This window comes from Schistocerca americana, chromosome 5 (genome assembly GCF_021461395.2).
Source record: "Schistocerca americana isolate TAMUIC-IGC-003095 chromosome 5, iqSchAmer2.1, whole genome shotgun sequence".
In the NCBI taxonomy this organism is placed as follows: domain Eukaryota; kingdom Metazoa; phylum Arthropoda; class Insecta; order Orthoptera; family Acrididae; genus Schistocerca; species Schistocerca americana.
Genome location: NC_060123.1, coordinates 715,093,932 through 715,166,020, shown reverse-complemented (window position 1 = coordinate 715,166,020; position 72,089 = coordinate 715,093,932).

Genomic DNA, 72,089 nt, shown 5'->3' with positions numbered 1-72,089 from the left:
CATGTCAAATCAACATTGAAGACATAAGTAAATCCAAATGCCAAGTGTTACAGAAGATTTTATCAAAATATAACTTCGCTGTTGTTGTTCAGGAAAATCATACTGTTGCATCCACGGACCCAACCAACCGATAAACTCGCGCACGCGCGCCCTGACCGTGACATCGCTGGCCACAGTTGCTGTCGCGGCTGTCGGCGTCTCAGGGCGTTACCGACGACGGAAGAGGTCGCGCCGCGGCTGAGCTCGGGTCCGCCGCGCCCTCTGCCTTTTGCATATAAGGAGAAGCGCTGGCCCCGAGACGGACAGTCTACTGTCGATTGTCTATTGCTGGCCTTTCGTGGAGTTTATAGGGGAGCCATTGCAGTGTTATATTTGCTATTGTACTCGACTACGCCCAGTACACGGATTACTCTCGGATATTACTTGGACTTGTATTGCTGGTGCACGTTTCGTCAGAAATAAAGATAAGTTATCTCTTCATTCTAGCTGGCACAATTCTTGTCATTAATTATTTTTCGGCCAACGGACTTAGCTACATCCTGGTTACTACCAACGCTATATACAATTTGTGTTGGCTGCTCCAAAAGTACCGCCGAGGACCTTGGGTTTGGGAGCCGTAACAAAACATACTGAAAATGTATAGCAAATAAATCAGAGAGGAAAAATTCCTGGCTTTGAATTACTAGGAGCTACATACCATCGTGCTTATGGAGTGGCAACATGCATACAATCTTTAATCAAGAATGCACATCTATGCTCTATATCTGATCTCAATGACATTCACAAAGTTACCGTAAAAATAGGAGAGCTAACAGTAATTAATTTATACAAACCCCTAGCTATCTCTTAGCCTCTACAGGTCATCCCAGTATCAAAACACCCCGCCATATACCTCGGAGATCTTAACAGCCATCTTACTCAATGGAAGTACAAAGAAAGTGATGGAAGTGGTAATGGTCGAGCAGTTCTAGCCGCTTCAGTCCGGAAGCACGTGGCTGTTACGGTTGCAGGTTCGAATCCTGCCTCAGGCATGGATGTGTGTGATGATCTTAAGTTAGTTAGGTTTAAGTAGTTCTAAGTCCAGGGGACTGATGACCTCAGATGTTAAGTCCCATAGTGCTTAGAGCCATTTGAACCATTTTTGGAAGTGGTGGAGCCATCGTAAATTGGGCACAAGACAAAAGCTTATGTTTGGTGTTTGATGCAAAGGATAAAGGAACGTCCATTTCAGCAGCTTGGAGACAGCAGTACAATCCCGATATATGCTTTGTACCAACTAATGAAAATGAATTACCTCTCCAAAGTTCGCAGTTCGTATACAAGGCTTCCCACACAGGCAACACCGTCCAATCTTAATATGGACAAACATCCCACTCGTTTCATCCTTTCCACGTCGTAAAAGGGACTTCAGGAAAGCAAAGTGGGATATATTTGCTTAAAAATCTGGACAAATGTCTTGGCTGTATTCTCCGAAAAGCAAAATTCTATGAGCGGCTTGTAGGAGCTGTGATAAGAACAGTAAAGAAGGCAATCCATAGGGGCTACCGGAAGCAATAAATTCGAGTTTGGAATGAAGCTTCTGAGAAACAATGCAACGAATTTCTAAAAAGCGGGCACCCACAAATAGCGGACAACCTACTTCATAACCTCAACACAGTCAGATCAATTAGGTGGACACAGACTGTTGACTCACTGAAGTTAAAATATTCTGGGTTATTAGACCTAACACGACCACGAAAGCCTGAAGACTTTGAGTCACCCAATATTCAAACATCAATCACAAAAGCACGGCTATTGCTAAGGGAGTTGGATGGAAACAAAGTTAAAGTTAGAAAAAACACTCAAATATCAGCTGGCGGGATTGCTTCACATCTACTGTCCACATGAAGAGCACCAAGAGATAAAACTCATACAAGATACATCAGACGAAAACTTACATTGCTCAAAAAGAACACGAAGGAACAATCAAACTTCCCAAGAATTTTCTGTATAACTTACATTCCCGCTGCTCTTAAAACTCTAAAACCCGTAAATGCACCAGGAAGTGACTGAATCCACCCAGAACTTCTTCTGCATACTTGGAGCTATGCAGTAAGATAACTGGCGGAGTTCTTCTCTCATATTATGATGTCTGGTTCAGTCACGCAAAAAATGAAGCAATCAAAAATCATAGCGATACTCGAGCCTGGCAAGGCACCAGGCCAGCCTAAGGACTAGCGCCCACTCGCACTGATGAGCACTAGCTATAAGTTCCTCGAAAGAATTCTATACTATAGGAGTAGTCCAGTAACCTTTCAGAAGCTTCCTCTTGAGCAAGCTGGATTCCGTCCAGGACGGAGTTGCACTGATCAGGTGTTATCTTTAGCCACATTTACTGAAGTAACATAGCAAACGAAGCAGAAAACATCAGTTGCTTTCGTCGATCTACGTGCAGCACATGATACAGTTTGGAGGCATGGATTGTTTTATAAATTATTGCAAGTTTTCGCATGCAAACGGACAGCAAAACTAATTGACATCATGTTAACTGGAAGGACATTTACTGTAACTACACAAAAAGACATTAGCTGCACAAAAGTATTGGATAATGGTTTGCCACAGGGATCCGTCCTTGCGTCCTTGCTCCTCTCTTGTTTAAACTAGGTCCTAACTTCTGATCTACATATCTTAAGCCACTATTTCCGCAAATCGAGGTTACAACCAAACTCAAATAAAACAGAAGTTTCACGTTTTCATCTGTCCAATAGATTGGCACACAGAGCCCTCGATGTCTGTTTTGAAGGAGGCAAACTTGTTCATAATGTGCACTCAAAATAGCTTGGAATTACGTTGGATCGGGCATTTCCTTTTAAGGAGCACTTGACACGATCATCTGCTATGCTCAAAACTAGAAAGAACATTCTCCACGAACTCTGCGGCTCTCGTTGGGAACCGTCAGCAGACACTCTCCAGGCATCAGCACTCGGTTTGGTATACTCAGCAGCGGTGTCTTGTGCGCCTGTCTGGCTTGACAGTCCACACGTACAGCTTAACGAGGCCATGCGCATTGTTGGTGGGTCAATACGATCTACTCCCACGTACTGGCTACCAATCTTGAGCCACATTCCACCTCCTGATATCAGGCGGAAGAAGACTGCTAGTAACACCGACCTTCCAATAGTAGACGGCGTATTCCCTGCGGAGCGAAAAAGACTGAGATCGATACATCCTACCGTCATCACAGCCAGGACTCTCATGGAAACTGAGACAGTAGACAAGTGGCGCAAATATTCATCACCAGCGTGCGACCGTGGTGCGGAACGGCAGACAGTTGCTCGTGTTGTATCGTCTCATTTCAAAGATTTCCTCACAGCGACGAGTGAGGTTATGAAATTGATAAAAGACATTGATATCCGTCTATAGTTGTTGTTATTTGTGCTGTTTTATGCTGGAGAGCTGTGCGTAAATGTTGATGCGTAGTAATTTGTAATCTTTATATATGTATTGCCATACGATAAATAAATGACGGTAGGCTCTGGAACTTGTCAACGATCGTTGCAGTGGTTAGATAGAAGCACATAAGATAAGGAAAATTTCAAGCCACGAATTCCGTTCTCGTTTTTTGGTGAGTTTGATTCACAAGTTCAGAAGTTCGTTAGACCGTTGAAAGTGCTCACCAGTCCTGTTCCACCTGTGTTTCGTAAGAAGTAGCTGCGACACGAAGCAGTGATGGGTAGCGGAAGGTCTACACTGCTTTGGAAAGTGATTCTGAGCTAGACTGCTTTCCTCGTACCGTTTCATTTCACTGACTCCGCAAAAGACAGTGTGCGGTCGGCTGAGACAGGAAGAATGCTTTTCTGTTCAGACATGCTGAGACTACGCATTTTATTAACATTACTGGAAAGGGACTGCAGCGCAACAAGGTAATCAATAATCAGCATAATTTTCCTCTAAAGTTTCAAAATGTTCGTTACTTACTGGCCGCCGTGGAAGCTACCACCGGGACACTGGGAATACGCGGAGACTCGGAAACTAGATAGATATCTGACACTCAGACGTATGCTGTGTAACAGGCTAATTGGGAGTTACTGATACGTAACGCATTCTGAGCAAAGAGATTAATAGTGACTCCTACAGTCATATTGTTTTTTGTCACTCAACGCTGCTTCCCATTGCATTACCTGCAAAATGGTTCAAATGGCGCTGAGCACTGTGGGACTTAACATCTGAGGTCATCAGTCCCATAGAACTTAGAACTACTTAAACCTAACAAACCTAAGGACATCACACACATCCATGCCCGAGACAGGATTCGAACCTGCGTTCGTGGCGGTCACGCGGTTGCAGACTGAAGCGCCTAGATCCGCTCGGCTTCAGCGGCCGGCTGCATTACCTGCACACGAAGCCAGTTACGCTTAGTTTTTCTTGGTAATGTCTTGGAGCTTCAGTACACTACCTTGACCCCCACCATAAAATACCGAAATACAGAACAGACTATCCAACGTAGGACATCGTTTCTTTCAACAGTAACTTTGGCATTCAATGATCTTGATCAATGGATTTCAATGTCATACACTATTATTTATTTATTTTATTTAATTTTACATTTAACGCCATCACATTCTCTCTTACATCCGACTAGGGTTTCAAAAATGCAGTAAAGGATTTATATCATCGTTGCCTAAGAAGCAACAAGTTTTACATGACATCAATATTAAAATATTTTGAGTCTCCATTGTGAGAATGCGAGTAAGAAATACTTGCTATGAACTAATATAGTTAGTAAGTTTACTACTATCACTGTTAGTGACACCACTCAGTAATAATAATAATAATGCTGGTGTTAACGACAATAATAACAATAATGAATGAGGCAGATATAAAAAGAATTTATAGGTGTACAAAATACATGTTTTTTGATATAGCGGCTTCTAGGGGAAAGGAATTTAAGGAGACTGTACAAGATATGAACACTGGGAAATGAGAAAGACCTGGTTGAAGAGAATCATGTACAAGGGAACCGAATATGTACAGGGGCATTGGTAATTATTATTGATGCTCAAGCAGATACGCTGAAATTCAAAATTAAGTGCCTGGCTGAGGATTCATCGAACAATGTTCAAGCTATTAATCTACCATTCAAGTCTCAAAGGGCGAGCGGGAAAAACGAGCGCTTGAAAGTCTATGTGATCATACCAATTTAAGTTGTTCATAATTGTAAACCCTGAATATTTAGCTAAATTTATGCCTTTAGATTTCTATGATTTATCATGTAACCGAAATTAAACGGATTTCTTTTAGTATTCATGTGGATGATATCGAACTTTCCATTATTTACGTTGAGTTGCTCTTTTCGCACCATACAGTTAACTTGTGTAAATCATTTTGCATTTTATTTCGAGCATCTGATGACTTTACAATGTGGTAAAATACAGTATGATCTGCAAACGATCTAAGAGTGCTGCTCATATCATGTTGTATGTCGTCTATGTAGATCAGGAAGAGCACAAGGCCTATAACACTTGCTCAGGGAACGCCAGTTATTACTTCCCTTTTACTCGACGACTTTCTGCCAGTTACTACGAACTGTCACCTTTCTGACAGGATATCACAAATCCAGACTCACAACTGAGGCAATACCCCACAGGCACGCAGTTTGATTAGAAAATGCTTGTGAAGAATGGTGACAAAAGCTTTCTGGTAATCAATTTGACATCCCCTGCCGATAGCACTCACTAATTCGTGAGAGTAAGTTTTGGAGCAAAACTGTTTCTGAGCCACTCTGCATTGTTGCCAGATGTATCCAAGATGGCGGCAATGACGCCATTCAAGATGGCAGGTGTAGAATTGGCAACAGTGCATGACATCAGTCAACAAGGTGGCTGTGGCGTCATTCAAGATGGCGGATTTTGGTGGCAAGTTTGAATTTTGGCAGGAAGGTAGGTCAATTGTGCTACCTCCACTAACCTAACCCCCCTCCCCTCCTCCAGAAAAATGGGGGGAAGTTCAAATTCCAACAGGATAATGCATAATACCATGGTTATCTCTACTAACCTAATAAAATCGTGGGAAGGTAGGTTACTTTGGTTACCTCCACTAACCTAAGTCATCCGACCACAACCTCTTCATAGGGATTCGCGGGAAAAGGACTTCACCAGTGCAGGACGTAAGTCTTTATTTTACATGAACCAGTCTTCATTTAAACAATTTGATGCAGTACAGCAATCCAGTGTGTTCGCCACAAGATCTGGACTCTTAACTGACCTAGTACACAGCAGTACCAGCAGAGGGTGCTGTTGTCCAAGATGATGGACATGACGTCAGCTGATGGCGCAAGTACCATTATCCAGGATGGCAGGAAACAGTGTTTTCACCATGAGGTCCGGACTGACCTGGTACACAGTAACACCAACAGAGCTCACTCCCATTATGTAATCCAAGATTGCCGTTCATAGTATGTAAAAGCCAAGTCATTCCCCTCCCTACCTGCGGTCAAGCACTGAGAGAGAGATGTTGCAATGCTTTCTCTCTCATGCGATTCTAATGGAGCATGCACCACGTGTATAGCACGCGAATGCGTGAATGCTGACATCACAATGTCTAGCCCGCATGCACATACTGATGTCACAGAGCATCTACTAGAAATACGCTAGCAATTCTAATGGAACAAATGTGACACATCGTGCATCTAACATATGAGTTACCTAAGTACTTAATTCCAACCCAATTTTAATGGTATTCGATAACTGACTGTATCACTTGGAGATTGAATGATCAAATGAGAACTTCGAGGTTTTCTCACTAGGAGCATGGTCATCATTCATTCATGATGTAGCTCGCCCCACCCCTAGAATGCTGCGCTCCTATAGGCTACTGCATCAGTGACGTGATTTGGCATCATAGAAGGTATGTAAGTCAAGCCATAACTGAACTCTCCCTCAGTCTGCTTCTGCACTTCTACGAGTTTCTCAGAGGTCTATGGACTGTGCTTTCATCATCATCATGAAATGTACCAATAGCAGCAGCAGCAGTGGCAAGAGTCGCTGAGGAGATGATGATCAATTACCTGGTAAGGACTTTTTTTGTGCTTAAATATCCGTTTGAGTCACAGTTTTGTGTGTTTGTCAAATATCTGTTTAGGCCACAGTCCACAGACTGCTGTGCCCTTTAACGGATTCTGTGTTTGTTCATCACATATCTATTTAGGCCACACTCCACAGATTGCTGCGCCCTTTGATGGATTCTGTGTGTGTGTGTGTGTGTGTGTGTGTGTGTGTGTGTGTGCGTGCATGCGTGCGTGCTACTGAGAGATTTTTTCCTTACTGTATATTACACTCAGTCTTTTCCGTATTTCTAGAATTCATCACTCGCATGTTGGCTGAGCTAGTCCATGAGTTGGAGGTCAAGAGGGCTGGAGCACAGCTCAAATGTAAGTTAATTTGTAAAATGTTGTTCTCAGATAAAATAATTTCGTGTGATATATATTGGTGTTCTAAGTGTCTAGATGGAGTTGTGTGAGACATATTCTTTTATTTTCTTTATAGTTGATTCTAAGGACGTGGAGGGAGTCGCTGAGGGTGTCATGCACTCACTTGGGTTCATGAGATGGTGGCCGCTGCGGATGAAGAATAATCCGAAAGGTGCAAGCGTATGACACTTTTAGATGAGGCAGAGGAGATACCAGAGTCCGCAGCTCGTGGTCGTGCGGTAGCGTTCTCGCTTTCCGCGTCCGGGTTCCCGGGTTCGATTCCCGGTGGGGTCAGGGATTTTCTCTGCCTCGTGATGCCTGGGTGTTGTGTGAAGTCCTTAGGTTAGTTAGGTTTAAGTAGTCCTAAGTTCTAGGGGACTGATGAGTATAGATGTTAAGTCCCATAGTGTTCAGAGCCATTTGAACCATTTGGAGATACCAGAGTGGGTTGGAGACCTCACTGAATGTGCTGATGAGTTGTTTAAGCCATGGAGTCAGAGTGGAGAAGGTGAATATTTTCGAACTTTTATTATTACCATTATTTAGTTCAAAATGGCTCTGAGCACTATGCGACTTAACTTCTGAGGTCATCAGTCGCCTAGAACTGAGAACTAATTAAACCTAACTAACCTAAGGACAACACACACATCCATGCCCGAGGCAGGATTCGAACCTGCGACCGTAGCGGTCGCTCGTTTCCAGACTGTAGCGCCTAGAACCGCACGGCCACTCCGGCCGGCCATTATTTAGTCTTATTATTTATTGTTTTAAATCTAGATCATTAAACTTATTTTTTTTACATTTATGTTACAGGTGAATCACACGAAGTACATCGTGTGTCTAGAGCAGTGGTTACTGGAGCGGGAATTGGCGACACACCACAGATACACAGAGCGCCATGTATAGCTCCGATCACGGCTGCGCGAGAGGCGGCAGTTGCAGAACCCGTCCGCGCACCGCCGCAAGCCCTCTGACGCCCATGGGCAACTCAGCTGGCAGAAGAAGAAGGAGAAGGGCTTCTGTCTCCTGGGATCCGAGCCACATCAGACAGTTCATCCCCACCATCAGCGAATGGTGTGTGTACCAAGGCGCACACCCCTCCCTGCAGCTGACGCGCCCTCACCAGCCCTGTCATCGACGGGACATAGTAGTAGCAATAGTAATACTGATCATTCTATGGCTAGCGGTAGTGCTCCCCCTTGTCCTATTGATTGTAAAGGACATCAGAATAACGGTATAATCAACCCTCTAGAATACTCAACAGTTGCTCGGGCTTTTGAGGGGCACATCTCAATCACAACAATTGAGAATACGGGAGGGAGGTATCGCGACCCTGACGGGTTTCTAGAAGCGTGCCTCCCTGTCTTGGAGACCGAGCTCCTCAAAGTCCTAGACGATCCGAGATTGAACGCCATTAAATTCAGTGCAGTACTCTGCTGCGAGTTGAATCACCTCCTAGGCATCCTTGTGACTCAGAGGCAAGAATTCGGCACTATATATGGGGTGACAATGGCGTTATTTCTCGGAGCACATCCATTGCTTAGTGGTATCATGAATCTTGAACTTTGAGCACTATTATGGCCTGATTTTCTGAGACGGAAGTAAGAGGGTCCTCTAAAGCGCTCAGCAATATAGCACACCTTGGCATCCATATACATGTCTATGATCCATTAAATGGAGGGCCCAGCTATATAAAACTACCTGAAGATATAGCTAACAAGAAGGCATGCATTAATATCGAAAATAGAAAGGATGAAGCTTGTTTTGCGTGGTCAATCCTGGCTTGTGAGAGAAGGTACAAACACACAGATCATCAAAATTCAAATGTTTCAAATGGCTCTAAGCACTATGGGACTTAACATCCGTCATCAGTTTACTAGACGTAGAACTAATTAAACCTAACTAACCCAAGGACATCACACATATCCATGCCCGAGGCAGGATTCGAACCTGGGACTGTAACAGCAGCGTGATTACGGACTGAACTGCCTAGAACCGTTCAGCCACAGTGAGTGGCCGCAGATCATCTGGAGCATCCGAACAGTTACAAAGTTGATGATATTAAGACATATTATAACTTCAGTGGTATAGAGTTCCCCGTCAAGATCCAGGACATACCTAAATTTGAGGCGCAGAATACTGGAATATCAGTTCACGTTTATGGCCTGGTGAAGAAAAGCAAGTCAGATGAGCATGTCAGGCACACGGTCGTCGACCACCTCCATTTCTCAAAATTTGCAGGTGAGCAAGAGCAGTGTGTAATCATGCTGCTCTTCTCTGTAGGTGGTAATATTCACTATGTTGGGATCAAAGACATGTCCTGACTCCTTTTCTCTCAACTATCAAGTAATCGTCAGTGAAAACATATTTGCTTAAGGTGTCTGAGTTATTTTTCATCGAACGAGTTATTAGTGATACATCTATTAGATTGTGCTTCTAAGGATCCAGTACGTGTCATTATGCCCACAGAGGAAACTAACTTCATTAAATTTCAAAATGCGCACCACCAGCAGCGATACTTCTTTGTAGTGTACACCGACTTTGAATGCCTGCTGGCACCTATTACCCTCTGTGAAGAGAACCCCTTAGCTTCAGATACAACCTTCACACAAAAACACGTATCTTTTCTTCAAATGGCCCTGAGCACTATGGGACATAACTTCTAAGGTCATCAGTCCCCTAGAACTTAGAACTACTTAAACCTAACTAACCTATGGACATCACACACATCCATGCCTGAGGCAGGATTCGAACCTGCGACCTACATTAAATTTCTGTCCGCGATTATCACGAACATTGATTGGTCACAATTTTACTGTGGTATGTTTGGTTCGACTGTACTGAACAATTATTTCAGGGCGGATATCTGTCCATTTGTGTGATCCGCGAAAGTTAAACCGCATCCACATTCGACGTTTTATTGTTCTGTTCAGAAGCTCCACGATACTTGCCTTCAGGTAAGTGAATGTTGAGTAGTGATGTATTCCATACCACTGCATCACGGTCTTTAAATAGCTATTGTAGAGCTCCCCACCGTGATTGGTTGGAGGTTGATTGGGCATCGATTCGTCCCTGTCTGTAGCTAACGCTCAAGAACATCCGCGACATTCCTACCGTTTTTGGTTTTGACATGTAATGCCCAGGCAAATTTGGAATATGTATCAATAACCACTAAAATACATGTGAATACATTATTCTCATGTGAATATTCCCTCATACCTACAAGACCAGCTTGCCATAAGTCATCCAAACCTTTAACCATAACATGCCTACGAGGGTTTATTTTGCGTGCTGATTTCTGCAGTTCTCCAACTACTGCCTCCATACTTATTCTATGATGCCTCTCACACTAAGCTCAGAGATTATTGAAACAACCTCATTCGAATGAGCTGTATTACCTGCATCAGCTGCAACCATGAGCAGCCGTAGTCGATCTATTAGCCCGATGGGGTCGTCATAATATATATACTGAGGGGTTCGATTGTTCACTGCTTTATGCTCAATGTCAGTACCATCACCGCTGCTGCTGCTGTTTTTGTTTTTTCTCCTTCAAGTATTGGTTTATAATGGTTTTATGTTTCTTGTTGCTCAGGCTTTTCGTGATCTTATGTACACCAATAATGTGCAGTGTTTCACGGTATGTTTCCCTATCATTAACTGAGTAATTTATAAGTTTTTTGGTAGGTCTTAGAAAAATAAGATTCATTAAGCCAGCTGTTCTGTCAAACCGTCTTGCACAATCTGTCTTGTGCCATCAGTTACACTTATACAGGGTGTTTCAAAAATGACCGGTATATTTGAAACGGCAATAAAAACTAAACGAGCAGCGATAGAAATACACCGTTTGTTGCAATATGCTTTGGACAACAGTACATTTTCAGGCAGACAAACTTTCGAAATTACAGTAGTTACAATTTTCAACAACAGATGGCGCTGCGGTCTGGGAAACTCTATAGTACGATATTTTCCACATATCCACCATGCGTACCAATAATATGGCGTAGTCTCTGAATGAAATTACCCGAAACCTTTGACAACGTGTCTGGCGGAATGGCTTCACATGCAGATGAGATGTACTGCTTCAGCTGTTCAATTGTTTCTGGATTCTGGCGGTACACCTGGTCTTTCAAGTGTCCCTACAGAAAAAAGTCACAGGGGTTCATGTCTGGCGAATAGGGAGGCCAATCCACGCCGCCACCTGTATGTTTCGGATAGCCCAAAGCAATCACACGATCATCGAAATATTCATTCAGGAAATTAAAGACGTCGGCCGTTCGATGTCGCCGGGCACCATCTTGCATAAACCACGAGGTGTTCGCAGTGTCGTCTAAGGCAGTTTGGCCCGCCACAAATTCACGAAGAATGTCCAGATAGCGTGATGCAGTAATCGTTTCGGATCTGAAAAATGGGCCAATGATTCCTTTGGAAGAAATGGCGGCCCAGACCAGTACTTTTTGAGGATGCAGGGACGATGGGACTGCAACATGGGGCTTTTCGGTTCCCCATATGCGCCAGTTCTGTTTATTGACGAAGCCGTCCAGGTAAAAATAAGCTTCGTCAGTAAACCAAATGCTGCCCACATGCATATTGCCGTCATCAATCCCGTGCACTATATCGTTAGCGAATGTCTCTCGTGCAGCAATGGTAGCGGCGCTGAGGGGTTGCCGCGTTTGAATTTTGTATGGATAGAGGTGTAAACTCTGGCGCATGAGACGATACGTGGACGTTGGCGTCATTTGGACCGCAGCTGCAACACGGCGAACGGAAACCTGAGGCCGCTGTTGGATCACCTGCTGCACTAGCTGCGCGTTGCCCTCTGTGGTTGCCGTACGCGGTCGCCCTACCTTTCCAGCACGTTCATCCGTCACGTTCCCAGCCCGTTGAAATTTTTCAAACAGATCCTTTATTGTATCGCTATTCGGTCCTTTGGTTACATTAAACATCCGTTGAAAACTTCGTCTTGTTGCAACGACACTGTGTTCTAGGCGGTGGAATTCCAACACCAGAAAAATCCTCTGTTCTAAGGAATAAACCATGTTGTCTACAGCACACTTGCACGTTGTGAACAGCACACGCTTACAGCAGAAAGACGACGTACAGAATGGCGCACCCGCAGACTGCGTTGTCTTCTATATCTTTCAAATCACTTGCAGCGCCATCTGTTGTTGAAAATTGTAACTACTGTAATTTCGAAAGTTTGTCCGCCTGAAAACGTACTGTTGTCCCAAGCATATTGCAACAAACGGTGTATTTCTATCGCTGCTCGTTTAGTTTTTATTGTTGTTTCAAATATACCGGTCATTTTTGAAACACCGTGTAGGATGGGTACCCAACATGTACAGTCCTACCCTGCTAACGCCTTTTCTATCTGTCTGACCGGGGGTGTGACGGATAATGAATTCGTCAATGGCAACACCCTCGTTATCGTGTGCTTTTGTTTTTGCTGAGAGCTATCGGAGAGAGTCAGTAGCCGGCTTAAAGGTCTCTCTTAGTGTTTGCTGTCGATCCAGATGCACTAACCTTAGCAACTGTAATTTATCAAGAACTGATTTCTGCGCTTGAATCACTTTCTGCTTCGTCGACACCTCGGTGTATACTAATCAGATATCTCCGCAAGGTAAGACTTTATATATTCGGTCCTTTTCTTCTTCCTTTTACTATGTACCTGTTCCCCCTTCTCAACAACAAGGAACTCTACAACTATTTTCCCCTCAATAGCCTCAACCTTTTCAGTTAAGTCGGCTACTTTGTTACTAACCCATTTAACGCATTCACCATTCTCAAAGGAGACTGTCTCTAGTTCCCTGAGCATACCTCCACCTTTATGCACAATAGCCTGAATTTTCTCATACATGTACAGGTGAATGTTCTGTCTGTGTACATCCATTCTCTCGGATTGAGAGCTAGACAAACGCGCAAATTTGTCCATGGTGCGGCGTATACTGATGTACTAACCTCTCTTACCGCGCTATATATGCAAAAACTCTTTAAAGTTTCGCCTGTACTTACCATCACTGAGTTTTCTTGTTTTATCAATAATGAGAAACTCACACTGTGAATGATTCCAGCAATCAGCACATATCCTTAAAAAATCATTGAACGACATGTCAGTTCCGACATGTGCCTGGTAAATGTGTTTTAAATTCAGATTGTCTTGTTTGAAGGCTATAATGAGGTTTGCTTTATCCCTAACCAACAGTTTGGGACTTCTGGAATATGTCTGACTTAGATAAAATACTTCAGCACCCATATGACGACCGAACCAGAAATATTTTCGAATTTGGTCCTGGTTTTCCTCAGCAACATCATCAAATATGAAGACAGTGTTTGGTTTTCCTTTCTCAGGTGGAGGAATATCACTGCTTTCACTGGATGTTGTGTGTGTAACACCATCTACACCGCGCAGTATCTCCTACAATAGCTGATATTTGGGTTGAAACAGTTTTTTTGAGAATACACAAACATGTTCAAATCGGACTCCATCTACATGTGTTGGCAGAGTCATGAGGACGTTAGTTTTCCCACAATTGAATGAACCTACAATAATTGCTCGTATATTATTGGGAAGGAAAATTCCATTCCTCTTCTTCAGGTCTTCCTTTGCATCTTCACAGGATCAGTCACCGACGACAAAGTCCTTGTGATGAGTGTGTTTATCACACCCTGTCATGATACTAACTACTCCAGGTACCGACAAGTAGTTGACATATATAGAAAAATAGACTTGAATGGATAATAGTATAGTATGTGTAGCCACTATAGCTCCATCACTTGACTCATCTATATTGACTACTTAGAGAAGTTGATCAAACATTATCTCAATAGCACTGAAAAAAATATTGATAACTGTAATACTCCGAGTATATAGAGAGAGGTGTGAAATCAATAACAAACATGGTTTGAGATTATATATAGTATTTGAGGAATATCATTACAATCTGTATGTATCTTCTTCTTTGCACCTGCACAGTATTTGCCAAATAAAGCTTTTGGACATGCAATAAATTCAGTGTGTATCTCACTCAAGCCAATAGATGCCTCACAGTACTCCGGTTTTTCACGCACACATTTAATCTGTTTCTCTTTAGGTTCAACGTTCATGTGCAAACAAAGGTGCTGCTTAGGAATATCAACATGTACACTGTGCACACGTAGGGAGTTTACAACATAGCTGTACGTAGAGTCTATGCTAGGCAGCCAACGTTTCAGTCTCTCCAATACAAGACATAACGCAGTATCCAGATCGTATAGCTTCTTAACTGATGCACGCCTTAGATAAACACAGTTGTCACCCGATTTCATACATAATGCACAGTCATTGTACAGAGTCGTAATAGAAAGTGTCACACCAGTAAGGCGAATGTCTGAGGGAGAACAAGTTGGATAATGCTCTGTAGTCATCTGCTGATTGATGTAGCGTTCTGCACGACATATTTCATCCCAGTCGAAGTCGGGATATGGCACTTTAACCCCCCTCAATACATTTTCAGTTTCCATTCTCACATGCAAGCCCCAGACATGATGCGCTTCTATATCAACATTTACGCGTTTCGATCCACTGGCAGTTAAATTAGATACGGAAGTGAAAAGCATAGGTGCACTCGACGCCTTCCCATTTACAGTATCTGCATTCTGTGGTTGCACTATCACAGGGATGTTCTGCTGGGATGGGTCATATGTCGGTGACCAGTACTGTCCTCCATCTTGATGTTATTTAGTACCACTGCTAGTGGCAGCTTTTGAGGTGTCAGGGGCAGATCGTGTGTCATCATCACACAAATCGATGAGTGGGATGGACAGCAGCAGCTCCTTGTCCTGCTCCAGCAAGTGGGCTATATGCACTACAGGATCCCACATGGCCGCTACAGATTCAGATGTGCTGGAGGTTGCTACCATCACAGGTCTAGAGGTCGCTGCAGGTCTCGACAGGATGGCAGGCAAGGTTGTTACAGGTCCAGATGTGGCAGAGAGTGGCATGTTGGCACTCGACCCAGCTGGCTTGGACGCTCTGATGGCTACTGCTGGACAAAGACAAGGAAGCATTAGACATGGACTAATATGAGAAAACAATGAATAATGATAATAATAATAATAAGGCTAACTAGAGAGAAAGATGTGATATGGGGTGCTTACTTTTCCATTTCTTCCTGTTCTGCATGACTGTGCTGGAGTGCAACTACTGTTGAGCCTTCATTGTTGTTGTTCTTCTTTTCTGTTGCTGCTGCTGCTGACTGACAACAAGACTGAGGTCCCAGAGCTGCTGAGTCTTCCCTATACCCCCTCCAATGATGTCACCAGATACTGCCATCCTACTGGTTGAAGGCTCCTATTGGCTCCCGCCATTTCCCCCTCCAGCTTGGATTAGGTCCCGGAATGGACGACAGCGCTCTCTGGTGGTGGTACTGTGTACTAGACCTCATGGCAAACACACTGTTTCTCGCCATCTTGGATAATGGTACTCACATCATCGGTGGCCCTCTTGGATTATCTCATGGATGAAAGTGCCCTCTGCTGGTGGTACTGTGTACTAAGTCAGTTGAGGTCTGGACCTCACAGTGAACACACTGGATGGCTGTACTGCATCAAATTGTTTAGATATAGACTTATGTTAAGCACTGGTGGAGTCCCTTTCCTGCGAAACCCTAGGAGGAGGTGGCAGTCAGGTGACTTAGGTTAGTGGAGGTGACCTTTCTTTCCCACCATTTTCTTAAGTTAGTAGAGATAACTGTGGTGTGATACATTCTCCTGTTGGAATTTTAACCCCCACCATTTTTCTGATGGAGGTGAGGGGGCTAGGTTAGTGGTGGTAGCACAGTTGACCTATCTTCCCATCAAAATTCAAACTTCCCGACAAAATCCGTCATCTTGGATGACATCATTGCCGCCATCTTCAATACATCTGGCAACAATGCAGAGTGGCTCAGAAGCAGCTTTGCCCCAATACTAGAGTAAAGAGCTAGTTGTTTTCACATGAACGATATTTTCTGACTCTGTGGTGACAGTTTCTCAATAAATCGTTTTCTTTGATGTAATTCATACTGTTTGAATAAACAAATCCTACTGAAAATCGAAATTAGTCACCTTAGTCTGTAATTCAGCGGAATTCTCTAATATAATACGTGAGGATATTCAGAGTCAGGTTTCTGCTATTGAGAAGAACTTAGAGAAAGTGACTGAACGATGGAGTGGGACAGAAAGTATTTAGCTGTGAACGGAACAGATGTTTGTGCCATGTTCCTCAGCCAACAGTGTTAATGTTGAGGAGAGATATGAGAGAGAGTGCACACTGATAAGGCAGTAGGAAACGTAGGAGGTATGGGAATCTGTGCGCTTGTCTGCAAACAGCCAGGTTATCTGTGCATACTATGGTGAAATATGATCACAGATATTGCGAGCACAGGCATTCATAACCAGTTCCAGATGCTGTGAGCTTTCCGGGGAAAGATCTTTCAGCATAACAACGCTGCCGGCCGGGGTGGGCGAGCGGTTCTAGGCGCTTCAGTTTGGAACCGCGCGGCCGCTACGGTCGCAGGTTCGAATCCTGCCTCGGGCATGGATGTGTGTGATGTCCTTAGGTTAGTTAGGTTTAAGTAGTTCTAAGTTCTAGGGGACTGATGACCTCAGAAGTTAAGTCCCACAGTGCTCAGAGCCATTTGAATCATAACAACGCTGTAGTCAGTAACTGAAAGTGGTTGTTCACGTTCGTTTTTCAGGTCAAGAGGCAAGAGTTTTGTATTTTTGTAGGGCGTGGAGAGAGGCTGATGCGTTCTTGCATATTCCAGTTACATGCCTCGCCCAGTTAAGAGTTTTATCTCGTAGGCTCTTTGCTGTGGAGAGAAGTTGACACTCGTCCCATTTAGCGTTGAAGACGGTAGGGATTCTCGTTATATCTGGCTCATGAGCCTTGGATTTTTGGATGGGTTGAGTTTCAAGCCTACATCCCACGCCCAGTTTGTTGGAGCACGTAGGTCTGTAATGAGATTCTCGATAGCTGTCTTGAAGTTTATTGGTTTTGCACTTACAAAGCTGATGACACATCATCGACATACAGTGAAAAGAGTGTAGGACGTAATAACAAATCGCGAGGGACACCTCATACGCATTCTTCCATTGTAACTTTATAGTGCCTCACATGAAACACTGCTGACGAGACGTCAGCTGTGAACGAAATCATGGGAGAGAAATTAAGACTGTTAAATCTGGCAAGTGAAAGTCGAAGTCAGCAGTGTCAAAGGCTTTGCTGAAGCTTAAGAAGCACATGATAGTTGCCTCATTGGCTCCATGTCTAGCTTCAGGTCATGTGTTAACTTTGTTAAGGCAGAAGTTGTGCTGCGTTGTTTACAGAAACCAGATTGGTATTTGTCTGTTTGGTAGCTTGTAGGTAAATATTTGAGTCGTGGACCATACGTTATAGGGCACTGAACAATGCGGGAAGAGTGCAAACACTCTTCGCTGAAGATGTTAAACTTTGCACAGTTCTCTTCTGCGCACTGATTTCACACTTTTAGACTTGTACATGCTAAATCTATATTTGTTCCAATGATTTCCCATCTTTTGAATATTTAGGAGTCACTGGTCTGCAGCATGTCAGTCAGCGTGAAGTGCGTGAAACATAAATGTGTAAACCACACAAAGTAGCCGTACATTTGAAGGAGTGTATCCTTGATATTTTATGTTATTTGTCTGCGTACTGTAGCAACTAACCCTGTCCGTTCTTGAGAGTTAAATACACGAATGCTGAGGCACTGTCGCCAAAATCAATGGCCTGTTGCACGTAATGCCACCTCATCGAGGGCGGCGGCTGGGAACGCAGCAGGGGACTCATCACGTTAACAGGGTCTGTGCTGACCGCTAATGTGTCGCTTTAACGTGGCGGCCAAACTGCATTGAACTGGCCACATTATCCAACTACCCGTGTCCCATTTTGCTTAATGGAAACCCTGTAATGTGATTGAAGATAAATGGAATCTGGATAGTACACGGCTGTCTGTGTATTCGAACGCGCGTGATACTATGCGTGTGGAAATCAGTATGCTCTAGAGTAATATTGAAGATGTCAAGTGTTATTATGATAACTCACAAATTACTTCTGTAGTAGCTACACCATTTACAGAGTCACAAGACTGAATTCCGAGCAGTTCTGAGTGTTATGAAAGTCGTTGTTTGGAAATGAGATTGCTCTACTTGGGGCAATATCTCAGTTCCCCTTACATTCTATGTCGCGCATTGTAATACACAGTCAGTGGTGTCCATATCGGTAAGCATGCAACAGCGTGCGTTACCTAATATGTTCCAAAACACCACGCATAAAACCGGGGTTTCTCCGGGGCTCATATTCGGGCTCTATTGGTGGTGCAAAGATAGAGATCATTTGTATATCCAGTCGAAGGATCGTCTTGCTGTTGCTATCCTAAGTACAGCGTCAAAGTTTAAATAGTACACCCTTCCTCCAGCATAGGTGGATGAAGCAAAACAGTTGCTTCTTTTTCTAATTGTATGTGGCCCATGGATCGCCTTAAGGGGCCTATGGAGACACTATTCAGTTCATGGGCAGTTCCTGAGAAAATACGAAAAACTTGGTCTCTAGTTACCAAAACCGAGCCACGCACTACAAGACGGTTATGAGCAGCAAACAGCTGAAAGTTTTACGACACTTTTCCAAGACCCCAATCTCGAACAACCCGTAAAATTATCTTGATATCTTTATCCGTTTCCGAGATACAGACGTTCAAAGTTACCCTACATCTACAGGTAAAATACCAACGTTACATGTGCTGTGGGGCGAAAACGTAGCTTTTAAAGTGAGGTATCAAGGAGAAATATACCGTAAAGCGTCTCCGTTATCATTATGGGAACCCCTCGTTACAATAGTGAAGTACACACAAAATTTTTGTTCGCTTAGAATCCTGTCTGCAGTGTAAAATTAGTTTTGCATTATTTCAATTTCAAAAATTTATTAATCCATAAAGCTCTTTTCATATTAATGACATGGTCTGCGTGGCAGGGAAAAGATGGGAACCGGCGTAAAACTGTTCCTACAGCACCACAAAAAGGCTAGTACGGCCCTTCTTAAAAGACTCTCACTGAAAACTGAGATACTAGTTACCTCATTACGCCCTCTTGAGAACCTTTAAAAATTATCACAAAAAATTTTGGCATGTGGATTTATTCATGCTTTTTATGATGAGAGACAACGAGACAGTGTCAATGGAGAAGAGACGGAAAGTTAATACATACTGGGAGATACACACATCAAAAAACTTCTGAATCACCCATGTAAACAACCATGCAGGAGCAGCGCCTGTGACACGAGGGGGTCCGACAGCCGATCAGTTCCAGTCATTCCACCAGGAAGGATGTACACAGCTCGTGTTGTTTGTACTTCAGTCATGCCTAGACGGTCAATATCGCAGTTAGATATCGTACGCATAGTGACTTCATGCCAGGAAGGGCTCTCAACAAGGGAAGCGACCAGTGAATCAAAGTGATGTTTTTCATACATGGAGGAGATACAGAGAGACAGGAACTGTCGATGACATGACTCGCTCAGGTCGCCCAAGGGCAACTACTGCAGTGGATTACCGCTACCTACGGATTATGGCTCGGAGGAGCCCTGACAGCAACGCCACCAAGTTGAATGCTTTGCGTGCAGCCACAGAACGTAGTGTTACGACTCAAACTATGTGCAATAGGCGGCATGATGCGCAACTTCACTCCCAACGTCCATGCCGAGGTGCATCTTTGCAACCACGACACCATTCAGCGCGGTACAGATGGGCCCAACAACATACCGAATGGACTGCTCAGGATTGGCCTTCGTTCTCTTCACGAATGAGTGTCGCATACGTCTTCAACCAGGCAATCGTCGGAAACGTGTTTGGAGGCAACCCAGTCAGGCTAAACGACTTAGACACACTGTCCAGCGTGTGCGGCATTCGTGGAGGTTCCCTGCTGTTTTGGGGTAGCGTTATGTGGGGGAGGTCATGCAAGGCGCTTTAACGGCTGTACGATACGCGAATGCCATCATGTGACCGATAGTGCAATCATATCGGCAGCACATTAGCGAGGCATTCGTCTTCATGGATGACAATTCCCGCCCCCATCGTGCACATCTTGTGGATGACTTCCTTCAGGACAACGACATCGCTGGACTAGAGTGGCCAGCACGTTCTTCATACATGAACCTTATCTAACATGTCTGGTATAGATTAAAAAGGTCTGTTTATGGACGACGTGACCCACCAAACAATCTTAGGTATGGGAGAATCTGGTCCAACAGTGCGTTGATCAACTTGTGGATAGTATGCCATGACGAATACAGGCATGGATCAATGAAAGAGGACGTGCTACTGTGTATTAGAGGTACCGGTGTCTACACCAATCTGGACCACCACCTCTCAAGGTCACGCTGTATCGTGGTACAACATTCAATGTGTGGTTTTCATGAGCAATAAAAAGGGCGGAAATGATGTTTATGTTGATCTCTGTTTCAATTAGCTGTACAGGTTCCGGAAGTCTCGGAACCGAGGTGATGCAAAACATCTTTTGAGGGTTGTATTAGACAGTGGTTGTCGTAGAGAAAGGCGGAGGAGTCAATGGCAGTGTGAGAGAAAGCGAGGGACACAGTGGCAGTGGAACGTGGTTGACAGCGATAGAAGAATGCAAGGAAAAGAGTTAGCATTTCAGTACCAGTGTAAGAGAAAGAAAGAGAAGGACAATGTGGAAGTGGGTGAGAGAGCTGCTAATAATGAGAGACACAGGCTATGAAAATGAGAAAGAGGAAGAGAGAGGTAGTGACTGCAAGATGAGACAGCGACGTGGGGAGGAATGAATGAAGTAGTAGCAGCAAGAGAGAGAAAGGGGGAGACAATGAGGTGAAGGGAGACAGTAGTAGTAGGACAAAACGTAGGTGCCTGTGGCTGAGAGACAGGAGACAGACACAGAAAGACACAAAGAGATAATGACAATGAGTTGGATTGAGGGAATGAGTAAAAATGAGGAAGAGGTAGTGGGTGTGTATAAGCGACATGTGATCACGGACTAGTGGGTGTCAGCGAGTTACAGTTGTAAGGTGGTAGATTAAATGAAGGTCAATTTCGCACCTTCCATAACAGCTTTATCCATCGTAATGGGAAGGTAAATATGGTACATAACTTACTTCGATGGTAATGAGCAAAGTGGGAATTTGTGGTAAGTTCTATGGGACCAAACTGCTGAGGTCGTTAGTCTCTGGACTTACACACTACTTAATCTAACTTAAACTGACTTACGCTAAGGACAACATACACACACCCATGCCCGAGAGAAGACTCGAACCTCCGACGGTGGGAACCACATGAACCATGGCAAGGCGCCCTAGACTGCACGTCAACCCCGCGCAGCGGTAATGAACAGATTTGCCTACAAGTACGTAATGCAAAAGGGATGACACTCAATCGACGGTATTAACACACCGCTCCTATATAATGCATGTCAGTGAGCAGAAGGTGAAACAGGCAGTGAAAGGAAATGTTTTGTGTGGAAGGAGGCACAGGCAGAAGCAGAGGCTGCAACGTGGGAGGCGCCACGAAAACCTCTTGGGGGCGTCCTGTGGTGGGAGTCAGTGACTGGACAGGTGACGCATACTGGGGAGCAAGTAACGGGCCACCAGAAATAGGGCAGAAAGAAGCTTTAGAAAACTGCGTTTCGGAATTCCAAATCGATATGAACAAAAACAGTGACGTAGTTGATCACCTGAACAGCGAGTGGTACACATGTGATGTACACATGTCATTTTTAGGCATCTGGAGCGGGCACAAAACACCCAATTGGCAGAAACGAACTAGGAAGGAGAAAAGTTCCGAGATTTCGATGCAGTTTAATAATAGGGCCCTTGCGATTGGCAGAGAGGGTTTCCACAGAACAAGAGGAACGCTCCTACTGCTCCAAACAAGCCGTGACGTGGAGAACGAAAGAACCCAGGCGGGGAGACAATTCGGCTGTGAGAAAGGCAAGAACATTTTCTGGGATTCTTCTCTGAACTGGTATCAAGTGCAGAACGGGGTGCATGGCGCTCTGTACGACACAGAGGAGAAATTTGTGTGAACACTGCGTTCACTGCGGCTGGCATTCAGCCGGACATCAGCTGTAGTGTGGTTGAGCTCCAACTGTGGAGAAACGAACCAGCCAGTTACTTGATTGTTCTTGCAAGGACTGAGAGGGCATTTTAATATGCACACTGCTCCAGCCATGTGCGTGCATATCGCCGTATTCCAAGAGTAGGGATGAGTACGTGCTTTCTCGCACAACGAGAAACATAGGGAGAGTTTCTGCTGGAAAAATCAGCAAAGACTTAATTAGTTTTTATAGAAATTTCAAAGGATGAGAGGAGCCATGCAGATGACAGCTGGTGACAGCTAAGGTAAATTCCACGAGCAGAGGTGTAAACTTGTTTTTTCACCAGCCTGTGTCCACTATAAACTCGGATGATCTTGGGTAATCTTTTGCTCAACTTGTAACAAAACTAACCATCCTCCTTAGACTTAATTGTCATCCTAAATAGTACGGAACTTCGAACCAGAATCGGATGATTTATAATAGTACTAGCCAACATCATGATGTAGTTGTGAGAAAAAATTTGTATAGAAACTTCTAGTTAAAATTTACCACTGTTGTGTTTAAGATTATTTCACTTTCTGAGGACGAGATGCATTCGTTTGACAACTGTTATAACATAGTCACATTGTAAACTGAGTAAATGAGTGTATTACTGTGATGAGATTGCAACATTAAACCAAAAATATTTACAGCTTACACAGTTGTTGTTCTGTCCTCAAAACCCTACAGAATGACGACCCTGCCAGGATGACAATTGGTATGCCTGGATGGCAATTAGTCAAAGTAGAAGCAGAAATTAAAATTTTGGAATTGAAATTTTTTTAAATTTTATTTTGTTGTTGTGACGAGGTTACCCAATGTATGCGTATGTATAGTGGTCAGAATACAGTAGATGTGTGATCCCAAGTGTAGAAAAGTTGTATTAATAAATAAGTTAATGTTTATGTTTGTGTAAAAGAAGCTTGTGCATGATTTAGCTGGCGCGTGTGAAGTTATTCACGGCGTTGTTGAGTTGGTTTCAAATTCTACAAGCAGTAAACGGCGTTGTGTACATAGTCTAAGAGACTCTCTGATATTTTGGAAACGTGTAAGGTCATGTAAGTTGATGTTGACGAGAGCTCAGGCTCGCGCAGTTCGAAAAAGACAGAGGTTAGTTAGACGATCGGAGATGGTGGAAGAGCGGAGGTTATCGCAGATAGAACAAACTGAAGCTCTTGACAGGATATAGACTGATGTACATCAAGCAGTATGGAGTGCGAGTCACTGAACGAAACGTAATGATAGTGTAGAGGGAATGGGATAGTTTCTCGATTGGCATCACAGTCTGCACAAAAACAAACAAATGACGGATGTAGTGGGTCAGAAGTAGAAGCAGAGGACGAGCAACTTCAGTACGTTGAACCAAATATAGTAATTCTAAATCATACGGGACAGTTTCCAAGAGAAAGGATGTGCGAAAGTGCGCCCGCACTATGTACGGAAGTCGGTGAGACGCCACGTGAAAGACGCGAACCGCAAAATTCACATCAGATAGTGACAGGTGACGTTGGCGAAGAGTCAGATAGTGTGTTCGCAATATTGAAGCAACTCAGTATGTCGTAAAGCAGACAAATGCAGGGTTAGCAAACTTAAAACTTGAAGCAAATGTTGGGTTATCAGATTTAAAAACGGAAACAAATGCAAGGTTAGCAGATTAAAAAACAGAGACAAATATTGGCTTAAATAGTCTCAAATTTAAAACCTACGCTGGTTTCGAAAAAGTCCGCGAAAATCAGCAAAATCTACGAACGGAAATTAATGAGCAGTTCACTAGAATCCGGAGACAGGCGAGAGACTCGCACGAGCTTATACAATCGTTAATCCCTGACCAGAAAAAGATGCGTTCTGACGTTGACCAGGTGCAGGAAGCAGTGTATAATGTTAATCAAAGAGTTGATAATTTAGCACGTAAGACATCTGGTAAGGCGCAACAAATCGTGGAAGAGCTCAATGTCAGAAAACGTGTCACGCGAGCCGCATTAAAAGCATTCGCTTCACGCATTGAAAACATCATCTCGAAACATCGGAAATAGTATGAACAGCTTCGTACAGAACTGTAACAGTGTATCGAGAACCGTACAGAAAGCATTAGTGAGGCAAAGGAATCGGTAGTATCATTCGACATAGTGATGGACAGAAATCCAGAAGTAAACATGTCAGTTGTGCAATTTTCCATAGCAGCAGCGGAAACACAGAAAAGTCATGAGATTCTAGTCGCATATACACAAGATGGCTCTGAGCACTATGGGACTAAACTTCTTAGGTCATCAGTCCCCTAGAACTTAGAAGTACTTAAACCGAACTAACCTAAGGACATCACACACATCCATGCCCGAGGCAGGATTCGAACCTGCGACCGTAGCGGTTGCGCGGTTCCAGACTGTAGCGCCTAGAACCGCTCGGTCACGCCGGCCGGCTATACACAAGAGGTTGCGTCAATAATTATAAACAGAAGCAAATGGGAAGAGAATAATTAACACAGGTGAGCGAAGCAGGTAACGTGCGGTCACAACAGACAATGGAGCGAGAAACGGTAAATGCGTGCATTCCAACAGAGCGGCAGCCGACCCTCCTAAAGTACGCGAGTGACGCGAGAACAAAGCAAGTTGCGACGACACATGTACCAATTTCTAAATTTCCAAGCCATAGTACAACAGGTTATAGGCCGCAAGTCAATCGAATCAAATAGGAATAAAAAACACTGATCCAGTGACGGGAAATTTAAACGAATCTTTCAGTCCGATACACGAGGAACGGTACGGTTTAGATAACTGCGCACCACTGCGTAGATGCGATGCTAGATGGGCGTAAATCTGTCATCTCAGGACACAAATATGGTAGAACGAATACAAGAAAACATGACCCAGTTGATGGGAACGGATAATTTTGTGAAAACACAAACGCCGTATGGTGGAATAGAAAAATTTGACAATGATAACTTTTTGACAGTCAGAAAATTCCAACAAACCAAAAGAAAGTGGGAACGGCTTACACCCACGCACATTTATTAATAAATTCCGCATCGGTTTACCAGAGCACTGGCCACTTAGACATAAACTTGACTCATTTGTACTTCGCAATAGGGGAAACCGTGCAAAGAGTACCTGCAAACTGTCAATCATATGAGTAATTTAAATCCGCATTCTTGGAGCGATACTGGTCCACGGAAACCCAAAGCAGAATAAAGTGTGAATTGTTACAGAAAGTTATTCGAAAATTCAGGAGAGAAGAATCCAGTTAGATTTTTCGAAGAAATGACAAAAAAGAGTGAGTGTTTCGATAATCCACACAGTGATGGGGAACTGATACGTATGTGCACAATGAATTTAGTGTTACGTTATCAGCAGTCATTGATTGGTAGGGCAGGAGATAGTATATAAGGATTTAAAGGGATGCTAAGAGAAACTGAATTCATCTTCAGTGAAGATGACGCGAAGAAACAACGTACAGTGAGAGAAAACAATGGCAGGGGGGGGGGGGGGGGGAATAATAGCGGCCGATTAGGCATTAATAATAATTACAGTGGCAATAATAACGTAGGAAAAGGTAATCGTTTTGGAAAGAATGGTAATCGCCCGTGGGATAACAATAATAACTATGGTTTTGGCAACTCACAGAGATCAAATACTAATTATGGTTTTGGTGGGCAGCGAATTACATTAGTGGATTTGGTCCAAGAAACTATGGTGGAAACTATGATCCGAGATATAATGACCGTGCAAACGAGGCAGGAAGGTTTAGAGGTTTTCAACTACAAAATCCAAGTTACTCAGGTGGAAAGGGAGTGGGAAGAACGCAGAAAGTTTGGGAACACCAAGCTTTAGCAGGACAAAACACGCGATTAAATCAGTACAGGAAATCGAGTTGAGGCCACCAAAACCAGGTAAAAGACAGAACTGATGAGATGAGCGGTACGAAGACCTGTCACAAAACGCCCGCAAAACCCACTGGGCAGAACAGGTGATTAGGATTGTGGAAAGGGCCAAATAACGTGTCGATCAAGTTCACTCAAAATTGCAATTTATTGTAATCCAATAACAACTTTAAACCAAAACGGCACATAGCCGAAAGCCGAAGCTTTAGAACTACAAGTTTCAAAAAGGCAATTATTTCACGGCTGAAGGCCTCCAAACAAGGAATGTAATAGCAACTAGACAATTCTCAGGTGGTAAAAACATGCAGTTAAAATTGCAAATAAAATAATTAACATATATATACAGGGTGGTCCATTGATCGTGACCGGGCCAAATATCTCACGAAATAAGCGTCAAACGAAAAAATTACAAAGAACGGAACTTGTCTAGCTTGAAAGGGGAAACCAGATGCCGCTATGGTTTGCCCGCTAGATGGCGCTGCCATACGTCAAACTGATATCAACTGCGCTTTTATAAATATGAACCCCAATTTTTTATTACATATTGGTGTAGTACGTGAAGAAATATGAATGTTTTAGTTGGACCACTTTTTTCGTTTTGTGACAGATGGCGCTGTAATAGTCACAAACATATGGCTCACAATTTTAGACGAACAGTTGCTAACAGGTAGGATTTTTAAGTTGAAATACAGAACGTAGGTACGTTTGAACATTTTATTTCGGTTGTTCCAATGTGATATATGTATCTTTGTGAACTTATCATTTGTGAGAACACATGCTGTTACAGCGTGATTTCCTGTAAATACCACATTAATGCAAAAAATGCTCAAAATGATGTCCATCAACCTCAATGCATTTGGCAATACGTGTAATGATATTCCTCTCAACAGCGAGTAGTTCGCCTTCAGTAATGTTCGCACACGCACTGACAATGCGCTGATGCATGTTGTCAGGCGTTGTCGGTGGATCACGATGGCAAATATCCTTCAACTTTCCCCACAGAATGAAATCCCGGGACGTCAGATCCGGTGAACGTGCAGGCCATGGTATGGTGCTTCGACGACCAATCCACCTGTCATGAAATATGCTATTCAATACCGCTTCAACCGCACGCGAGGTATGTGCCGGACATCCATCATGTTGGAAGTACATCGCCATTCTCTCATGCAGTGAAACATCTTTAGTAACATCGGTAGAACATTACGTAGGAAATCAGCATACATTGCACCAGTTAGATTGCCATCGATAAAATGGGGGACAATTATCCTTCCTCCCATAATGCCACACCATACATTAACCTGCCAAGGTCGCTGATGTTCCACTTGTTGCAGCCATCGTCAATTTTCCGTTGCCCAATAGTGCGTATCATGCCGGTTTACGTTACCGCTGTTGGTGAATGACGCTTCGTCTCTAAATAGAACGTGTGCAAAAAATCTGCCATCGTCCCGTTATTTCTCTTGTGTCCAGTGGCAGAACTGTACACGACCTTCAAAGTCGTCGCCATGCAATTACTGGAGCATAGAAATATGGTACGGATCCAATCGATGTTGATGTAGCATTCTCAACACCGACGTTTTAGAGATCCTAGATTCTAGCGCATTTGTCTGCTACTGATGTGCGGATTAGCCGCGACAGCAGCTAAAACACCTACTTGGGCATCATCATTTGTTGCAGGTCGTAGCTGACGTTTCACATGTGGCTGAACACTTCCTGTTTCCTTAAATAATGTAACTATCCGGCGAACGGTCCGGACACTTGGATGATGTCGTCCAGGATACCGAGCAGCATACATAGCACACGCCCGTTGGGCAGTTTGATCACAATAGCCATACATCAACACGATATCGACGTTTCCCGCAATTGGTAAACGGTCCATTTTAACACGGGTAATGTATCACCCGCCCTTTGGACAGTTTGATCACAATAGCCATACATCAACACGATATCGACGTTTCCCGCAATTGGTAAACGGTCCATTTTAACACGGGTAATGTATCACCCGGTTCAGCAATAGATTTATCAAGGTCTCGCCACGGGCATCATCCACATAACTGGAAAACACTGATTGTGCGTTATAACAACAGTGCACCCTCTGAAAAACAAACGAGCTTCAAGGAACGTAGCAGGTGCTGGGAGTCAAGTTAATCTATAAATATTGGTGCTGAGAATACTGAACAGTGAGGTTGTAGATAAGGCAAGAAGTACACATAACAACAAAACTCACAGCAACTGGAGATGATATTACGCGTAAAATGGAATTGGCAACCTAGTTGAATAACTGAAAGTAATGCTAAATGCTATCAGAGTGCTGAAAAAATAGTTTTCTAAGCCTTAATTATTTCTTCTGTAGCCCAGCCCAACAATGTCTAATGTCTTAATCACAAATCTAAACATGCACCCACTTCTCGAGAGAACTGAGTGTTTTTGCTGCACTACTTCTCAGTGACATATCAAACATCACACAAAGGGAAAACCATATCCACAGTAGCTTTCGAGCTTTTCTCTTTTCCTGGTAAAAGTACACACACAACAGACAGACAATGACGCAGGCACCGACACAAACACCTCTGTGGCGAGACTGATTACTGAATTACTGAAGGCAGTTGCCTGGCGGATATAGATAGGAAGGATATAGGGAAGTATTCACAAGGCAAGGAGGGAACACATGGATACAATGAGGCATGTCTCAGTGCCTGCACAACAAGACGAAAGAGCACAGAGGGTAGAGCATACAAGAGATAAAGAGAGAGGGCGACCAGCGGGGTGGGGGGGGGGGGGATGACAGAAAATGAGAAAAGTGGAGAACAAGAGGGAGGCAAGAGATGAAGGAGAGAGAATGCATGCCTGTCTTGGGGGGGGGGGCGGGGGCGGGGGGTTGCAAGTACATGATCTGGATGGGAAAGGAGCACTGTGGACAGAAGCAAGAAGGGAAAACATAGGGTGAGGCGTGGGAAACAGTTTAGCAGAGGTTTAGGCCACGGGATTGCAAGAGTGCTGTATCTGCTGGAGAGAGAATTACCATCTGCATAGTTCCAAATGGCCCACACAGCGGAGCAGCTGCCGAAGTTATTTTAGTTAGGTGTGTAGCATGTTAAGCAACTGGAGGACCAAGTCTGCAGTTTGTATCCAAACAGAATGCCATACAGTAATAGCAGCATAGCTAGTAAGAAGGGGTCGGCAAAAGAAAGTGCTTCCTCACCAGAGGGTAATTTTGAGTTGCTATATATTATGTGTCCGCAGCTCGTGGTATTGCAGTAGCGTTCTCGCTTCCCGCACACGGGGTCCCGGATTCGATTCCCGGCGGAGTCAGGGATTTTACCTGCCTCGAGGTGACTGGGTGTTGTTGTGTTGTCTTCATCATCATCATCATCATCATCATCATGATTCATCCCCATTACGGTTTGAGGAAGGCAATGGCAAACCGCCTCCACTAGGACCTTGCCTAGTACAGCGGTGCGGGTCTCCCGCATCGTTCCCCTACGCTCCTCGGAGTATGGGAACTCATCCTCATCCGTATATCACGAAGCAAATACCGTCCGCACTGGCGGAATGTTACACGATACCACGTACTTATATGTTTGTGACTATTACAGCGCCATCTATCACAAAGAGAAAAAAGTAGTCCAACTAAAACATCCATATTTCTTTACGTACTACACGAATATGTGATAAAAAAAATTGGGGTTCCTATTTAAAAAAACGCAGTTGATATCCGTTTGACCTATGGCAGCGCTATCCAGCGGGCCAGCCATACCGCCATCTGGTTTCCCCCTTCAAGCTTAACGAGATTCGTTCTTTGCAATTTTTTGGTTTCATCCTTATTTCGTGAGATATTTGGCCCGTTCACTATCAATGGACCACCTTGTATTTACAGAGAGGCTGAGAGCCTCAACGCAAAGGTGAATAGACAAACATAAACAAGATGCATTACAAACGGCTGAAGGCCCACAACAAAATTTTCAAGATTTTAAAATAAATTAATATCGCCTTTCAAAGGCAGAAGGCTGCAATGTTTTTTATTTATTTTTTATTTTTTGGAATATGGATTTAAGTGGCTGAAGGCCCACCAAAATTCATAAATACATAAAATCAGGTAAAAGGTAAATCATTGGATATTATAGATTATAAAGAGACAGTTAGACACAGCTGAGAAGGGCAATAAAGAAAACCACACTCAGAAGCCTCCAGGGAGGCCCGTCTGCTCTCGTTCACTTAGGTGAGACAGGTGGTGAGCCTAACTACACTTGATCCGTCGGAACCTAACCCGGGGACAGCCACCGACAAACCGACAAACCGATTTGCTTGCGACCAATCGGTACATGAGAAATCAAACACAAAAGGCTACGAGTGTGATTGTCCACAATGAATTATGTATTAGCTGTCAAAACTACACACCATGTTGGACAGCGACGACAGGTGAGGTAAGGACACTGCATGAAATTAGGTTAGTGGCCAGGGCAGGTAACCGGAACACTAACGGCCACAAGGCAGAAAATTCCGCTGGTGGACTTGAATTTGAAACACCTTACAGGAACACTGCCTGAACTTACGTCTGTGGCCAGGGCAGGTGACCAAAACGCTGATGGCCACAAGGCATAAAATTCTGGTGGTGTCCTTGAATTATAGTCAACCAATATTATTAATTGCACCGCATGGCGGCTAAATTTTGTAACGTACCCTCTCTGTTATGTTATTGTTGTTTTGTGTTATTGTAGTTGTATAGATATGAAATTATTGTAGTGGCTTTCTTAGTCAGCCGTACTTCGGAATTTTTTGACATTAAATGGAGCCTGAAAGTTGCGTAACCAATACTTCGCGTTAAGTGCGATTTGCGGCATAAACGAAAATTAATTGCGGAGATGCAAGCCACTGAATATTAACAGAAAAGCTTTAGAACAATGCGCACGACTCACTAGACACATTCAGAGGGTACGTAGATTCGCGTGCGAGTGATTGCGATCTGATGAGAAAGACCTATCTTAATTTTTCTTTTCGTAAAATAATTACGTCGTAACACACTCGGAGATTGCGAACGTACAATCAGGGTAGAGGCACGTACGGTCCATCATTCCCCGTGGCCTGGGTAAAAGAATTGCAATTATTTAAATTTAAGAATATTTCTTTTTCTATCGGACTCCTATTTTGATACAAAAAGGAAGATTGCAGATTCTGAATGTCTCGGCAAAAACACATCTTAGCAGCCACCGAAGGAAAGCAGTGAGCACGATCACGTACCTCTCTGTTGTTGAGCAGCGCCGTCGTAAAGATCGTCACCTCCACCTAAAATTCGCCTTCTCGAATTAACAGAATAATTTGTACTCCACTGGTATGGGATTTAGGCTTGATCTTGACAGAAATTATAACACATTTTTCGTCGTTTAACACCTTCATTTAACACACACAGAGACGTGAAATTATACAATACGTCTTTACGCCAGCACATCAGAACAAAAAGTAGTTAATACTAGAAGTAATGAAAGAATCTCGAAATTAGTCCTTTGTCTATCAAGGATAAAATAGTTTTTCAGAGTATTCCTCTGGTATGACAGTCGAACAGATTTTCTTGTATCCTTGAGATTAAATTACAACATTTCTTAGTTCCTTTTCAGTTTCAGCAATAGAAACACTCGGTGTTGCTCAAAGGAAAACCTCCCCAACAGCGAACCACCAAAACGAACCACACAACATGAATGGACGTGGGTTGGGTAGTTGAAACCACTACTGAACTTTGACGTCCTGGGTCGGTGAACCACGAAGCTCGTAGTGATCGGACAGCTCCACACACGCTCTGACACTGCGCAGGGACCGCCAGTGGACCCAGCCGACAGCACCGCGCGGTGATAACTTCCCTGGTCCGCAGCAACCGACCGACTGCCTGCTGGTCCGTCCTCGACTGCTGCTCCGTCGCGACTGCACTGCTGGTGCGTCTCCCACTCACTTCCAGGCACACGACATCGGAAATACTGGGTCAGACCCAACCATGCAGAGGAAACACGCGCACTGGCTAAACGACATCCCTGCACCAGGAAACGACCGACCCATGTTCCACAAGATGGTAATCGAAAGGGGCCAGAGGCGCTCGGAGAACCAGTTACACATCGCCCGACGAGACGATTGACCTCTCAGAGGCAGTACACCGACAACATTTAAGATCACTTATCAAAAGAAATAACGCCAACTACACACACAACCTGACAACACACACACACACACACACACACACACACACACACACACACACACACACACACACATACATACACAGCCGACACATGAACGATCGGCGAGCCAAAACGCGTCGTCCGGTAGGATGACCAACCGACGATCCACCAAGACCGTGGCCCGGCTCAAGTGATGCGTGGCAGCCATGCACGGCTCAATGTAAATAGCCTTTGTTTTGATCAGCAAGATTCTGAAATAGGTTTAGGGGGTAATCGGATACACGCTGGCATTCAATTGACTGGAAATCGACCGATGACGAGGAACAGGAGTTATTAACGGTGAATATATGAACAATTTCTAAAATATGTATCTCATTTATACGAAACAGAGAGAGATAGTATGCTAAGAGGATAAAGTACCATTGATAACACCAATAGTGATACCCAAGTTAGAAGTGAAGTCCCACTAGCACCTAAAATATAACACCGACATCAAGTAAAATTTGCACCAGGCAGTAGGAAGTTCACGGCGTTAAAAATAAGTTCTTTGTTATATAAATGGCTCCATGGAAGTGAGTAAAGTAGTCCATGATAATGCTGATTAACCCAAAAACAGGAAATCATTGGGTTTGCACCATGTGAGTCATTTGAAATTGTATAAAGGGTAAACAAAAGAGAGAAAGAGTAACTCCACACGAGAATTTAGTTGTATTAAATGTCCAGAAATGAAAGAGTATGAAAGATAACAAAATGCATACAGATAAAACTTTTAACATGTAGTTATCTCACTTAAATAAATAAAACAAATTGCGTTGGAAGGTAAAAGGATATTATGAAGGAAAGACAGGAAAGTAACAACTAAAGTAACTCTTCTGCAAACGAAATGTGTTCTGGGGAAAGAGTAGAAGGCAAGGAGGAAGATAGAGATCAGCATGTGGATAGTTGGTCGAGACAGTAGTGGATTCTCTTTTAAAGACCTAGTGTAATGGATAGAAATAAAGAATTAGGTAAGAAGGAGTTAGTCATTTCTAATTTGTTCCGTCGAGGACAGTGAACAAATAACTGAGGACATATTTTGGGGATATATGTGAAGCATATATGATTTGAGGATGGTACCAAAAACTGATATTGAAATAAAGATATGAGGGAAATAAATATAAGAAGTCGTTTGGAGGTAATAATTGGGAAAGAGAATTGAATTATTAAGCTAAACAAGAAGCATGTTATGTCGTGGAAGGAGGTAAACTGTAGGAAGTAAGATTAACCCAGAAAAGATTTCAGTAAGGAAGATTATGACTGAGAAAGGACGGAACATATAAGTTTACCATCGAGAGAAAGGAGAAAGGGATAAGTACAACTGAGAAAAAATTTTAAGCTTTAAAATAATGCAATAGAACAATAGAGAGCATTTTTGGAAAGGAAAGGAAAAGAGGAGAGATATATATTATATTTTGAAGTTCTGTCACAGCTAATGCCAAAAAGAAAGGATTGCAGAGAAGAAGACGTGGGAGTCAGAGTCAAGTTGTGAAGTTTTCAAAAACAATATGAAGTACTTGTAGTTAGAATAATAATAGAATTCAATAATTTACTAACCGTCATCACCATCAATTCTACTCCTACTATGTATCGTGATAAAGATGAGGAAACCATGACCTCTATATTAAGAAAATCAGCTAGAATGGGGAGAAGAGATGAATAAATAAGTAATAAGAAAAGAACATTTTTATAGAGTAAATGACAACTTTTTTAAGGTTTATTAAATAATTTAATGTTTGTAAAGTCGTGGCGTAATTTAAGAAAGTAAGTGTTATAATAAAATAGATAATAATATCATGTGAAATAGTAAATAGGTGGGGATGTAAGAGAAGTAAGATAATCAAATTAGGGACAAACATTGTATTGGATATGAAGTCAGCAGACGAGGTGCAGCCATCATTGCTGCTAGATCGACGGCAGGACTGAGGAGAGCGGTTAGGTGTGAGTGGAAGGGACACTGAGTGTGAGTGCATGGTACGTCACCTTACGAGATGACGAAAGAAGAGGCCTTGGTGGAAGCAACGGTCCAAGAGGATAACACGTCTGTGGAAAAGTTTGGAGAGCGACAACGCATCTTGGATACAATCAACATGTACTCTCAAAAATGGTTCAAATGGCTCTGAGCACTATGGGACTCAACTGCTGAGGTCATTAGTCCCCTAGAACTTAGAACTAGTTAAACCTAACTAACCTAAGGACATCACAAACATCCATGCCCGAGGCAGGATTCGAACCTGCGACCGTAGTACATGTACCCTCACATGAGCTTTATACGAAAGCCACATACAAGCGTTATAATAATGGTTTTGCGAAAGTGTTAGATATTTGGCACTTCTATCGCGAGCTGTTTAAAGCTGCATATGGAGAGATGACAGATGTCCACCGAACCGGAACGGAGGCGGACATATTACAGCAAGGACGAGCGGGTATTTAAATTCGTCACAGGATGAAGAAGAGACGCGTTTCTGTAACTCAACATGCAGGATAGCTGAAACTGTTGTCAGGTTATATGTAATTCAACAATTGCGAAACAACTCCTGAATACTCATGGGACGAAACAAGAAAACGATGTAAGGCTGTCCAATCTATCTAGATGAACAACCAAATACAATAAAAGAATACACAAAAATTCGAAGGAAGACATCATAAGAACGGATTAAACGACAACGAGATTAAACAGGTCTTCAGTCCCAATTCCCGGTACAGAGAAGAACGAAGAGACAAGTGACAAGAGACAAAGATTCACCGAGAACAGAAGATGCCACTCAGAAGATTTGGAAGAAAGAAGACCCTGGACCAGAAGAGATCAAGAACCCTTTTCAGATCCCTTTCCATACAAGACCATTATTGCATTTACCCAACAACGATAACCCAATTTAACTATTCTAGCAGTATAAATATCTGATATTCCTTATGGAAAATTGCAACATCCTCAGATGCCATACCGAGAAATAGGAGATGACTACCCGCATGAATACCTAGAGACGAACAGACAAACAATGAACCGACATAAAGAACGACGAATGAAGAAGAAAATTTTTATGCTGCTAAAAACGGATCTCCAATACAACTTAACCATGGGCACATGAAAAATGGAACAAAGGCAGCCATGCATTCACAACACGCTCAGACCTTCAGCAGCCTTTCTCTCTGCCGACCGTCATTCCATGCTCAGCAGAAACAAAGTCAGGTGAATGCCAGTCGTCATTCTATCTTCAACGGAGACACGGCGAGGCACACGGCCGAGCGTCATTCCATGTTCGACGGAGGCACGTCGAAACACATGAAACAAAAAGGAAAAGTAGAAGAATGAACTGTCTGCGACAGACTGCTATCTGAAAAAAGGGGTAATTTTTACTATTGTGTTACGAAATATTTGTATTTGAAGACTTTTAGGTGCTGGCAATAGATGTTTCCTAACAATGTTTTTAAAACATTAATCTTGACGTATCAATAACATTTCCTTGTATTTCATATTTTTCAACATGTTTAAATGAGGAGAACCTAATATTAACACTTCTTGGGAGGTTAAGATCCTAATGTGTGGTATGTTCGTCAAAAATAGAGGCTTTATGGATGTAAATGATGTCAGTTTAAATTTTGTAAAGTAATTAGAAGGACTAGAAATGTAATACGTTGGTAAAAGTCAAATCTGAATATTTTTGTAAAGATATAATGCATAGATTTGAGATTTTTGGGGAATATAAACATGTTTATGAATAGGATTATGCCTGTAAAGTCATGGGAATGAGTTTAATATAAATCATAAGGCTTCACTGTACTAAATGAAACTTTCTTAGATTATGATTGATATGAAAGCTGGAGATAAAGTGAAAATTGTTGAAAAAGGGGAGAGCAATGATAATTGAACTTTTCCTCAACTACAATACATATCCATCATCATTTAACATAAATCAGGTAAACAAAGAACAGATCAGCCTCAAAAGCAATTAGGGATGATACAGATTTATAGATAAGTTCAAATTGTTTGAATTTAAATTAAAATGAAAATGTAGACAACTATATCAAAAGAAAAATATCTTAGAGTAGTTAAATAGAATTGTACAAAAACCAGAAAATTAGAAAGAATGTTAAATTTTGAAAGAAAAAAGAACTTCACTTAGGACCTCACATCTGTAAATATGAAATCATGTACAATGTAAAACGGAACTATAGGGGGAATAGATCGAAACTCTGTGTAAGGTATACAAAATACTAAAATAGGAAGATGGTCAGTAAATACGTCAGTAGCAACAGTCAGCAGTTGCCAACAATTTTTCACTGACATCAATTAATTTCTCAACTATTGATTGACCCAGCGCAAAATTGAACATTGAAGGAGGAGGATATGTAAGGTGGCAGAATAAATGAACGTCAATGTCGCACCTTACATAATAGTTTTATACATCGTAACGGGAAGTTGAATATTGCACCTAACTTACTTCGGCGGTAATGAGCGGATTTGCCCATAAGTATGTAATGCAAAAGCGATGACACTCAATTGACGGTATTAACACACCACTCCTATATAATGCATGTCAGTGAGCAGAAGGTGAAACAGGCAGTGAAAGGAAATGTTTTGTGTGGAAGCAGACATGTGCAGAAGCAGAGGCCACACCATGGGAGGCGCCAAGAAAACCTCTTGGAAGCATCCTGCAGTGGGAGTCGTGGCCGGACAGGTGACGCACACTGGAGAGCAAGTAACGGGAAATCAGAACTAGGGCAGAAAGAGGCTTTAGAAAACTGCGTTTCGGAATTCCAAATGGATACGAAGTCAACCAGTGACACAGTTGATGATGTGAACGGTGAGTGGTACACATGTGATGTACGCATGTAACTTTTAGGCATCTAGAGAGACCACAAAACGTCCGATTGGCGGAAACGATCTAGGAAGGAGTAAAGTGCCGAGGTTTCGACGCAGTTTAATTAGAGGGCCCTTGCGATTGACAGAGAGTTTCCGCAAAATAAGAGGAATGCTCCTATTAGTCGAAAGAAGCTGTAATGTGGAGAACAAAAGAACCCAGGTGGGGAGACAATTCGGCTATGAGAAAGACAAGAGCATAATTTTCAGGGACTCTTCTCTGAACTGGCGTCAAGTGCAGAATGCTGCACATAACGCTCTGTATGATGCAGAGGAGAAATTTGTGTGAGCACTGCGCTCACTGCAGCTGACATTCAGCAAGATATCAGCTGTAGCGTCGTTGAGCCCCAACTGTGGAGAAACGAACCAGCCAGTTACTTAACTGTTCTTGTGAGGACTGAGAGGGCATTTTAATCTGCATGCTGCTCCAGCCATGCACGGGAATAGCGTCATATTTCAAGAGTAGGGATGAGTAAATGTTTTCTCGCATAACGAGAAATGTAGAGAGAGTTTCCGCTGGAAAAATCAGCAAAGGCTTAATTAGTTTTTATAGGAAGTTCAGAGGAAGAGAGGAGGCACACAGATGACAGCTCGTTGCAGCTAAGGTAAATACCGTGAGCAGAGGCATAAACTTGTTGGTTCACCAGTTTGCGTCCAATGTAATATCCAACGGCCTTGGATAATCTTTTGCTCAACTTATCACAAAACCTACCATCCTCCATAGACTTGGTTGTCATCCTAAATAGTACTGAACTTTGAACCGGAATTGGATGATTTATCGTAGTACTAGCTAATATGATGACATAGTTATAAGAATAATTTTGTGAAGAAACTACTGGTTAAAATTTACCACTGTTGTGTTTAGGATTATTTCACCTTCTGCTGACGAGATACTTTTGTTTGACAACTGTCGTAACATTGTCACATTGTAAACTGAGTAAATACGTGTATTACTGTGATAAGATTGCAACATTAAACCAAAAATATTTACAGCTTACACAGTTGTTGATCTGTTCTTAAAACTGTACCCACTTACGGAAGCTTGTGGGTGTGATATGTGAATATCTTGTTAAGGAGCATAGAATAAGTCACGTCTTACACCACTTTCCAGTCAGAGACTTTTAAAAAAGGCGCGGGTTAGCCTACTTTGTGCTCCGATATGAGATTTTTTGCACTGGCATCGTTTATTTTCAAACACTTTATGTCATTCGCATTAGACGAAATTGATCGCACGTAATCAGACATTGTCGCTATTTCATTTCAGTTTCAAGATTGTGGGGAATATTGATGCTAACGATCAGTCACATTTATTTTGATTTTTTTTTAAATTGCCAAGGTGAATGACCGCTATCATGGCTGGTGTGATTTGCTGTGAAAGGTCAGGATGTCTGCAGCTTACAACTGTGGGCGTGGCAGCAGAGTTGTGGTGGCAGGTGTCATATCCGCCATGAAACAAATGGTTATAACATGCTTTTGCAGCATTCGCGGTACTGGGAAGGTACCCAGTGCATTCCAGGACATAATCTCGCGTCGTTGTGTAAAATGGGCCTTTGTCGGCAGCGGCCTGGTGGACGGGCTGCGCACGTCCCCCTCTGTCAGAATCGGTGACAACCAGCAGAGGTGGTGCTGTCACCAAGGCGGCTGCAGCGCTGACTGGTGCCGGAGCCGAGTGTCGTGCGCCGGAAACTGAGCGACTGTTCTGCCCCTGCTGCAGCAGGCAAGGCAACACCAGACAGCGGCCACCAGCACGGACGACAGCAGTGGTGGCACGGGCCTGCACCTGTCTACAAGGTCAGGCAGCCAACCGCGGGTGACAGTCACACAGCAGGTGGACCACCGGTGGAAAGGCGCAGCTTCCAGCACAGGCAGCAGCTAGTCAGTGCATAGTCTGGCGGTGGCAGTTTACTCGCTGTTCTTGCCTCATAGATTGGTGTGGAGCTCGCCTCGTGACTAGTGCCTGCCAATCACTGCACTACGATTGTCTAAATTAGGTGTCACACACTGATGAGCCAAAGCATTATCACCGTTGCCCACCACAAGTTTGTGTGCTTCCTCATGGCGTTGAGGGCACGAGACGCAGGAAGAAAAGTGTATGACTGGAGCAGAGATGAATGGGGAATCATTCCCGAGTCGATAAGAGGCGAAAATGCGGAAATCCGCCGACTTAAGCGCCTTTGGCGAAAGCCAGATTGTTGTGACACGGCGAAGGTGATCGGCTGTTCGCTTGCTACACTCGTGAGCAAGTATGGAAAGTGGTTGTAGAATGCTGAAACCACAAATAGGTGACAAGAAGTTGGACGTCCGTACCTCACCAGAAGCTTGCCCAGTCTCTGAAGCAGGATAGGTGGCTATCTGCGGCAGATATGACCGCAGAATACAGTGATGACGTAGGCACAGGTATTTTGGAGTACACCATTCATTGCATAGTGTTGAACATGATGTTCTGTAAGAGAAGACCACTACGTATTCCCATCGTGACCCAACAACATCGTTAGTTATGATTACAGTGGGCAGGGGATCATAGAGACTGGACTGCGGAGCAGTGAAAATTTGTTATCTGGTCGGATCAGTCCTGTGCATTCTTAGACAAGGTCGATGGTCGTATCCAGATACACCGTCATCCAGGCGAACAGCTGCTAGAAGCATGCAGTATGCTACAGATGCAGGTTGCTGGGAGCGGTATTAAGTTCTGTAGGACATTCACCTGGGCTTCCATGGGACCTGCGATAGTAATCGAATTCTCCATGACAGTTACAGACTACATGATATTATTAGGGACACCTATAACCCCTTATGCTTAATGTCCTCCCCAACAGCGACGGTGTCTTCCATGTCACAAGGCCTGAATCGTGCTGCAAGGATTTGAGGATCATGATAGTGAACTCACGTTGATGTCTTGGCCATCCGAATCCAATGAAATCCAACTGGGACGCTATCGGTCACCAGATCCGCGCCCACAAACCGACAACTCACGAGAGGTCGAATCCATGACATGCAGAATCACTGCTGAATTGCATTCGTGAGGTGGACAAACACCATTTTAAGCAAGTAACCTTAATGTTTTGGGCATCAGTGAATATGCACAGCAGCGCTTCAGGCCTTTTTTTTTTTTTGGTCATCAGTCTACTGACTGGTTTGATGCGGCCCGCCACGAATTCCTTTCCTGTGCTAACCTCTTCATCGCAGAGTAGCACTTGCAACCTACGTCCTCAATTATTTGCTTGACGTATTCCAATCTCTCTCTTCCTCTACAGTTTCTGCCCTCGACAGCTCCCTCTAGTACCATGAGAGTCATTCCCTCATGTCTTAGCAGATGTCCTATCATCCTGTCCCTTCTCCTTATCAGTGTTTTCCACATATTCCTTTCCTCTCCGATTCTGCGTAGAACCACCTCATTCCTTACCTTATCAGTCCACCTAATTTTCAACATTCATCTATAGAACCACATCTCAAATGCTTCGATTCTCTTTTGTTCCTGTTTTCCCAGTCCATGTTTCACTACCATACAATGCTGTACTCCAGACGTACATCCTCAGAAATTTCTTCCTCAAATTAAGGCCGGTATTTGATATTAGTAGACTTCTCTCGGCCAGAAATGCCTTTTTTGCCATAGCGAGTCTGCTTTTGATGTCCTCCTTGCTCCGTCCGTCATTGGTTATTTTACTGTATAGGTAGCAGAATTCCTTAACTTCATTGACTTCGTGACCATCAATCCTGATGCTAAGTTTCTCGCTGTTCTCGTTTCTACTACTTCTCATTACCTTCGTCTTTCTCCGATTTACTCTCAAAACATACTGTGTACTCATTAGACTGGTCATTCCGTTCAGCAGATCATTTAATTCTTCTTCACTTTCACTCAGGGTAGCAACGTCATCAGCGAATCGTATCATTGATATCCTTTCACCTTGTATTTTTATTCCACTCCTGAACCTTTCTTTTATTTCCATCATTGCTTCCTCGATGTACAGATTGAAGAGTAGGGGCGAAAGGCTACAACCTTGTCTTACACCCTTCTTAATACGAGCACTTCGTTCTTGATCGTCCACTCTTATTATTCCCTCTTGGTTGTTGTACATATTGTATATGACCCGTCTCTCCCTGCAGCTTACCCCTACTTTTTTCAGAATCTCGAACAGCTTGCACCATTTTATATTGTCGAACGCTTTTTCCAGGTCGACAAATCCTATGAAAGTGTCTTGATTTTTCTTTAGCCTTGCTTCCATCATTAGCCGTGACGTCAGAATTGCCTCTCTCGTCCCTTTACTTTTCCTAAAGCCAAACTGATCGTCACTTAGCGCATTCTCAATTTTCTTTTCCATTCTTCTGTATATTATTCTTGTAAGCAGCTTCGATGCATGAGCTGTTAAGCTGATTGTGCGATAATTCTCGCACTTGTCAGGTCTTGCCGTCTTCGGAATTGTGTAGATGATGCTTTTCCTAAAGTCAGATGGTATATCGCCAGACTCATATATTCTACACACCAACGCGAATAGTCGTTTTGTTGCCACTTCCCCCAATGACTTTAGAAAATCTGATGGAATGTTATCTATCCCTTCTGCCTTATTTGACCGTAAGTCCTCCGAAGCTCTTTTACATTCCCATTTTAATATTGGATCCCCTATCTCTTCTAAATCGACTCCTGTTTCTTCTTCTATCACATGAGACAAATCTTCACCCTCATAGAGGCTTTCAGTGTATTCTTTCCACCTACCTGCTCTCTCCGCTGCATTTAACAGTGGAATTCCCGTTGCACTCTTAATGTTACCACCGTTGCTTTTAATGTCACCAAAGGTTGTTTTGACTTTCCTGTATGCTGAGTCTGTCCTTCACACAATCATATCTTTTTCGATGTCTTCACATTTTTCCTGCAGCCATTTCGTCTTAGCTTCCCCGCACTTCCTATTTATTTCATTCCTCTGCGACTTGTATTTCTGTATTCCTGATTTTCCCGGAACATGTTTGTACTTCCTCCTTTCGTCAATCAACTGAAGTATTTCTTCTGTTACCCATGGTTTCTTTGCAGCTACCTTCTTTGTAACTATGTTTTCCTTCACAACTTCTGTGATGGCCCTTTTTAGAGATGTCCATTCCTCTTCAACAGTACTGCCTACTGCGCTATTACTTATTGCTGTATCTATAGCGTTAGAGAACTTCAAACGTATCTCATCATTCCTTAGTAATTCCGTATCCCACTTCTTTGCGTATTGATTCTTCCTGACTAATGTCTTGAACTTCAGCCTACTCTTCATCACTACTATATTGTGATCTGAGTCTATATCTGCTCCTGGGTTCGCCTTACAATCCAGTATCTGATTTCGGAATCTCTGTCTGCCCATGATGTAATCTAATTGAAATCTTCCCGTATCTCCCGGCCTTTTGCAAGTATACCTCCTCCTCTTGTGATTCTTGAACAGGGTATTCGCTATTACTAGCTGAAACTTGTTACAGAACTCAATTAGTCTTTCTCCTCTTTCATTCCTTGTCCCAAGCCCATATTCTCCTGTAACCTTTTCTTCTACTCCTTCCCCTACAACTGCATTCCAGTCGCCCATGACTATTAGATTTTCATCCCCCTTCACATACTGCATTACCCTTTCAATATCCTGATACACTTTCTGTTCATCTTCAGATTGCGACGTCGGCATGTATACCTGAACTGTCGTTGTCGGTGTTGGTCTGCTGTCGATTCTGATTAGAACAACCCGGTCACTGAACTGTTCACAGTAACACACCCTCTACCTTCCTATTCATAACGAATCCTACACCTGTTATACCATTTTCTGCTGCTGTTGATATTACCCGATACTCATCTGACCAGAAATCCTTGTCTTCCTTCCACTTCACTTCACTGACCCCTACTATATCTCGATTGAGCCTTTGCATTTCCCTTTTCAGATTTTCTAGTTTCCCTACCACGTTCAAGCTTCTGACACTCCACGCCCCGACTCGTAGAACGTTATCCTTTCGTTGATTATTCAATCTTTTTCTCATGGTAACCTCCCCCTTGGCAGTCCCCTCCCGGAGATCCGAATGGGGGACTATTCCGGAATCTTTTGCCAATGGAGAGATCATCATGACACTTCCTCAATTACAGGCCCATGTCCTTGGATACACGTTAGTGCAGTGGTTTCCATTGCCTTCGGCATCCTCATGTCGTTGATCACTGCTGATTCTTCCGCCTTTAGGGGCAATTTCCCACCCCTAGGACAAGAGAATGCCCTGAACCTCTATCTGCTCCTCCGTCCTCTTTGACAAGAACGTTGGCAGAAAGAGGCTGACTTCTTATGCCGGAAGTCTTCGGCCGCCAATGCTGATTATTTATCAATATTTAGGCAATGGCGGGGATCGAACCCGGGACCGAAGACGTTTCGGTTACGAATCAAAGACGCTACCTCTAGACGACGGGTAAATTTTCAGGCCTGTAAGTCAATACAAATCTTAGGCGCCAGGTGTAATCGTTGGGGGACTATGACATCATTTGCCTCAGCTTTCCCCACATGTCAGCTCATCCAGAAGCCGTGAGGCTACTTCAGTGTGCAGCAGCTCATCTATAGTGAGTCCCTGGGCGGCGCAGTGTCAACTTACTGAACGCATTACACTGCGCTAGTACACCTATTTACTTAGCTGTCTTGCGACTGAGTCAGTCACATCAGCCATCTGCTTTCCCCAGCTTAACTGCGGTACAACAAAATCATGACAAATTTCATGTAATTCATGCTCATCTTTTGGAAGTATATATTGATAACATATTCTTGCACACGGTGCACACTTATTCAGTCACACAGTGTGGGATGACAAAAAATTGCGCCCTGTGTGGCGCATATTACAGTCCATAGAAAAGAAACGAGGCACCGCGGAGGAATTATTCACATGAGTTGTAAATCGGTAGGTGTTATATACATCTACAGACAAACAAATTGAAAGGGTCCTGTAGCCACCTTTCATTAGTTCGGTAGCCCAATTTCACAAGTATTTCTCTTTCTTTTCCTTGTTTCTCTTTTCTCTTTACTCTCATAGTGGTGTGATTGAATGAATGTGGTTGTGTGTCACGTTGCTAGACGGTGGCGTAGTCTGCTGCAGAAAGTCTGCGATAGTCGTACAGATTCAGCAGCAGTTGTACAGAATAGCCAACTCTCGTAGTGGTCAAGTAGGCAAAGAGGTTTGCGCTACTTGTGAGAAATCCACCTGCGTTAGGTTGGTGGCGGAAATGGCATCGTTGGGCTTTCCGGTCCACGCGGAGCGTGGAGGAGGCTGGAGAGGAAAAAAGGGGGCAGTCTGCCGCCGGTACGGGAAACGTCCACAGCTGTGCTCCAGTCAAAGAAGGGTGAGTTAGACTGACTGCGTGGCGCGTTGTTACTTGGCGAGGGGAGAGCTGTTAGCTTTTGGTCTCGCTTTTCAAATCTGGAAGATTGCTTTGCCTTGTCGCAGCAAGGAATGCTAAACTTTGGCAGATTTTTCTATTAGCAAATTTCTGTAGCAGACTTGGATCGGCCGGGAGAGCGCCACCCAAAGGTGTCGATAAGAAGTGAGCACTCGCTTCTGTATGAATGTCTGTTTGCCTTCAGCTGTGCCTGCATAAGCTTTCACCTTTCTAAACATTTAGAGCTTTGCCTTCTCGTATATTTTCCTTCCATTATGTGTCTTTCGTCCGTAGGGAGCCAACCACGTGGTAGAACATTATAGTTGTTGGGCAACCGGCATCACTAACTGTCCGATCGCATGTTTGTTTTAGATAATGTTAACATGATTCAAATGGCTCTGAGCACTATGGGACTTAACATCTGTGGTCATCAGTCCCCTAGAACTTAGAATTACTTAAACCTAACTAACCTAAGGACATCACACACATCCATGCCCGAGGCAGGATTCGAACCTGCGACCGGAGCGGTCACGCGGTTCCAGACTGAAGCGCCCAGACCGCACGGCCACACCGGCCGGCTGTTAACATGATCGTGTGATGTGATATTGTTGGAATTTGGCACTATACCTAGAAATTGTGTCTCCACAAACCATGTGTTATCAGGAATCGTGTACATGCCTCACATCCTTATCTTAGGAATAAATGATTTTGTCTACAATTTTCTCTTGTGTTCCGAGATTACGTTTTTGCACCTAAGCCACTCACCTCGTAGCTTTCCTGTTAGCACAGGTCCAGTGATTAGTCTCCTCTTGTATTTAATAACAAATTCTTTAGGTTAAGTCTTATTTTCAGGTGTGTTGCTGGGAGCTGATCTTATGCAGTGTTCATGCATTTTATATTTTATTTTAAATGTTTGATTGTCGTGAACAGTGCACGGGCAATACTATTAATTACATCGTATCCGCTATGAGCGACCTCACAATGTATGCATTTTTGTGAGTTTTTGGTCTGTGATCAAATTAATTTATTTTCCGACTGGACCAAACCTTCGATTAGTTGTATGGTTAGAGTCGGTGGCGACCCTAATCTTCTCAAGTTAACTTCACAAGCAATAAGCATTTACATTCCCAATAATAACGTAATAACCCGTAGTAACCGGTTAGTTACAAAATAATTAAAATTTCAGAAAAATTGGATGCTTTAGCGATAACGCTTCATAAATTGAGCAAGTCAGCGACACACTGCGCCGCCTCTGGCTCTCACGCAAGCCGTTATCTGTCTTGGCACTGACTGATAGGTTTTTTCGATGTTCTGAGGGAAATCTGTCGCATGCTGTCCAATTGGAGAGTTAGATCATTAAAATCCCAGGATGGTTGGGAAGCCCCTTCCCATAACGATCCAAACGTTCTCAGTTGGGGAGAGTTCTGGCCACCATGCTGGTGAATACTGTGCTTGGCAAGCACCAAGACCAGCAGTAGAAACTCTTGTCGTGTGTGGGTGGGGATACTCTTCCCGTAATGTAAGCCCAGGATGGCATGCTATGAAGAGCACCAAATGAGGTACAGAATATAGCAGATTTGCCGTTGTGCTGTAAATGTGGCATGAGACGACACCCGAAGTGCTCCTGCTGCGAAATGTAATTGCACGCTACACTGTCACTCGTGGCTGTCAGGTAGTATGGGGGGGGGGGTGACAATAAGGTTGGTATTCCACTGCTCTCCAGGGCAAATCCAAACAGTCTTCACTAGTGACTGGGGCTCAGTCGGAAGTGGGATTCATCACAAGTCTACTTCACTCAGTGAGGTTGCAGTATGAACTGGAGATGCCCAAGAGAGTGGTGGGGTACCAACCTGACTGTCCACTGCCAAACGGCCCGACATCCAGGAATGATGGTCCGGGTGCCACTTCTTTTCATAGCTGCACCTCTTCGGTTGTGATCCACAGCACCTTTACAGCACGGCAGTACGTCGACGATTTTCTACACCCCGTATTGTTGCTCTTCATGCCAAGCCATCCTGGTCTTGTATTTGAAGAAGGTATGTTCACCTTCAAACTGTACCTTGGCCAGCAAGGTTGCCAAATCTCTCTCTCTCAGGGATCCCAGGTCGGTATTTTGACGAGTGTGCCAAGTGGACATAACTTGGGACGATATCGCTCAGGAGGAAACCCAAAAATTCTGTCAATCTCTGGTGAGCCGAATAAATGCAACATAAGGGCCGGAGGTGGACCAACACTTTACTGACCTGCTGAATTTCCGAAGCTCTTTATCTTGAATTAATCATCCAATGTTTCTGAAATTGTAATCATTTGTCTGTCTGTGTATGCACATCACATCTATCGATTTCCGTCAGATTCAGATAATTCCTTCGTGTTGAATCGGTTTTTGTTCCTTAGAGTTTATTAAATTAAGTACTGGAAAGTAACTGAACTTACTTAGATGTTTCTATAAAAAATGAAATGTTCGTGTGGCATTGTTGGCCTGGAGGCCCCATCCGCGGAAGTTCGATAGTATTCTTAAATAAGAAAAGAAAACAGTGATAAATAAAAATATGTACATTTGCAAATATTTATATGCAAATAATTATTCATACTATATACTATTAACGTCCTCTGCTTGAATGAATATTATGTCACATTCTGTAGACCATAGAAAGCTATGTCTGTTGACTGTATACAAAAATGTCTTTGTGACTGTGTTGTGTTGTGTTTGTTCATATGCTCTTTTAAATTTTACTGTGTATGTGCCCATCGGTGTAACGTGGTGGATGAACGTCCTAAAACACTACCGAATAATTAAAAGATTAATGTATTTATTTACTATATATTTAGTATTAAGCATACGATACATAACAATGTATACTTCAGTCTCTCAGCAGCCTCTCTCCCTATTTCGCTAGTGGTGGATTAAAGTAGTCACTATCAGTTGGAGTAGCAATAACGTGATGCTGGTTCGTAGTCTCACTGCGCTGCCTCTTGTGTGCTCAGTATGATCTGTGACTAATCTGGGGATAGTCTCAGGCTGAGTTCTGAGCGTGGCGGCCCTGATAGTCGCGCCGGCCGATCGCAGGTGCAGGCAGCGGGCCGGCGTGAATTCCGCGTCCTCTGGTGGCGCGTGTAGAGCCGGCGAGCGTTCTGTGCCAGCAGTTCGCTGTGGACGGTTTAAATATCTCATCTGAAGAGATGTGACAGGAGCGCGACTCGCCGTATGCAGTCGACGAAGGCAACGTCGATACCACACTGTGCGCTATAAATTGTATGAGAGGTGTTTAACAGGTGTAGCTTTCTGCTTAAGTGAGCTGCAAAACAACCGTAAGTATTTTTTTCCAAATTTCGATCTTAACTCTAGATGTAGAGTCATTACGAATTACAAATTTGTGCCTATATATATATATTACAGCGAAGGCAACGCAAGAGTACAGCTCGTACACATCCGAAACGTTACGAATAAGTGGCACTATACACATAAAATACACCTGTAAATGGGAATGATTTCCTGAAACGCGTCACGGAAGAGATGAATGAAAACAGGATCATCACTGGTAAGAGACAAAGTTATTCTACGAGGAAACTCAGGGTATTAATTTTCAGGAAGAGTAGGTATAAGTTTTGAGGATTTTCGATGACATGTAATTCTGTCAGAGACAGAAAATAAAAGCTAAACGCATATTGACAGCATCTTGGAAAGACATAAGATAAATACTGACAAAAGTAAAACAAATGTAACAGAACATATTCGAAACAAATCAGGCGGGACTGGTGGAATTATATGAGAAGAGGTACACTAAAAGTAGGAAATTAGTTTTGCGTTTTCGGCCTTAAAGTAACTGACGATGGCCGAAGTGGGATGATATAAAAAGGTAAAATGGTGTCACCTCTATTAAGAGAAACGTTTCTGTAGAAAATAAATTTCTTAACATCGATTTTTTTTTTCAGTCTAGTTTTGTATGGAAGCTCAGTATGTACGTGACAAACGTTTCAGACAGTCTAGTGTAGAAGGATTTTAACTGACAGTAGTACGTCTTAAGTCGAATCAGTTTAAATTCAAATTCAGCTACATGAATTACATAGCAACAATAAAACAGCTCATTAAATAATCCAAGTATACTACATTAATAAAGCACAGCTGAACAAAAATTCATAATGTTCTCTCTATGAAGATGAATCACACTAAATAGAAGACTGTGAAATTGATGATACGAAAGGATACAGAAAAGACTATGGGTAGCTTGTATAATTAGTAAAAAGGTATTAAGTCCAACTGACGAGAACAGACTTACGATACAATATGACTGAGGGAAGAACTCACTTCACGGGACACCTAATTGAGCATCAGCGGATTGTGAATTTTGTAACGGAGCAAAGTGTGGTGATGTTAGGTGACTGTATTTTCCAAAACTGTCTCATAACGTGTACAAAATCAGAACTTAACGACCCATTACGTCAGAATAATTAATCGATACTAAGAAATTTAATGTGGAGCATTGCTAGTAACTATCAGTAGTAAATATTTGTAATTTACATTTATTCGAATTTGCTTGCTTTATAAAAGTAAGAGGACGCTGAAAGCAGATTGGGATGCGGTGACGGTGCTTGGGGAAGCACTGGAGTCACGTAGGCAAACAGAGAAGCCACCCTCAGAGCAGTTCTCAGAAGGATGCACGGGAGGGGCGCGGGCCAGCACCATACGGTCCACCAGCCTCTTTTGTGCTGCCACCCTTGTGAGCCAGACACATGCGGACAACACAGGTACGACCTCCTGTGGTCTAGGGCAACCAGCGACCGTTTTAAGGCCCAGAAGTGGAAAGAGAAGGTATTCTGTTTTCAGCAAGGTCCAGTGCACAAAAGGCAGAAGGCTGTGTTCTTTTGGAACGCACCACACGCTGTAAATAACATCTACGGAGTGGAGTGGGGACCCGCAGTTTTGGGTGCCTATGAAAGTACCGCTGGTTGTTGGGTTTCACAAAAACAAAATGTTTACGCAACATAAGACTTGCCAGGTTTGGCTTATGTAAATCAATTGGTGGTCAGAGAGGCAAACTCGACTTTGCCTACGATAACTCACATCACTGGTCACAGAGAAAGAAAGTGAATGAGATGCTTTTTTTCATCACGAAATGCTAGAATACACATTACTGATTAACTGCCTGAGGGAAAATTCAGGGAAGGGGCCAAGAATTTTCTAAGGAATGTTTTTAAGTTCGGCATTAAGAAGAATCGTAGCCCAACCAATTCCAAACTGAGTAAAAAGTCCAAAATGCAGAAACACAAGTTCTTGTTTTAGTAAGCAATCGATACAAAATTACTTCAAGTGCATTACTTCAAGAGCATTCATCACTTGATCTCCGAGAGCCTCCAGTGCCGCTGTCCTGCGACGTTTTCAGAACAGACAAGCTGAGGGGTTTGGACAGATTTCGATCTGATTTCTTTCGGCCACTGGCGCAACTCGTTGGGCCGTCGCCAATGATTCATTCTGCTGCCGTTTCAGCCTCCACCTACAGCGCGCTATGATGATGTCGAGCCACGGCTATGAGGTGATGCATAGGGACCATATAGTCATTTTTATAGAATTTCAATAACCTGAAGCTTCACTTTGAAGACTTACATTCAAATCCAAATGACCAGTTTGCTTTCAACTCTTACCACAGAAACAGTGCACTCCCTTTTTTTAGTATTATTTGTCTTTTTGATTAACATCACGAAAATCAAAGTACAATTTCACTACTGCATTTTTTTCATTCATGCGATTAATGGAATCTTATCCCAGACCCTTTTATCACACGTACCAAGGTTTTACTTTAATATTATTGTTCGTCGAACTGTTTACGAGTCAATTTAATGAAATAAACCGAATTAATTGTAGTTATTGTTTCATTTAGTAGTCATAGAATTACTGATTCATTATCTTGAAGGGTGTCTAATTAATTCATGTCAGATCACAGGATAAATTTACATAACACCAATTTAAAAGACCACCTGTTCCCCTATAGTGAGGCAAAAATTGTAATTGATGATCAAAACTTGATGACAGTAAGTTGTACCAGGTCCACAGGAAAAAAAGCTCTGCGTAGTGCTCTCTGATGTCCAGTCTTCGGACTAAAGACCATAACAACTGGTAGCTGTTAAACCATAATCTGCAGTAGCACAGTTGTTACAGGATTGGACGGCGCCGTTTACGTTGCGTAACGACCATGCACGCGGTTCTGCAAGATGACCCAATGAGGCAATACGTAACGATGGTTTCGTAAGCTACGAATGATGATTTGACAATACGATGTATTTTCTACACGAAAAAATAGGGTCGGTCGTTGTGTTTGCATTACATGTAACATGGCATTGTTAGCTGGAATACAGTAAGAAATTTTCATTCAAGTGGGAAAAAATTTGTACTTTCGCTTTAAATGGATTTGTTTTGTGGTAGATAGAGGTACTGAAAATGTTTTGAGTGCCATGCCCTAATGTAAGTTGTTGATGATGGACGAGGATCAAACCTGGTAACGGTAAACAACATTTTCTCTTGCACAGTGACGGAGGTTACCAGTTGCAACTATTACATCGGCACAGACACGGTCTCACATCTTATGACGTCACAGTCAAGGAAATCTGAGGCAGTTACAGTCTCTTGACACAATTTATTGCACATTAGAATGCGACAGATTTGATGGAATATGATGAGGAGAACCTACATATTTTATGTCTCTTGATATGCGCCCGACAAAGTGGTTTTGTTCCACAAAGAATGAAATTCTCGCTGTAATAAGAGATGATTACATCGCTTATTGTGAAATTTGTATGGCTGTGATTAATAATTTAAATTAACGTGTTGAAAAAATGGAATTTCTGAATAATAGAAAGTGTACGACTAGTGGATAGTAGAACGGATAGAAACAAAGAACTGCGTAGTCACCTTCAATTGTGCTACTTTATGGATGTGGAATACAATAAGCTGAATTTCCGACTTGTGGCCGTCATCATTTCCCAGGAAAGAACCTTGTTATACAACGATACACTATGCGTGCAAACTGTCAGTGAATTTCTGTTTTACGATTTTTGAAAGATTTGGAATTTTCTCACTTTTCTGAAGGTATTGTCAATGCAGCTAAATAATTCCCCTGAGACATTTCTTACATACCACCTACAACAGTTTTTCTCGTAATGTGCAATATCAGTAAGGGTGGAACACTACAAATTCGAGATGAAGATCAAAGAGCATGCCAGTTAGACGAGTTTATTATTATTATCATTATAGTTTGCGTATGCGGATCACGCATTACATTTATTATTCGCCTTTGTAATACCCCATATAACTTTCATTCTTTCGCTATGTGCTTTCTTCCTTTCTTCTGACCACTTGGTCCCTGATCTTTTAGAGACTTCATTCTCTGGCTTCACTACCCAACTATTTATCTTCTGACGGTAAAGTTTCCTGTCTAGTACGTCCGATGTTCCTATTTGTGACATATTTGACTTCTTCTACCCATGGAATGTTCTTTAGTTTAGCAGTGTATGTCAAAATCTTGTGAGTTTGCCTTGAAGATGCGAGTCTATGAATGTGCCCACAGAATTTCAGCCTCCGTTTCCTGATATCTGCGGCAAGGCTGGAGAGTTCTTCTGTTGCTTTGCGCGATTTGAGCTTATAACCTTTTTCTGTTTTATTTGGTCCCAGCATTTTCCTCATGGTATTTCTTTCCTTCAAGATGTTCTTCAGATTGCCTTTTCTATTAAGTACCAAGTTTTCACTCGCGTACAACACTTCAGGTTTAATCACTGTATTATAATGTTTGGTCTTTGTATGACTGGACATACATTTCTTGTTGTAGATTTCACGAGTTCTGCCATATGCTCGTTTGAGCTTTTGTAACCTATCTTTCTGTGCTTCCTTTTCGAACCCTGTTGGTTCTATAATCTTACAGAGATGTTTGAAGTGTGGAATTCGTCTGATCTGCTCGTACTTTGTGTTCAGTTCCCGAATGTCGAATAGTGCAAATGAACTTGGTCTTCTCGAGTGAAATTTGTAGTCCAGTTTTCTCAGCGCATACCTTGAGGACTTCAGTCTGTTTGATCACTGTATTTCAGTAGGCCTCTGGTATCGCTAGGTCGTCTGCGAAAACTAAGCGACTGACCTTGAAGTCATCATTCCGTCGTCGGAATGGGTTTCCAGTGGTCCTGGGTTTTCAATTCTCTGTCCCATTCTCTGACGATTTTATCCAGAACAGGGTTGAAGAGCAATGGTGACAATCCATCACCTTGTCGCATACCGGTCTTTATATCAAAGTTCTCTGACAATTCGCCCATGAACTTCACTTTTGACTTCGTGCCCGTAAGTGTTTCCCTGATGAGTCTTAATGTCTTTCGATCAAGTCCTTGTTCTTCTAAGATGTTAAAGAGTGACTGTCGATCGACCGAATCATATGCCTTCTTGAAGTCGACGAACATACAGATGATATGAGAGCTCAGGGTTGCTCTGTATTTCAATACCATCTTCAAATTGAAAATTTTTTCAACACAATAACGCCCCGTTCGCAAATCAGCTTAGTAGTCACCAATTTTGTTTTCAAGCTGTTCTTGTGTTCTTTGAAGAAGGCACACGGATACAATTTTGTAGGTGACTTCGAGGAATCCCTCCATAGTTATTGACATCTATTCTGTCACCTTTCTTCTGTAAAGGATGGTTGAGTGCACATTTCCCTTCTTAAGGTACCTTTTCCGTTTTCCAGATGTCTATGGTGATTTGCGTGAGCTCCTCAAGTGTATTTGGGCCTATGTTCTTCAATAGTTCTGTACCTATACCATCTTCTCCAGATGCCCTCTTATTCTTGAGTCTGAAGATGTGTCTATGGAATTCTTCTTTCGTAGTTGGTGTAGATTCTGGGTATACTTGTGCGCGAGTTTCTTTGGGACATCTTGATATGGGCTCCGGTAATTGAGTAGCTCTGAGAATTATCGAGCCAATTTTCTACAATTATCTCGGTTGGGCAGCGCGAGTTTGCCGTCTGGTTGTCGGAAACACAAGTTCTGAGGGGTGTATCCTCGAATGCTCCCTGCGAACGTTCTGTAAAAATCTCGCGTATCGTGATCGCGGAAGTTTTTTTCTATCGAGTCCAACTGGTCCTTCGTGTGCCTCCTCTTTGCTTGTCTCATAATTTTTAGGCTTCCTTTCTGGTCTGAAGATAATGTTCTTGAGTCTCCAGTGACTTCTTAGAGTTATATTTCTGGAAAGCACTCTTTTGTTCTTCCAATGCTTCTTCACATGCGGAGTCCCACCACGGGTGTTTCGTATTCTTCTTCAATGGTACTGCCTGTTTGGCTCTCTTGATTATCTTGTTAGGGAACTGATGCCAGGTGGCTGCCTTTTCCTTTTCCCATTCCTCTCTGATATTTTTGGAGTCGAATTTTTTGAAGATGATTTTTCTTGTGGTGCATTCTTTTCGGAGTAAATTTCACTTTGATCCGCACTATATAGCGGTCAGAGTCAATGTTGGCTCCTCTTCGGACTTGCACGTGATGAATTTCCTTTTGTGAAGGGTGTGTGATGGCCACGTGGTCGATCTGATATTCTCCGAGTGACTATATAGGAGGTCCCCGAGTCTTCTATTTTCGAGATGTTTCCTCAGGGAGGTGGACGTTATTTTCAGATTGTTCTGTTGGCACAGTTCAATAAGTCTCATGGCACTCTTGTTGGTGAATTTATAGGCCGGGAATTTCCCTACGGTCTTTTGGTATTCCTTTTCTCTGCCAATCTGGGGATTGAAGTCGCCTGGTAATATCTTTGTGTCTTCTTTGGGGACTAATGCCATAATCTTCTCGAGTTTGGACAAGAACTGCCCTGCAGATCTCTTATTTTCAGTGTTCGTGGGTGCATGCACATTAATTAGTGTGTATTTTTTGTTTGCACTTTGTGTGCGCAATGTCATTGGTCTATTACTTACGTGGGTGACTTCTGTAATCGAATCAAGTATGCTCTCCTGAACGACAAATGCCATACCCAGCAGTGGGGTGCCACCTCTTCCTATCCTTTTGTCTCTTTTAGTTACGAAGATAATTACCATAGTCTAGTGAGTTTTTATCCGTAAATCGTGTTTCCTGAAGCTGTACCTTTTGTCGATCTAATTCTGTTGTTAACATGTGTAGTTTAACTGGTTGTCGTAAGGTGTTGATGTTGAAGGTCCCGATGTAAGCGGCTCTCTTTGACGGTAGTTTGCCAGAGAACTCCGACTTTCTCCGTGATCGTGGTAGTCCACGTTCCCCAGAATCCGAAGACCCTGTTGCCGCCCGTTGACGGGTAGATTTGTTACCACCTGGGGTAATTCTGTTGTTACTCTCATGAATCATAATTGCTTGTAATCGAAGAGTTGTCCAGTGTTCCCACTGGGAGTTTAGAACCAGGGATTTCTAGTTCCTGGAATGTAAGGTGTGCAGCCGTACCTACTAGGTAAACAGGCGCTAACCACTTTGCGCTCGATCCAAGTCAGATGCAAAGTGGATATGAATTTCGATTCTTCGTCCCTCTCTGCCATTGAGACATATGCCCTCTTCTGCCATTGAAGCCGTTGACCATTTTCTGTTCACCTCGGTTGATCCGCGGGTGCTTATTTGGCTAGGCCTTATTCACACCTGTCCTGCATATCTACGGGAGATTCCCCTATCAGCCATTGGGACGCGCCGTGTCAGGGTCGAGCGCCCCCATTCCAGTGTCTCATGTAGTGTTATGTCTAGCCCTTGTTCAGTTCGGGGCTAAACCTCCACGCAGGCTAACCAGGCACGGTAGAGCATTTATCTGATGGTTGGTTGGTTGGTTTGTGGGATTAAAGGGACCAGACTGCGATTGTCATCGGTCCCTTTTTCCAAAAAAGTAAAACCGCCCAAAGAGAATAAAAAAAAACGAACAGCAGGAAAGACGTCAGACGACACAGGACGGGAAAGACTCCGACAGAGATCAGACAAAACAAATTAAAACACAGAGTGTGACGGTGGTTGGCCGACCATACAGAAAAAAAAGAGGAAAAGCCAACCACCAAGAACACATTAAAAGCTCAGTGTAAAATCAGAGGCTAAAAGCCAGAATCAACACAAAAAAACCTCAGATTAAACAATAAAAAACCCCTGCCCGAATAAAACGCAAAACTAAGTCCACCATGGCAGAGTCATCTAGTAAAAGGGCAGGGAGCGTATCAGGCAGCGCAAATTTCTGCCTGAGCACAGTTAAAAGCGGACAAGTTAATAAAATGTGCACCACCGTCAAAACCGCCCCACAGCGACAGAGAGGCAGGTCCTCACGACGCAATAAATAACTGTGAGACAGTCGGGTGTGTCCAATGCGGAGCCGACAAAGAACAACTGAATCCCTGCGAGTGGCTCGCATGGATGACTGCCACACAGGCGTCGTAGCCTTGAGAGAACGGAGTTTGTTTGGCGTGGGCAGATTGCGCCATTCAGTGTCCCAAAGCGAGAGAACTGCGCGGCGGAAGACTGCCTGCAAATCAGTCTCCGGGAGGCCAATGTCCAGGGTGGGTTCACTGGTGGCCTTTTTGGCCAGGCGGTCAACACGTTCATTGCCCGGGATACCGACGTGACCGGGGGTCCACACAAGGACCACAGAGCGGCCGCAACGCGCACGAGTACGCAGGGACTCATGGATAGCCACCACCAGACGAGAACGAGGGAAACACAGGTTGAGAGCTCGTAAACCGCTCAGGGAATCGCTACAGATAACGAAGGACTCACCTGAGCAGGATCGGATATACTCTAGGGCACGAAAGATGGCGACCAGCTCAGCAGTGTAAACGCTGCAGCCATCCGGCAAGGAACGTTGTTCGGAATGGTCCCCTAGAGTTGGCGCATACCCGACACGACCAGCAACCATCGAACCGTCAGTGTAAACAATTCCAGAGCCCTGATACGTGGCCAGGATGGAATAAAAGCGGCGGCGGGAGGCCTCTGGAGGGACTGAGTCCTTCGAGCCCTGTGCCAAGTCGAACCGAAGGCAAGGGCGAGGAACACACCACGGGGGTATACGCAGAGGTGCCCGGAAAGGAGGTGGAACAGGGAAAAACCCAAGCCCGCAGAGAAGCTCCTTGACGCATACGGCGATCGGACAACCCGACCAGGGCCGACGGTCTGGCAGATCGACGACTGACTGCGGGAATAGGACACGGTAATTTGGATGCCTGGGCAAGCTAAAAACACGGGCGTCGTAACCGCAGTGGAGGGGCACCTGCCTCCACTAGTATGCTGTCCACAGGGCTGGTGCGGAAAGCACCAATGGCAAGGTGTATCCCGCTATGGAGGGTTGGGTCCAGCACCCGCAACGCAGATGGGGAAGCTGAGCCATAAGCCAGGCTCCCATAATTCAGACGAGACTGGATTAACGCCTGGTAGAGCCGGAACAGGGTAGATCGGTCGGCGCCCCAGCGGGTGTGGCTCAAACATCGCAGAGCATTGAGATGCCGCCAACACGCCTGTTTGAGCTGCCGGATATGAGGCAGCCAAGTCAACCGGGCATCGAAAACCACCCCCAAAAACCTGTGTGATTCCACCACTGAAAGAAGTTCGCCGTTAAGAGAAAGCTGCGGCTCCGGGTGGATAGTACGCCGCCAGCAGAAATGCATAAAGCAGGACTTGGCTGCCGATAACTGGAACCCATAAGCTACAGCCCAAGACTGCGCCTTGCGGATAGCGCCCTGTAGTTGAGGTTCAACAGCTGCAATGCCAGGAGAGCTGTAGTAAAGGCAGAAGTCGTCAGCATACAGGGAAGCGGAGACAGAATTTCCCACGGCCGCAGCGAGCCCTTTAATGGCTATTAAAAACAAGCAGATACTTAGAACCCTGCGGCACGCCGTTCTCCTGGACGTGGGAGGAACTATAGGAGGTTGCGACTTGCATGCAGAAGGTACGATACGACAGGAAATTGCGGATAAAAATCGGCAGAGGGCCCCGAAGACCCCATCCATGAAGCGTAGAAAGGATTTGATGACGCCATGTCGTATCGTATGCCTTCCGCATGTCGAAAAAGACAGCGACCAGGAGCTGACGGCGGGCAAAGGCAGTACGGATGGCCGACTCCAGGCTCACCAGATTGTCGACGGCGGAGCGGCCTTTACGGAACCCACCCTGAGATGGAGCCAGACGGCCCCGAGACTCCAGTACCCAATGCAAGCGCCGGCTCACCATCTGTTCGAGAAGCTTGCAAAGAACGTTAGTGAGGCTAATGGGGCGGTAGCTGTCCACCTCCAAAGGGCTCTTGCCCGGTTTCAAAACGGGGATGACAATGCTCTCCAGCCATTGCGATGGAAACTCACCCTCGACCCGGAGACGATTGTACAGGTCGAGGAGGCACCGCTGGCAGTCCACTGAAAGGTGTTTCAGCATCTGACAGTGGATGCCATCTGGCCCAGGAGCAGTATCAGGGCAAGCGGCTAGGGCACTGCGAAATTCCCACTCACTGAATGGAGCATTGTAAGATTCTGGGTGGTGGGTGCAAAACGAAAGGCTTCGACATTCCATCCGCTCTTTAATGGAGCGGAAGGCCTGGGGGTAATTCGCAGAAGCGGAACTCATAGCAAAATGTTCTGCTAAGCGGTTTGCAATGACGTCGGAGTCAGTACAAACTGCTCCATTCAGTGAGAGCGCAGGGACGCTGACAGGGGTCCGATAGCCGTAGACGCATCGAATCTTGGCCCAGACCTGCGATGGAGTGACATGGAGGCCAATGGTGGACACATACCGGTCCCAGCACTCCTTCTTGCCTTGGCGGATAAGGAGGCGGGCCCGCGCACGCAGCCATTTGAAGGCGATAAGGTGGTCTATGGAGGGATGTCGCTTATGACGCTGGAGCGCTCGCCGGCGATCTTTAATCGCTTCAGCGAACTCAGGCGACCAAGGCACAGCCCTCCGCCGAGGGGATCCACAAGAACGGGGAATGGCAGATTCGGCGGCAGTAACGATGCCGGTGGTGACCGATTGAACCACCGCATCAATGCCATCATTAGAGAGAGGCTCAATAGCGGCAGCGGAGGAGAACAAGTCCCAGTCAGCCTTATTCATTGCCCATCTGCTAGGGCGCCCAGAAGAGTCAAGCTGTGGTAGTGACAGAAAGATCGGAAAGTGGTCACTACCACACAGGTCGTCATGCACACTCCATTGGACAGACGGTAAGAGGCTAGGGCTACAGATTGAAAGGTCAATGGCGGAGTATGTGCCATGTGCCACACTGAAGTGTGTGAAGGCACCATCATTTAAAATCGAGAGATCGAGCTGCGACAATAAATGCTAAATGGTGGCGCCGCGACCTGTTGCCACTGACCCACCCCACAGAGGGTTATGGGCGTTGAAGTCGCCCAATAGCAAGAAAGGTGACGGCAATTGGGCTATCAGCGTAGCCAGGACACGCTGCGCGACATCACCATCTGGTGGAAGGTAAAGACTGCATACGGTAACAGCCTGTGGCGTCCACACCCTAACAGTGACAGCCTCTAAAGGTGTTTGGAGAGGTACAAACTCGCTGTGAAGAGAGTTAAGGACATATATGCAGACGCCACCAGACACCCTTTCATAAGCTGCCCGGTTCTTATAATAACCCCGATAGCCACGGAGGGCAGGGGTTCGCATTGCTGGAAACCAAGTTTCCTGAAGTGCAATGCAGAAGAAAGAGTGAAGGCTGATAAGTTGGCGGAGCTCAGCTAGATGGTGGAAAAAACCGCTGCAGTTCCACTGGAGGATGGTAGTGTCCATGCATGGGAAAGGCGTGAATGGACTGGGGAGGCAGATTACGCCTCCTGGGCCCCCGCTGCTACTGGGTCACCACCTGTATAACAGCCATCCATTGCGTCCGAGGGACTGTCGAGATCCAGGTCCTCAGCGGACGCCAGAATCTTCACCTCATCTTTGGACGCAGAGTGAGAAGGTTGCGGTGCGACAGGTGCCACTGCAATGTCAGGATGCTTGGGAGCCTTTTTCTTGGACTGCTTTGCGCGCTGTGCCTTAGGTGGTTCTGGCTGGGAGGGCCTCACTGGGTCACTCTCAGGGACTGAAGACGACCGTGACGCCTTACGACCAGCGACTGGTGGTTGTTTGAGATACTTGCGGGTGTCTGCTTTGGCACTGGGCGAGATGACATGTGCCCAAACTTCCAGCATTTAAAACACCGCATCGGAGGAGGGATATATGGCTTCACATCACAACGGTAAGCCATCTCCTTGACCTTTTCGGGTAAAACATCACCTTCAAAGGCCAAGATGAAGGCACCGGTGGCTACCTGATTATCCCTCGGACCCCGATGGACGCGCCGGACGAATTGAACACCTCGTTGTTCGAGGTTGGCGCGTAATTCATCTTCGGACTGCAGAAGAAGATCCCTGTGGAATATAAGACCCTGGACCACGTTGAGACTCTTATGCGGCCTGATGCTAACTGAAACATCCCCCAACTTGTCACATGCAAGTAACCTGCGTGACTGGGCGGAGGATGCCGTTTTTATCAAAAATGACCCAGAGCGCATTTTGGACAAGCCCTCCACCTCCCCGAACTTGTCCTCTAAATGTTCCACAAAAAACTGGGGCTTGGTCGACATAAACGATTCTCCATCAACCCACGTACACACGAGGTACTGGGGTGAATATTCTCCACTGCCTTCTTTAGCAAGACGTTCCTCCCATGGAGTAGCTAGGGAGGGAAACGATCTCTGATCAAATTTCTTCCCGTTGAGGTTAGACCTCGATCGCTTAGAGACTGCCGGTGGAGGCCCACCAGCGAGAGATGATGTACCACGCTTCATTGTGGGTCATCCGCCCTGATGCCACCTACTCCGACCAAGGGCCCTCCCCACGGGCGCCACCCAGCCGCAGCAATAGCCACCTCGCAGGATGGCCATTTGCGGGAGTCCCGATGCCCCAGGGAAATGGGCATCTACTCCTTGGCATACGTGGGGAGTGAATGGCGCAGGCATCAGTAGAGCGATCCCTGTGTTGTCAGGGGGCTACAACCAACAGGGTACATGGCGGCCCCACCACAACGGACTGGCTACCGTGCTGGATCTTAGGTGCAAAAATGTCCAAGGTAGTCGTCGCAGTTAAAAGCAACACCGCAGAGTGCAGTGTGGTAATCGCACCCAGGGACGTATCCTCGCCCAAGAGATGGAAAACGAGCGGGACACCATTGCAACGACAAAAAAGCCGGCTAAAGGTCTCAATGCACGACGGATACAGTGCACCATGTAAGGCGCCCTTCCCCAATTGGCTCGCTCTTTGGAATAATTTAGAAAGATGGTGGTCAAACCCGAGAGGGGACCATCACAGAAGGCCGAAACATTTGAGACTCCTTTTAGTCGCCTCTTATGACAGGCAGGAATACTGCGGGCCTATTCTAACCCCCGAACCCGCAGGGGGGATTTATCTGATGTCGTTACCTATTTCTTCTGTGGCCTTCATCTATGGCATAATATTCAGATTTTCCATGTCACAAACTCGTGGTGTTGTTACTCAATCTGGATTTCTTGTAGCAGTTTCCAGCCATGTCTCTCTGCCTCGCGACTGGGTGTGTATGCTGTCCCTGTCATCATTTCATGGTCACTGAAGCACATTTCACCGGTTTCAAACAAAAGAGTTACTTACATCAGGCGGCCCACCATTCCAAATGTGGTGTCCCGGCCAGTAAGCCATACACCCATTGTTTTTTATCATTTTGAGCTATCTGAGAGCTTTGCAATGATGTTATAAGAATCATCTGCCGTCTCTATACCCTATTTCGATGGTAGATTGCTGTGAAAGAGTGGGAACCAATTCTGCCTTATTTTCTTCTTTCGCGACACAAACATTCATGTAACAATAGTATAATCGACGGGAATTTCGGAACGTTGATTCCTTGGAGGTGTGCTCTGACACGTTTCAGGTGGCACGTGCAGGCAGGGGGCTACCAAAACCAAAACATCACCGTCCTTACGCTCAATAACTTCAAAACAATGTCGTGTTAATATAAGAGCCTTACAGTAAACTGGACAGAGTTCTGAATGGCTGTTTTGACTGGGAATATATGCAAAGAACATGCAAGATGCATTTTCTGAGTGGTATTCCATCAGTGTACCGCGTCGAAATCAATAGATCTAAAGCTAATTTCGGAGGTATCTCGAGGGAGTTTTACTGGGCTGTTATTGTTCCTGGATCCAGTGCAGCCGGCAAGAGTGGCCGAGCGGTTCTAGGCGCTACAGTCTGGAACCGCGCGACCGCTACGGTCGCAGGTTCGAATCCTGCCCCTGGCATGGATGTGTGTGATGTCCTTAGGTTAGTTAGGTTTAAGTAGTTCTATGCTCTAGGGGACTGATGACCTCACAAGTTAAGTCCCATAGTGCTCAGAGCCATTTGAACCATTTTTGATCCAGTGCGTAAGGTAGGAAGTTCGTTGAGACTGTTTGCGGAAGGTGCTATCGCCCTTTGGGTTTTGTGGCGAAATACATCAAGACATGCGGAGGATAGGCGATTGGTGAGGAGACTTGATGTAGACGTTGATCGTGAATAATGTAAAGTGCATGTAAAGGCGTAGTGATTCATTACTGTCTGATTACGCTATTTGTGATAAACGGTTGGAAACAGTTAACAATGGTAAAGTACTAGGAGTAACCACTTAATGCGACCTAAACTGCGGTGACAACATGGAAATGGGTGTGGAAAACGCTGAATCAACGCTGAAATTTGTTCGAGACTGTTAGGAAATGGAATAAATCGGAATACCAAGTGGCATCAGATACACTCTGTCTACCGGTCCTCAGCGTGCGGCAGTTAATAAATGCTATTTATAGAAGAGATACAGAACTTCCAACCAATAGCGACGCGTTTCATGACGGGGTCGATCAGTAAGTGCGAGACGATGTATTCAACAAGCCAATGGCACACGCTGCAAGAGAGGCGTTTTCGCGACGAAGAGGTTTATTGTTGAGGTTTCTGGGCGTGCTTTTCAGAGCGAGTTGTGGAACGTAGTACCTTCACAAAGACACTTGCCGCGAAAATAACCACAACGAGAAAGTATGTGCTCGAACGGACATTTTTCCGTACATTCTCCCTTCCATTTGAAAATGGACAACGGAAGGGCGCAAAGTTTCGTGATACCAAATGTGTCCTCCGCCACCCGTGCAGAGGAAGCCTTCGGAAGGTAGATGCAGAAGTGGATAAAGTAATACCGCGTAGATAAGGTGAAACTCAGCTGCCAACAGCAAACGAGGAAAGGTAGGAGACTGTGTCTTAAAGTCCTGCGAAGGTGATATCATTACAGACAAACCTGCAGCTGGAACAGGACCTGCTGGGGGACACGTCACCTGCAAAGGAACGGAGCAAGGAGCCCGAACTGTCCCAGTATTCGATTTAGGCGATTCTCAGAAATTCCTAAACTTAAATCGGGAAGGACAAACTGCCTTGCCGAACGTGAGTTCATTGCCGTGCCACTTGCCCTATTAGCTTCTCCTACCCCCTCCCCCCTCCAGCACAGAGAACCCCCAGCACAGCCGCTAAGACGTTGTCGAATTTCAAACACTTTCACCGAGCGAGGTGGCGCAGTGGTTAGCACACTGGACTCGCATTCGGGAGGACGACGGTTCAATCCCGCGTCCGGCCATGCTGATTTAGGTTTTCCGTGATTTCCCTAGATCACTTCAGGCAAATGCCGGGATGGTTCCTTCGAAAGGGCACGGCCGATTTCCTTCCCCATCCTTACCTAATCCGAGCTTGTGCTCCGTCTCTGATGACCTCGTTGTCGACGGGACGTTGAACACTACTCTCCTCCTCCTCCTCCCAAACACTTTCATAAGCGGACACAACAACTCTGACGGCATGCAGGTGAACTTCACCCAGCAAAATTCAACTGCCTTTCACTGGAACTTACTACCCTCATTTCAGTCTTTACATTTAGTTGTAATTTTGTGTTCGTAAATAATACATAAGCCAAAACATTATGACAACTGCCTACCGTGACGTTGCATGTCGCCTGATGGTGTTGCGGGGCGTGACGAAGGAACAAAAGTATGTAAGGGGAGTAGACACGGACGGTGGCAACCTAGAGAAGACACGGGCTGAAAATGGGGAAATACATTCAGATAAGCAACTTTCACAAAGGGCAGATTATTATTGCGCAGAGCCTGTGAACGAGTATCTCGAAAACGCCGAAGCAGATCGAATGAACACGTGCTACAGAAAGAGGTAGAAGGACAGCGAACCTATCACTAGGCCCTAATGGTTGGGCGTCCACGACGCTACACAGAACGTGGGGTTCGGAGGCTTGTCTGCTCTGTAGAGTACTGGCGTCTCTGAGGAAACAGCACAGTGCTGGTGCACGCGTACGTGTTTCGGAGCTCATCGTTCTTCGTACATTGTGGAGCTTGGAACTCCACAGCAGACTACCCCTAAATGTTCACGTGTTGACCCAATGACATCGTCAATTACGATTGCAGTGGCCACAGGACCATCGGGATTTGACAACCGATCAATGGAAATATGCCGGTTCTTCGAGAGAATCACATTTTTGCAACACTAGGTCGATGGTCGCCTCCACAACCGCCGCCCTCAAGGTGAACAGCTGCTCGAAAAGAGCAGCGTGCCACAGACGCAAGCTGGTGGGGCTGATATGGGAGACATTCTCTTGCACTTACATGGAACCTGTGGTAGTAGTCTAAGACACACTGACAGCTGCGAAACACCTCCATCCCCTCGTATTTGGTGTCTTCCTCGATGCCAAACTCATCTTTCAGCAGCATAGTTGTCCGTGTCTCGGAGCCAGAACCGTGCTGCAGTGGTATGAGGAGCATTATAGTGAACTCCCCTTGTTGTCTCGGTGACCAAATTTGCCTGATGTAAATCCTATACCACCCATTTGGGTCGCTATCGGATGCCATCAGCGCGTGCGCAGATCAACGGCCCGTTATTTACCCTAATTACATTACCTGTGTGTAGACATCTAATGCCACACACCTCCATAAATATACCGACAAACTATTGGATCAATAATACGCAGAATCAGTGATATATACCGTTCCAATGACGGACAAGCGAGGTATTAAACAGGTGGTCATAATGTTTTGGTTCGTCAGTATATGTGGAAATGCTCCTTATTGGAGCACAAAAAGGGCGAATATGCTCCTCTTTAAAAGAATCTAATTGAGAAGTGAGTTACCAGCTGCCACATTCTACCTTTGTCACCACGTTTAAAAATTTCCCCAACACTCATGCCCATTTTCACTCACTCATTCACGGCAACTTTTTGTCATGATCTCATTGTGTCTGTAACTGTTTCCTGGCTCACAGCCACTGTCTCCTCTGTTCTGTCCCAGTGCTACTCTCTCCTCCCACTGCCACTATGACCCTCTTGCTCTCCCATACTGTTACTACCTCATTCATTCCTTCCCACTGCTGCTCCACCTTCCCACTATCACTATTTCTCTTTTCCTCGTTGTTTTTGTCACAGACGCTGCTTGTCATTATCATTGGCTCTCACCTACTTCCATTTCTCCTCTTTTATTGTTTCCCCACTGGCACTGTCTCCTTCAGTTTTTTTGTAGCAGTGTCAACTGCCGTTGTAACCTTCTCTTTCTCCCACACTAGCATTGTCTCCTTTTCTGTCACTGTTTGCTGTCTTCCAGTATTTATTACTTTTCCGTCTGTTTTTCACTGCCACTGACTCCTTCTCTCTAAGCATAAAAAGCGCGAATATCCTCGCATGTCGAAATTTTTGAAGGTGCTGACCGTGGTAGATTGAGGCACCTGCTATCCCACTTCTCTTTTAAACAGGAGCGTAATCGTCTTTTAGTGCTGCGACAGCAGCATATCTCCTCTGCTTTCCTCCTTTTGCGTCCTACAACAAGCTTATAACTCAAATGAATAGAACTTTATAGGTCAGATAAAACTTTGATGGTTTCCTTATGTGAAACTGAAATAACACGAAACTAATATTACACCTCAGACAGAATTTTGTGCACACAAATATTTTGCCATGTGCTTCATTATTACATCATGGTGTTTCCACAACGCTTCTGATGACAACGGAGAAGGCTTACAGCATGCTTCTGTGTGGTACGTCACTTCATGAACTACGGTTTCGCCTCACACCGAATTTTACGTGTACAAGCAGCGTAAATCTGAAAGTCTGTATCTCGGAATCGGATAAAGATATCAAGGAAACTTTCAAGACTGTTCGAGATCGGAATCTTCGAAATATATCTTATAAATTTCAACAATTTGATCTGCATAGCCACGGCTCGGTTTTGGTACCCAAAATCAGCTTTTTACGGTGTTTCTGGACAACCGAAAAAGATTTTTGAAAACTGTACGTTAGCACTTGTAAATAAATGTGAAGAGAATAGACTGTTAAAACTTGGGCACTGTTATGCTGTTAGTTGTTTAGACATCAGCTGCTGATGGTAAAAAAAAAATGATGAAAATGCGTTTTTCGATTTTTTTTCAGGAAGTGCTCGTGATCTAAATGGTGCATCCAAAACCTCCTGAAGGTGCAGTAGAACCACATCTAATGCTCCATTTGCCTAAGCTGGAGGAAGTGGGTAATATTTTAAAAAATGATCGTGCACTGTAGGAGAGTTTCAGTGAGAGGATCCTTCCGTTGAGGATACAAGTGGTGGCTAGCCCAAAGGCTGCCCAAAACTTGTGATTTTACGTTTCTATCGCCAATAGAACCCCGGAAACTCTCGTTTTCATACGGGGCGATTTGGAACATATTTCTAGCGTATGTTGCCACATGCGTACAGATAGGTCATGAAATTAGTTTTATACGAAGGCCATTCAATAATTACAGAGACAATTGGTCTGGGGAAAAGCGGTTAGTGGGGAAAGTTTGGTACTTTTATGGCTTCACTGGGATGATCTCTGATCAGCTGATGTATCGACACCGTTTTGTTTATAACCTCAAAAATACATTTCAAGATGCGAGTGCGCTTGAAACGTCCACATTGGTTGAACAACGTTCTGTTATTCGTTTTTTACTTGCTGAGGAAGAGAAACCATTCACTATATACTGTAGATTGTCTACAGTTTATGGTGAAGGTTGTATGAATCGTGCAAATTTTTTCAAGTGGGTAGAGCAGTTCAAAAAATGTTGCGACTTAGTGACTGACGAACATCGTACTGGCCGACCAGCTGCAGTTTCAACTACCTCACTCGAAAGCCGAATTGTTGACATTATTCGTGCCGAGCACCGTGTGACTGTGGAAATAATAGTTGATAATGTTCAATTTAGTACTGATACGATTCATAACATTAGCTGTAACAAGCTGAAGTACCGCTAAACATGTGCAAGATGGGTCCCAAAGGAGCTGACGCGGCTATACAAGGAAACAGATGTGTGAATCCCTAACGGACCGAACTACTGAGGTCATCTGTCCCTCAACTTACACACTAACGTATGCTAAGAACAACAGACACACCCATTTCCGATGGAGGACTGGAACCTCCGGCGGGAGGGGCCGCGCAATCCGTGACATGGTGCCTCAAACCACGCGACCACACCGCGGCACACAAGAAAACAAGGCTGAGAGTGTGCACAGGTCTACAGGAACGTTGTGAAAGAGAAGGTGAGCACTTACTCAACAAAATTTTTACTTGTGGTGAAACTTGGGTTCACTATTATGAATTTTTAACATTTTGCAGCCCTCTCAGCCAAAATAATTTGGCCTTATTCAGAAGCCAGTGACACAAAACTACTGCACGCCAAAGTTTGGCCATCTCAGGTATAAAACTGCAGCACCGTAGTAGCCAGTCATAAATCTACATTACTTGGGCTGAAGACAGACAGCAGGCCCCACTGCGCGGACGAGGTCGGCAGGCCGCGAGAGCTGCGCAAGGAACTTAACGGAGCGAGCAGCTGTGTGCCGAGAACCGCTGATGGTCATGCGCGTGCGCTACCTGGACATTAGGAATTCTATTAATATAACCATTAAAACCCTTAACGGCGTGATACGTGAAAGAACTTACTTCTCAGGTGAATGATACCCCTGTAACAGATTCGGAGCCCGTAAGAAAGGCTACCTATTACTCTGCAACATTATTTCTGAATTTTGAATACATTGCTCAAACTTTATCAGGTTAATTAATAAACGTATGTGTGGCTATTTACAGGAGTGATCTGTAATATCGTGGAGAGTACATGAGTATGACTAAGCATCAATAAAGGCAACAGTGCCTAAAAAGTTAAAAGTAGATGCAGTTTAATTAACATAGCATTAGTAGCAGTAATGAAGATAGCATTAACAAAATTGCGTAGGGTAGTTAGAAACTGGGTAAGCCTAGCACAACATACAGGTAGTAACTTAACATGATGTACCACGTTAATCGCGGTACTAAAAAAGTAAAAAGCTGAGTGTTAGGTTTCCGAGCACCTTTTTATAAATTTGGCGTATAACGCCGTAAAAACAATGGAACAATGTACATGCACTTATGTTGTGTCAAATTACATATTCTTAGTAAAACATGATGGTTGAGAGAACGAAAGGCAGCAGTACCTAAATATTTTATACTTAAATAATAAGTTAGTGTCCAGGTGTGTTACACCAACATTGTCTAACACTGACTAATGAAAGAACAGAAGTTAACTATCAGTATCAGTAAGACTGGGCGCGCAAAGCCACAGTCCTCAATTGTAGAAAATTTTTGAGTTACATTGGGTCAAATTTGCATTTAGGCATTTAAACATGCCTTTCTGCTTAAATGGTTCAAATGGGTCTGAGCACTATGGGACTTAACGTCTGAGGTCATCAGTCCCCTAGAACTTAGAACTACTTAAACCTAACTAACCTAAGGACATCACACACATCTATGCCCGAGGCAGGATTCGAACCTGCGTCCGTAGTGGTCGCTCGCTTCAAGAGTGAAGCGCCTAGAACCGCTCGGCCACACCAGCCGGCGTTTCTGCTTACGAATAACATATCACTGTGATTGGGCGCCACAATAATACCAAAAAGTCGAGGTTACATTTGCACACATAAACATACATTTCTGCCTATGAACGACACGCAGAATATTGTGTCATTACGTTTACTTAACGGCTGATGGTATGACAAATGGGTATGTATCCCACAGCCATATTCCAGATTGGATAGAAGCATCGAGACTGGCTACAAGTAACAGATAATTAATATCTAACAAGTTGGATAGAAGAGATCGTTTCACATAGGTGCTAGTAAAACTTAAGTGCTGATGAAAACATGAGTGGGCTTACAATTCCAAGGTACTAATAACATACAGACCCATTCTGGTCAAACGTTAATTGCAGGCTGTAAGACGCTCTTCAAATGGGTAAATTTTAACGTGTCGCTAATGTGGTTTAGCATTAATCATACGTAGCGTACACGTAGTCCATGTGAAACGTCCCCTTTCAACAATTATACAGGACTGTGCTTAACCTGACACACAATATTTTTTAGCGCAACGCAATCTGACTTTCAAAATTCCCTACTAAAGAATGGCCCTGACAAACATTAAACTATACCTTTCACAAATCACTTACCTCACAAAAATCTTCGCTGCTCAAGCTACTGCAATACAGCGAGCGCCACTACTGCCAGCTAAATAAAAGATTCAAACTACTGAAGGCACTAACTACTGATAGGGATAGTTAGCAAATGAAAGATATTAATAGAGAACAAACAATGTATTTACCTTGATATCATCACAAGTCATAATATATATATATCAGTTCATGACAAATTAGAAACCTCCGCCATCTCTCTCCCCACATCCACCACTGCTGGCGGCTCACCTCCAACTGCGCAACGCTACACGCTGTTCACAGCCAGCTGCCTAACACTACAATGGCAGACAACAATGCAAACTAGCCACAGACTGCACACAGCACAGCCAGTGGTTTTCATATTGAGCGCTACGTAACGTTGCCAATAAGAAAACATAAACAGCCTACTTACATAGAGAAAACATAAACAGCCTATAAACAGCCTACTTACATAGAGAAAACATAAACATGTACAGGACACCCTGAAATGGTCTAGATGCAAAAGTAAGTCTTTCTTACGGGCTCCGAATCCGTTTACAGGGTAACCGTTCTCCTCAGAAGTAAGTTTTTTTTACATATTACGCCATTAAAGGTTTTCATGGTTATATTAATCCAATTCCTAATGTAAAGGTAGCTACCGTCGTGTATCTATATTTCCACGTGCGCATGCGCATGACCATCAGCGGTGCTCGGTACACAGCTGCTCGCTGCGACTGGTTCCGGCGCAGCTCTCGCGGCCTGCCGACCTCGTCCGCGCAGTGGGGCCTGCTGTCTGTCTTTAGCCCAAGTAATGTAGATTTATGGCTGGCTACTACGATGTTGCAGTTTTATACCTGAGATGGCCAAACTTTGGCGTGCAGTAGTTTAGCGTCACTGGCTTCTGAAGAAGGCCAAATTATTTTGGCTGAAAGCTGGGTAAAGATTGTTTTGTGTTTGCAACTGAGCCTGACGTGTTACATGTTCAATAATATGAGCCAGAATCAAAAAGACAAAGAATGGAGTGGAGGCACACCAACTCACACGTCAAGAAAATATTCAAAACGCAAGCATTAGTAGGAAAAGTCATGTTGATGGTGTATCGGGATGCTGAACATCCAGTTTTTTGTATTTATCTCGAAAAGCAGCGTGCAATGAAAAGGCAATACTACTCGGATTTGCTTTTAAACAAGGCGAAACCATCGATGAGAGAGAGACGTCATGGATCTCAGAGGAGAGGTGTGATTTTCCAGCAACACAACGCACGTCCTCATATTGCTCAATTAACCCATGAAACCATCGACAAAATGGGCTGGGAAATGCTGCCTGATCCCCCTTTCAGTCCTGGTTCAGGACATAGTGATTTCCATTTGTTTGGTCCACTGAAGGAGGCATTAAGTGGGAAGAGGTTCCAGGACAAGGACGTGAAAAAATGTGGGAAATTGGTTCAAACATCAAGATAAAGAATTCTTTGGAGCGGGAATAGAAAAGCTGGTAGCTCGTTGGAACAAGTGCATAAATGTCCAAGGGAATTATGTTGAAAAGAAGAAAAAGTATTGTTTTGTAAAAATAAACGCTTCTTTTCTCGAGACCATTTTGTCCCTTTTATCACTGAATGACCTCGTAAGTGTCGACAATTTTATTCTGTTTAGAAATCGAGATAAAACAAACGACTGCAGGTGCCCTGCCGAATCATGTGTCACTTGCTCTACAAGTGAAGTCCTCTGTCGTCATCATTTCTCACCGATAACAGTTTTGCTGCAGTATACAGTCTGTCTTGCAAATTGTACACTATGTTAATCATGCCTAATATTCAAAAGGCAACTGAAAACTTTTAGAAGAGAACAAATTTGTCAGTCTCTCAAAATGACGTCGCAAGTAGCATTTAATACATCGTTCCGATATTCACCACTGCACGAAGCAATCATTATTCCTCATGATTGTCGAAAGCAAAACAACATTTTCTGTGTGATAACGCGGCACTGACTCTACAACTGCACTAGTATGGAAATTGCTTCTCAAATGGCTACCAGTAATTAAAATGAAATGGTACATCGAGCACACACCGCACGTTAAACATTTCCAGACCCTATCACCTCAACCAAGCTCCGTTATTCATTACGAGAGGATATTTGCGAGTATCGTTCCGGTGTTTATTTGCGGACGCAGTGCATCACAGTTGCGTGACAGCTGATAGTGCTGCGACTGTGTGGGGCGCGCAAACAGCGGGCGTATTAGCAGCGAGCAGCGGATGCAGACCGCCGCCGCCTCGCGGTGCCGAATCGTGATCTGGAAACGGAATGCTGATGGCTTCCTCTCAAAATGAAACACGTCGCGAGACACGTTTGTAATGTCGTTACCAAAATAATGCAGATACATACTGGCGTGTTGGCGAAAATTCTTCCTCAGTGAGCTAAATTAAACAGCGCATAATTTCGTATTTTTTAAACCGCAGAATGCTAGGTTGTCTATTACGCATTATTCACTGTAATTCGACAGATGTTACACAACTAAAATATACGATTTTTTTGGCTTAAAATGATCGAGAATTATCTGAAAATGCGTATTTGCGGCAAGAGAGCCCTGTATAGTTGTCGCAAGCCATGTGTAGGCGAGGTAAAAGATATGCGCAAGACTGGATATAATATCTCAAAGGCTTTCACGAATATCATTCCACGGTGATCTATGTTTTCGCTATTTGATGAGAGGAACTGTACGGTTAACGTGATGGAAGACCGGGCTCAATCGGCTAT